Below are 59,716 nucleotides of genomic sequence, written 5' to 3'. Positions count from 1 at the left end.
TTTGATCCCTGTGTAAACAGCTGCCAAGTTCCACCCCAGAAACAGCTGCAGTTCAGTGCTGGGTGAAGGATCCCTGTATAAATAACTGCCACATCCAACTGCAGAGGTGACTGCACCTCAGTGCGGGGTGAGGGACCTTGTATAAATAGCTGTTGTACGACACTCCAAAATCAGCTGCATCTTAGCATCAGGTGACGTGATCTGGGTGTAAAATTTTGGGGCTGAAAAACAACTATGTATGTGTTATATGGATTATTTTAGGGACCAGAGTGCTGGAAAATCAGATGAGATGTTTCTCCTATAGCCTTTTACTGGGAAGTCTGACACAAAGCCTCTATTAGAAGGCAAAAACCCACCCCACCAATCTCCAATTAGCCCAGATTCTTCTGTTTTCATCAGGGTTACAAGCCCCCTTTCTTTCAACCCAGCATCCTTCATTCTTTGCTAATTCCATGTGACACCCGTGGCAAAAAAAACTGCCTTAAAAACAGATGATTTTTCCTGCTTTAATTGGGGACACTTCTTTCCTTAATTCTCTTTAATTAAACAAATTGGCTCCGGCCTCTAGCAATTGCCCAGCTAACCTAGAAATGGGAGGCGAAAGGTTAATAGCGGCTAAAAATAGCTTTCTAGAAAGAACTTCATGGGGAGGAGCAAAAATCTAATAAATTCTTTCTTAACTTGTAGCGGGAAGGAGCTGGGAGGTGAGCGCAAAGGGAAAATGCAAGTTTGGGAGCCCTCAGCGCCTCTGCTTCATCGCGTCTTTCCCCTGTCTCTCGGTAGAGTTCAATCCCATTTCAGAGTGAGCGGGGGAAGTTGGGAAATGTAAGGAGATGAGGTTTTTCAGATGCAGCGTCTTAGGCTTCGTGTTGGTGTAACGCTGGCAGGGGTGTGGTTACCTGACCAAGCACGTTCATCCCTGCACAGCCTCTTGTGTGATTTATTGAAGCAGAATCTCCTAGCGGGCAGAGCAGTAGGGCCTCAGGGGATCCCTTCCACATCTGTAAAAAGGGGGCCATGCTGGTGGGAAGTGCTCTCCAGGAACGAGGGGTGGGTGCAGTTATACGGGTAGAGATTATTTCTCTGCCCAGATAGGAAGAATTTTTCCTAGTTCAGACAAAACCATCGGTGTCTTTGTTTACCTAAACCATGAGCGTCTGTTCAGGGAGCCCCCTTATTTGGTTTAAGAGCAACGTACTTGGCGTTAGCAGGAAGCCGTTCCTACGATCAACATAAGCTAAACCAAAGCATTTAGTCACGTCCATGCGAGAGGCTCGGCCCATTGGCCCAGTGCCACCTGCAAAGTATTCTTGGCAGAGGGCCCCTCGCTTGGCACTTAGGTCTAGATCCTCAAAGGGATTTAGCCACCTAACTCCCAGAGGTTTCAGTTAACCACCTGTTAGGATCCAGGCCTTTGTGTCCACATGGCTTCAGGTTGCATTGGCAAAGGTGTGTTGCACAGGGGATTGGCATCTGCAGGGGAACAGGTGCAAGGGTGAAGGGGGAAATCAGTGCTGAGGACTGGGGAATGCCTGGCCCCCTCGCTTGGTTTAAACCCAAATCTTCCCTTCAGGGCTCCCAGCGCACCCCATTGGCCGAGCCAGGCCCGGCTCCACTCAGCTCAACGGCTCTTCTCTGCCCACGTCCAAGCACCTTGTCCAGGACCAAAAGCCATTTTCTGCCTGCGCCCCTGCATCCCTCGTCCTTGCCTGGATCTTTGGGGGGCAAAAGTAATGCTGATGTTGTCCCAGTAGAGGGCGGCACCAAACCACAGATAAGTACCATGCCCCTGTCCCTAGCTGTGACAGGGTTTGGGAACAGGAATCCCAGAGGAGGTGACCCCAGGAGAGAGCTGTGTGTCCTCAGTGCTCTTGTACCAGAGCCTGTGCAGCAGGGTGAGAGACGGGGATCCCTCCACCAAGCACCACCTGATGTCTTATCTATCCCGTGCCCGTACCATCGTTATGGGAAACCTTGACAAACAGCCAGGGCAAGCAGTCTGGTGCAGTGGGTAGATCACTGGCATGGGGCGGGTCAGGACACCTGGGTCCAGTTCCTGGATCTACTGGGTGATGTCGGGTAACTCATTTTCCCGCTCTGTGCCTCAGTTTCCCCTCCCACCCTTTTAGATTGTGAGCTCTTTGGGAAAGGGACTGTCTCTCCCTCTGTGCATGTGCAGCACCTGGCACAGTGGGAGGCCCCCATCTCAGTTGAGGTCTGGGCAGCCCTGATCTCAATTGCGGTCTGTGTGTCACGCACCACAATTGGGCTCCGATTCTGGCTGGTACCTGTATGTGCTCTCATGATGATGACAAATCTCAGCATCTTCCTGGTTCTGTGCGATGTCTGAAATGGTGAAGTTTTACATGGCCCAGTCAGAAGGTTGGGATATCGTGTGTGGATGTGGTAACCAGGTAGGTAGCAGAAAATCATCTTGACTTGACTGTTGCTATGGTGCATGTCATGGCAACCACAGGAGATAGAACCCAGATCATCCTGCTCCGGAAGTGCAGGCTTTGTGCGAACGGAGGATCCTACGAAGGTAGCGGTATAGGGCATATGACACGTGGCAGAGGACTTCTCATTCCAGCCAGCAGAGGGCAGTGAATCAGATTTCACTTGGACAGTGGCTACAGCTGGTTGAAACTTAAAAGAAAAAAGGGAAAATTTTCAGACATATTTGTGCAAAATTCCCCCCTTGTCCCCATTTCCCAACTGTTAGAACAGGTTGAAATCGGCTGAATTTTGAGAAACAGTCCCAATTTTGAATTTTTTTCTGAACTTTGGTGAAACTAAACAAAAATTGAAAAAACCCAAATTTGGACAGAGTTTAATTCTCCCTCCCCCTCCCAAATTTGGGAATTTAAAAAAAAAAATCCTGAATTTGACAACATTTCAATTCAAATTTTTGGGTTTTGGCAAAATTAAAAAAAAATCCAAATTTGGACAGAATTCCCAATGCTTTTTTGGGGGAAAACCAGAGATCAATTTTGTCAACACTCGCCTGCTGCTAATTTCCCTCTCTGCTGTGTCTTTTTGATGTGCCCTACTAACTGTACTTAACATCCATAGATCTCAAAGCATGTTAAAAAAGGCCTATCCCCATTTGACAGATGGGAAAACTCAAGCACAGAAAGGGGTTTGCCCAAGGGCACCCAAGCAGGCCAGAGAGAGGAATAGAACCCCAAATCTCCAGAGTCATAGACCAGTGCTGTATCCAGTAGGCAACGCTGCCTCTCTAATGAAAGCCTCATTTAGAGAGATTAGGTCAGATTAGAATTATCTTCTGTGGGTTGGGAGCAGCCTTTGTGGTTTATGCAGAAAGATCCCTGCATTGATTTGTTTGCCTCTTATTGGAATCCTTCGCCAGCCCCACCCTGCCAATCTGAGTCTGTAAAGTCTGTTGGAAATGATTGTACCAGAGCCGCTGATTAAAGTCTCATTAAGCAGATTACTCTGTAATGCTCCGAGCTGCAGGGGTGGGAAGGAATGCACGATGCTGCTTGGGGCACAGCGTCTCTGGGGACCAGATTAGAAAGCTGCTGCTAATGCTTTCAAACCTGGGTGCTTAAAGGGGGCTGGGCTGAGCCACAGGTAAGCGGGGTTCCATACGTGGGTGTTGGGGGCGATCCTAACCCCTGGAATGACCCCCTGAAAGCCTGAAATTGTGAGATGCCCAGGAAATCCCTTTGTAAACGCTGTCTGGCGAGGGCTGTCTCTCTGCGTCTGTGCCGCAGCGGGGCAAGGTGGGGCCCTAATCTCAGCTGGCACTTCTACTGCCCTACAAACACTCATAACAAAGCTGCGGCCCTAGGTGGCTGGTGATTTTTTGGGGAGCCCCATTTGAGTTGCTTTAAAGGGACCTGACTTTCCAAGGGTGGGTACTGGGCATTTTATGAACCTCAGGCCACTTTAAGGCATTTCAAGTTGGCCTTCCCCCCAAAAAAGCGGAGGCACTAAGAATTGCTTGTCACTCTTGAAATGGGAGCCACAGGAGGTAAATGTGAATCTCCAGAATCTGGGGAGCAGTAGAGGAGCTATGACACCCAGGCAGGAGAGGTTCTGGTTGCGTCTGGTAGAAGCACAATTCACGATGGTGTTCAGTGCAAACTGGAGGGATTGGAGGCAGAGAAATAAAAGCCAAGGAAACCACAGGTATAATTCTTCAAAGATCTTTCAGAGAGAAGAGGCGGAACATGGCCCGGTGTCTTCTAACCACAGTGTTACTCCGGACTCTGAAAGGAACTGCTGTGAGATAATTAACTCTGCCTTCCTCTCTTCCCTCCTCGCTTTAAGCTTAGGGCATGAGCACTCAGACTGCAGTACTTGATGCAGTTGGGGAACTAAGCTCTTAGAACTGTGCTGTGATTTTCAGCTCGTGGGAATAAGACGGTACCTTTTTAACAGGGAGGGTAACTAACCACTGGAGCAACGTACCACTGGCAATTTTCAGATCAAGATCTGCTGTCGCTGAAACAGGAATTCTGCACCTCCTTCTGGACTTAAAATCTAAGCATCTGTGACTTACATCACAGTTCAAAGCAAACTCCCCTGCTCCCTCCTCTACCCAGAGACTTGCATAACAAAAATGAGTGCGCAGCATGTCTCCCAGAAACTGAGCACTTGCTTGCACGTTGAGGGAATGCACCTGAGAAGGCTGTGTGGAACCGCACCCCCTGATGGTGCCTGTCATAAGAGCATAACCATTCCCCTTCCCAGGGCACCAAGCCTTGGGACTGTTCTCCCTAGGGAGCTTTGGCAGGAGATCCGACCTGTGTCCCAAAACGTGGAGGCTGCTCCGCGTTCAGCGCTTCCGTCAGGATCTGATCAGGGCAGAGCAGGCGCAGCTCCCCGCTGTCAGCTGGGATCCCCTCCCGGAGTAGGGAAGAGAACCCAGGAGTCCTGCCTGGGAATGAGGCTCCTAGTCTTTCATGCTGGGGATGTGGGAGAGAAAGGGCAAATGCTCCTCCATCTCTCAGGGGTGGTCAGCCCTGTGTAGCACAAATCTGTATTGTTGTGATTCGGCAGGATTGGCCCCTGGCAGGTGACTCCCTGGGCTGGCAAACCCCTCCTGCTATCTGATGATTTGAAGATCCTTATAGGGACCCTGAGGTGACACCGCCAGGTCCCACGCTTGGTTTATCTGCTCCATCTCCGCCAAGGCTCTTCAGGGTGACTGGCGATTTGGGGGGAGCCCAATGAAGACACTGCCCATCTCGACTGGTTCCTGTTAACTCACTCCCACCCCCCACTCCCGGGGAGCCATCGGCAGGCTGGCCGCAGACTGCAAGAAACTGCCTCACTGCGAGGTATAGGGCAAGCTGTGAGTTGCCCCATAGCTCTGGGAGAGAGCATTACCTAGCGGCTAAACCAAGGGCCTGGGAGTCAGGACTCCTGGGTTCTGTTCCCAGCACTGCCACTGGCCTATTGGGGGAACTTGGGCTGGGCACGTTTCTTCTCTGTGCCTCAGTTTCCCCTTCCACCTTTGTTTACATTGGAAGCTCTTTGGGGTAGGGGCTCTCTCTCTCTCTGTGTCTGTGCAGTGCCTGGTACAATGGGGGGGCCCTGATCTCAGTCTGGGTCTCTGCAGCACCTGGCACAATGGGGCCCTGATCTCGGTCGAGGTCTGGGCAGCGCCTGGTACAACGAGGCCCTGATCTCAGTCGGGGTCTGTGCATCGCCTGGCCTGACGGGGCCCTGATCTTGGTCAGGGTCCATGCAGCACCTGGCACAGTGGGGGGCCCTGATTTTGGTCCCTTGCCTTTTCCCTTCTCCCCCCAGCGTAGGGGCTCGGTGGGTTTCCTCATTGGGTTCTGGGGCTGAGAAATGCACTGGAAACAGCTCCGCTGTTCACTGTCACCCCCCCCCCCCGCGATCTCTCTGCCTGGATAGCGGCATGTAGACCTGGGGGGAGAACACTCCCGACCTTCCAGCAATATTGAGGATTGCAGCCCCTGAGTTTGTTTTAAAGCTGGTTTCCGCCCGCGACCCGTGAGCCATTCTGGGGTGAAATTCAACACTGTCAGGCTCCAAAATCGCACCAAGCACTGACTGTGGGCATCAGGACTCCTGGGTTCTATCCCCGGTTCTGGGAGGGGAGTGGGGTGTGGTGGTTAGTGCGGGGGCTGGGAGCCAGAACTCCTGGGTTTTCTGTACCCTTCTGCAGGATGGAAGTGAAGCTTAGTGGTTAGCACTCCTACCATGACCTCTGATCTCAGCCCTCGACCCTCATCCACCCGTTCCCAAAACAGCTGAGCTGACACGGGGGCAGCTGGGCCAGCACCTCCATGTTTAAAAGCCAGCCGTGGGGTGAGAGCTGCTTTATCCCACTTCCCTTCCTCCTCAGATTTCAGCCATCCCGTCCCCACACACAAACAACCCCTCACTCCCTTTCTCGGGGTCAGCTCTTTTGTGTCTGCCTTTGTGCCCCTCCGATTCGTTCTGCCCCCAGCTCTGTGGGCGCCGATGCCCCCTCCCCCATTCACGGCTTCCCCTGGCATTGTGTTGATGCTGACAGGTGTATAATCGGATGATTAATGTAGCTTCATTAGCCTCTGACTGAACCAGAGGCGCCGGCCCAGCCCCTCGGCCCTAGCTAAGCTGCGCCTCTCCCCAGGAAGAGCGGGGGTCTTGGAGACCAGGCCTGGCCCATCTGTTTCAGGCTTTTGTCCTCAGATGGGGGAGAGACAGGCCCGTCCCTCTAACTCCTGCCTTGCAGAACGCTAGCAGGGCTGGACAGGGACTACGTGAACCTCGCCCCAGTATTTCTAGGGGCTGCTGACTCTCGGGAGCAGAGCACGCCTCTTGTGGGGTTCGGGGCTCTTCTTAAAGCCTCAGCTCCCGGAGTCATGGGAATCTGTGAGAATCTCAGCTTTCCTTTTATTATTGTTTAATATTTTAAAAAAGTTTCTAGACCTCTGCACCCCTAGACCTCTGAGAATAGCCTGGAGGGCAGAGAATAGCCACAGATCAATGTGCTCCAGCCACGCCGCCGATCCACCCTCTATGGGCCCTGGGGAGGGGGGCAGAGAATAGCCACTGCACAGTGCTTTCTGCTTTCCTGCTCCGTCTGCCCCCTTTGCCAGGGCAGGACAGAGATCAGGTCCCTTTCCCAGCCCCATGCCATCCAGGGAGGCCCCTGCTTTGGGGCTGTTTGAGGAGCCGGAGCCCCGGAGAGGAGCCTGAGTGTGACGAAGGCCCCAGCCCGTGTGGCGAGAACGCTCCAGGGCTCAAGAGCAGTAAAAACAGGACAATGTCCCCAGCTGCTCTCGGAGAGGAGGGAGGCGTCTTCCAGGAAAACGCCGTGATGATCCTTTATTTATGGAGTGCGCCTCCCCAGGCACACGGCCCTTTGCGAGCCAGGACTCCTGGGTTCTCTCCCCAGCTCTGGGAGGGGAGTGGGGTCTAGTGGTTAGACTGGTAGCCAGGACGCCTGGGTTCTATCCATTGCTCTGGGAAGAGAGTGGGGTCTATCCCCTGCCTTCCTTTCATGGTCCCCCTGTTGCTGGGCTCAGACCTGGCTCCGAAGCAGGCCCACGCCTTCCCCTCCCTTCTCTCTGCCTTCATCCAACACAGCCACAACGTTGCTTAAAAACCAGCTGCTTGGAAAACACTTCCCCCCCCACCCCCAGGGCATCCCATCCCCCACCTCGACTACCTCTCCCCAGAGAACCCCCCCCCCGCTTGACTGGCAAGCGTCAGACGATGATAAATGGCTTTATTATTGTAGTTGTTTCTGCGGCGCTCTCTGCTCCTCCTTCCCTTCTGCATGGCCCGAGTCCCCCGACACCTCATTCCTCTGTTTGGGCAACGGGCATCCATCATCGGCCCCCCCTGCCCCCCGGCCTGATTGCCAAGCTGCCGGCCATGAATCACGGCCCCAGAATGGGACGCGTATGCCCGATAAATTAATCCAGCCGCCAGCCGCCTCCTCGCTTATTATAAATCTACCTAGGCAGCAAAAGAGGAAGCGCTTTGAGGGCTTTGGGCCTGTTAACTCAAAGGGTGTGTGTGTGTGTGTGGTGTGTGTGTGTGTGTGTGTGTGTGTGTGTGTGTGTGTGTGCCCTCTGTGTGTGTGTGTGTGTGTGTGTGTGTGTGTGTATGAGAGAGAGACGCTGCCCCCTGCTGGAGGGGCTGAGCCCTGCCCTCTGTGTGTTTGTGTGTGTGTGTGTGTGAGATGCTGCCCCCTGCTGGAGGGCTGAGCCCTGCCCTCTGTATGTGTGATAATGTGTTTGGTCAAGGTATGTGATTCATTGTGTTTGATTGACATATATGCGATTATGTGTGTGAAGGTTTGGCTGATGTGTGATTGTGAATGTTTCATTGAGGGGTGTGTGTGATTGTGTGTGTGTGTGTCTGTGCATGTCAAAGTGTGATGTGTATTTGGTTCAGCTGGGGGGCTGTGAGTGTGCTTAACTGGATGTGTGTTGGGACTGGGAGTGTTGTGTGTTTGTGCTCATGCCAGGGCGTGATGTGTATGTTAGTGTGTGATTGTTGATGGGGGTAGAGGGGGTGGTGTGGCTGGCTGTGATTCTGGGTCTGGGGGGCTGCAGATGTTGTTATAATTATTAATCATTAATAAACTATCAGTTGTTTTAATTTCTCTGATGGAGCCGCCGGGGGGCCCGAATGAGGATCCAGGCCCCGATGCTCCAGGCCCGGCCCAAACCCTGGGACAGCCCCTGCCCCATAACATGCGACAACACCAGGGCCAACAGGTGGATGGGACTGACAGACAGGGCTGGGAGACGGGCGGATGCTGCAGTGACCTGGGCGGAACTGAGCAAACATCGTTTGGGGGTCAGGTGTATTTGTGTGACTGTGTCTGTACGCGCACAGGTGGGTGCGGGGGTGTTTGTGGGAGTCGAGAAACCTGTTTCCATTCCTGGCAATAGGAGGGGGGTGGGGTCTAGTGGTTAGAGCAGGGGGCTGGGAGCCAGGACTCCTGGGTTCTATCCCCAGCTCTGGGAGGGGAGTGGGGTCTAGTGATTAGAGCAGGATTTTAGGAGTCGGTATCCGAACGCACTGGACCTGGAGCTGGTATTGGATCCCACCTGGTGCCCTCTGCAGCAACGGCAGGAGATGCAGAAGCCGGGCAGCGTTGGGCTGGTACCATCAGTGAATGAAATATCAGGAGGGGGAACATCATAGGAAAGCAGGAGGAAATTTATCTGTAGTGCTGGCAGGAGCCGATTCCTCATCCCATGTCAGCTGCTTGATTTGGGAGAGTGGGTAGCGGCTGGGGAGGGAAGGTGCCCAGCTGGCCTCCAGTGCTTGGTCCCAGCTCACTCCTCCTGAGGAGCCGGGGTTAGGGAAATTCCTGGAGGCAGGGGACTGTTTAATCTCAGGGGGGAGCGTGGCACTGCTCTGTGGCATTGGAAGGTGGCTGGAAGAAGAGGGACCATACGAACAGCCAGACTGAATCAGATCAATGGTCCATATAGCTCACTGTCCTATCTTGGGCCTTGGCTGGTGCCAGCAGCTTCAGAGGGAATGAACAGAACAGGGCAGTTGTCGAGTGATCCTTTCCCTGTCGTCCACTCCCAGTTTCTGGCATGTAGAGGTTTAAGGATGCCCAGAGTATGGGGCTGCGTCCCTCACCATCTTGGCTAATAGCCATTGATGGACCTGTCCTCCAGGAACATGTCTAATTCTTTCTGGAACCCAGTTAGACTCCACAACATCCCCTGGCAAGGAGTTCCACAGGCTGATTGTGCATTGGGGGAAGAAATACTTCCTCTTGTTTGTTATAAACCTGCTGCCTGTTCATTTCATCGGGTGACCCCTGGTCTGTGTGTGATGTGAAGGAGTAAATAACATTTCTCTAGTCACTTTCTTCACACCAGCCATGACTTTATAGACCTCTGTTGTATCCCTTCTTTTTCAATTTGAACAATCCCAGTCTTTATCATCTCTCCTCGTATAGAAACTGTTCCATTCCCCCTGATCACTGGTGTTGCCCTTTTCTGTACTTTTCCCAATTCTAATATATCCTTTTTGAGATGGGGTGACCAGAGCTGCATTCAGGTGTGGACGTACTTTGGCCTTTATATAGAGGCATTATGAGATTTACTGTTTTATTATCTACCCCTTTCCTAATGATTCCCAACATTGTGTTCGCGTTTTTGACTGCTGCTGTACATTTAATAGATGTTTTCCGAGAACTATCCACAGTGACCCCAAGATCTCTTTCTTGAGTGGTAACAGCTAATTCAGACCCCATCATTTTATACATAGAGCTGGGATTATGTTTCCCAATGTGCATTGCTTTGCCTTTATCAACACTGAATTTCATCTGCCATTTGTTGCCCAGTCACCAAGTTTTGCGCGGTCCCTTTGTAACTGCATTGGACGTAACTATCTTGAGTAGTTTTGTATCGTCTGCAGATTTCCCCCCCTCACTGGTCACCCCCTTGTCCAGATCATTTATAAATACGTCGATCAGCACTGGGCCCAGTACAAATCTTTGGGTCTCCTGCTATTTACCGGTCCTCATTGTGAAAACTGACCGTTTATTCCTACCCTTTGTTTCCTATCTTTTAACCAGTCCCTGATCCAGAAGCTTTTGGGTCGGTTAAGAGAAGTGAAGGGGTGAACAGAAATGTGATAACTGGGGGCTCTTCGATCTAGCAGAGAAAGGTCGAACACAATCCAATGGCTAGAAGTTGAAGCTAGACAGGGTCAGTGTAAAGTGCACGTTTTTACTAGGTAATCCAGATTGGCTGTTTCTCTAAAAGATCCATTCTAGTTCAAACAGGAATTAATGGAGGAAAGTCCCCACGGCTTAATCCACAGCCGGGGAGATTTAGGTGAGATATTAGTAAAACCTTTCTAACTCTCAGGGGAACAAAGCTCTGGGACAGGCTCCCAAGGGAGGTTGTGGGATCCCTGTCACTGGAGGTTTTTAAGAACAGATTGGGAAAACCCATGAAGGCTGGTCTAGGGTTAGTTGGTCCTGCCTCAGTGCAGGGCACTGGAGGTGTTGACCTCTCAAGATCCCTTCCAGCTGGACATTTCTGTGATCCTCTTGTGGTGTTACACAGGAGAGCAGACTAGGTGCTCATCAGGATCTCTTGGAATCTAGGTTTCTAGGGCTGGGATGGAAGCAGAGTTTTGAGTTTTGAAACTTGTTTCTGGAATGAGGACACAAAAATTCGGGATTTCCCATCAAATGAAATTCCAGGCTCCTGGGGGGAACCAAATGTTTCACTCCTGTGGGGATGTCTTTGAGTTGGCTGCAATAATATCAAAGAAGTGAAATCTCTTGGTGTAAAGTCAAAGGTTCTGTTCCAAAACGCCAAAGCAGAACTTCCCAAGCTGGGAATAGAACCCAGGAGTCCTGGTATCCAGCCCCTGCTCTATCTACTAGACCCCCACTCCCCTTCCAGAGTGAGGAATAGAACCCAGGAGTCCTGCCTGTGGAAGGAAATGGGGGTCTAGTGGTTGGAAGGAGCTGGGAGTCTGGACTCCTGGGTCCCATTCCCAGCTCAGGGACGGGCTGTAGCCATGGGGAAATGTCCTGCCACATCTGCTGAAGCAGACTTTGATCTGGAAGGTCCCTGCGGTGTCAGTTGCTGTCCTGTCAATGCCTGAAAAGCAATGCAAAGCGGGGGCTCCCCACACCCCCCATTGGCCTGCCTCTCCCCAGCCCCCTGCTCTGGTGCTTGGGGCCTGGACAATAGCCTAAAAGGCCAGCACCACTGGGCATATCCTTAATGAGGAACCCCCGGGCTTGACCCCTGTGCTGGGAAATTATCATGAAAGGAAGAGTCTGTCACTTCCCAGCTCAGCCCCCGGCCAGTGTCCCTTCCTGCAGCCTGTTTGGTTATTGCTCAGTTCCGCATCGCTTGACCCACAGGTCACCCTGTGGGCCAGGGACTGGACAGGACCCATCTACCGTGAAGCAGTCGATTGTGCCGAGTAGAACACGATCCAAAGGCTGGAAGTTGAAGCTAGCTAAATTCAGATTGGAAATAAGGTGTAATCACGAGCAGTGGTGAGCTGGAACCGGTTTGCTAGAACCGGTTTAAATTCAGAAGCCCTTTTAGAACCGGTTGTTCCGCGAGGGAGAACCGGTTCTAAAAGGGCTTCTAAATTGAACCGGCCCAAAGTGGCGCCTTAGGCACCGACTTCACAGGTGCTCCAGCCCTGGAGCACCCAAGGGGAAAATTTAGTGGGTGCAGAGCACCCACTGGCAGCTCCCCGCCCCACCCGCGGCCCCAGCTCACCTCTGCTCCACCTCCCCTGAACGCGCCGCCCCCCCCCTGCTTCTCCGCCCCCCCGGCTTCCCACGAATCAGCTTCACGCGGGAAACCAGGGTGGGCTGAGAAGCAAGCGGTGGCTTCCCGCTCAGACCCAGGGAGGCGGAGGTGAGCTGGGGGGGGGGGTGAGGAGGGCCTCCCACGTTGCAGCAGGTAACCGGGGGGGGGGTGCGCAGGGGAGCCGCTCCCCGCCCCAGCTCACCTCCGCCACCCTTGGCCTGAGCGGGAAGCTGCCGCCTGCTTCTCAGCCCCCACCCCCCAGGCTTCCCGCCGAACAGCTGATTCAAGGGGAGCGGCGGGGGGGCGGAGAAGCAGAGGGGGCAGTGGGTTCTGGGGAGGAGGCGGAGCGGAGGTGAGCTGGGGCCGGCGCGGGGTGGAGAGCTGCCGGTGGGGGCTCTGCACCCACCAAATTCTCCCTGCGGGTGCTCCAGCCCCGGAGCACCCAGGGAGTCGGCGCCTAAGACGCCACTTTTGATGTGATCAGTGGGGAGAGCGGCAGCTCCCCCTGCTTCCCCCCTAGCTATGCTCCCCCGCCCCTAGGAGCCAGAAGGACCTGCCGGATGCTTTCCAGGAGCTGCCCCAGGTAAGCACCGCCGGGACTCCCCACCTCACCCCCTGGCAGGTCCCTCTGGCTCTTAGGGGTGGGGTGGGCACCCCCTACGGTGGCCCACGAGACCCTCCTGCCCAGTTCTGGGGGCAGTCAGGGGACAGGGGAGGGGGGTGGATGGGGCAGGGGTCAGGGGGGTCAAGGAATGCAGGGGGGTTGAATGGGGCAGGAGTCCCCGGGGGCAGGAGACCCCAGGGGCGGGGATGTGCAACGACCACCTTGTGGGGTGAGGAAGGAACACATTGTTAAGATTTTGGCAGCTCATTACTGATTACGAGGGTCATTAACCATTGGAAGAATTTACCCAGGGGCATGGTGGATTCACCTTCACTGGTAATTTTGAAATCAAGATTGGGTAGGTATTATAGGAATCATTTGGGGGAAGTTCTCGGGCCCGTGTCATACGGGAGGCCAGACTCCATGGTCACAGCGGTGCCGTCTGGCCTTGGAATGGATCGCTGAGCTCGGAAGGATTGGATTTGTATCGGTCAATGTCAGTTACACATACAAACTGAGAGGGAAAAACATTTCCTCATAATAATTGAAATCAACAGCTAGGCAAGGGAAGAAAAAGGCTGCAATGTATTAGATTAAAATTCCAGTGATTTAGACCAGTGGTTCTCGACCAGGGGTACACAGAGATCTTCCACTGGTCTTCTATTTGCCTAGTTTACAACAGGCTACATAAAAAGCACTAGTGAAGTCAGTACAAACTAAAATTTCATACGGACAGTGACTTGTTTATATGGCTCTATATATGAGACACGGAAATGTCAGTGCAATATTTATATTCCAATTGATTTATTTTCTAATTGTATGGTAAAAATGAGAAAGTCAGCAATTTTCAGTAACAGTGCAGCGGTGACACTTTTGCATTATTAAGTCTGATTTTGTAAGCAAGTCGTTTTTAAGCGAGGTGAAACTTGGGGTAATGCAAGACAAATCAGCCTCATCCGATGAAGTGAGCTGTAGCTCACGAAAGCTTATGCTCTAATAAATTTGTTAGTCTCTAAGGTGCCACAAGTACTCCTTTTCTTTTTCCTCCTGGAAGGGGTTCTCTGGAAAGGTTGAGAGCTACTGATTTAGACTTTTGATTTAGGCTGGTTACAAACAGACTAGCAAATCAGTAGTAAAAACAGGTACGATTTGTTGATTTAAGGATATTTACTTGGTATATTGTGACATGGGACGCTGACCAATTGTGTTTTAATGATTTATAAAGCTTTAACTTTTTGAACCTCCACATCTACTGTTATTAAATCATTGTCTCCCTCACAATCATTTCCCACAACTGTGAATTTAAATCAATTTTTTAAAATGCTTAAACCCCATAATTTTACACAGGGGTCAGAATTTAAATTAAATAAAAAGCTTAAAAATAAATATTGGTATCTGTCCAAATGATAAAACAATAAAAATTGAATTCTGCCAAGCCTAGCTGTTGGGAGGGGGTTGTTGATTTCTGCTCTGGGGGGAGCTCAGACAGACAGGTATGCATAGGGAGGCAGAGTGGTTAGCAAAGTGGCCTAACCCACAGGAGTTTTGGGTTCTAGTTTTAGTTCTGCCTGCTGTGTGACCTCTGACAAGTTGTGGAGAACAAGACCAGTTTCCTGCACCAAGTGCTTTGAGATCCACGGAAATACTTAAGGAGATTTGGTTCTCGCTGCAGGGCATTGTTTTCCCAGCTCTGGGCTCATCCAGAGGAGAGGAACAAAAACAATAAAACGGTTTCGAAGACCTGACCTAGGAGGAAAGGTTTAAAAAAAGGGGGGGCCCATTTAGTCTGGAGAACAGACGGGTGAGGGGGAACCTGAGAATGGTCGTCAAATCTGTTCAGGGAGGGTATAGAGAAGACGGTGATCAACTGTTCTCCCTGTCCAGGACAAAAAGGGATGGGCTTAATCAGCAGCAAGGGAGATCTAGGCTGGATATTAGGACAAACTTTCTAACTCTAAGGATGGTTAAGCTCTGGGACAGGTGACCCAGGGAGGTTGTGGAGTCCCTGTCACTGGAGGATTTAAGAACAGGTTGGGCAAACTCCTGTCCGGGGCTGGTCTAGAGTTACTTGGTCCTGGACTCAGCGCAGGGGGCTGGATATGATGCCTCTTGAGGGCCCTTCCAGCTGGACATTTCTGAGGCTCTTCTTAAAATGCCAGCCCTGAATGCAGCATTGCAGCCTCGGTTAAACCCACGCACAAATCACGGCAGGACTGCGGTCCTAGACTGCATGGCGCAGCTTCTTTCCTGAGGCTCTGGGTCTAAGTTTGTTGCCAGGAGCCTTGCCTGGGTTCATGAATACACGTGCTAATTAATAATAATGATTTGGCCTAATGCATCTGAGATCCACCGAGGAAAAGTGCTCGACGTAGCCACACACACACATACACAAAACCGCTTTTTTGGGATTTGTTTTTTATATCATAAAAAACAGATCAAACAAAACCCTTCCCCCCCCCACCTCCAAAAAAAACCCCAAACCAGGAAAAAAAATGTACAAGTTAATTTACTTCCCCGTTCTGCACGTCAATAATAATTAATTCATTCATAATTAAAAAACCAACCAAACCAAAAAACCCGACGGATTCGGTTGCCCCGAAAGACTCCGGAGCTTAGTGACGGTAGTGGAGATGGGTGAAAATCTGAACAGAGAGGCTGTTGTTTCTTTCTGTTGGGAGAGTAGGGGGGGTGTGCGTGCGTGCGTGGAGGGAAATAAGAAACCAGCCCCAAAGTAACACAAAAGAGCCCCGAATCCTTCTCTGAAATGCAACCGAGCAGTTCCTTTGCAGACAGCCGGACGGGTCAGTTTCACGTTCTGTTAAGTGCCCGAGTCTGGCTTCTCCGTCGGCCACCTCTCGGAGCCTTGCGACGCTCGACGGCCCGGCTTCATGTCCTCCCGAGCGCGGCCCGGTCTGTCCGCTCGGACGAGTGGTTCCTGGGGTGATGGCGGGAGAGGGGGACGGATCCGTGGGGGACAGGGAGGGATGGGGACGGCAGCATGGGTCTCTGTGTCCATGGTCGCCCCGCTCTGGGGCGGTCTCCCCCAACTCTGGGGTATGGGGGCGGGCGTCGCGGGCTGCTGCCTGGGAGCATGAGGGGGCGGGGGGAGGAGGGGCCATGGCACGGGCTGGCGGGAAGAGGGGAGGGGGAGGGTATGGGGAGAGGGGGTGCCTGTACCCTGGCTGCTGCGTGAGTTCTGTGCCCGTGGGCCCGGTAGGATAATGGCCCGGCAGGGCCCAGCATATCCTGGAAACCTGGAAGAGACAAGGAAAGGGGGGGTGGGGCAGATTAGTGCTATACGGGGGGGGGCTGGAGAGGGGGAAAGGGGTGGGGAAGGCAGGTCGGGGGATGGGCAGGTCGGAACGGGATGCGGGAGGGGAGACGGTCAAAGGGGATGAAGGCAGGAGGTTGGTCGGGGGAGGGATGGGGCTAGCTCACAATTGCCCCCCCAGACCCAGCCTGGCTCATGCTCCCCCCCCCCATGACTGCTGGGCGATTCTACTTGGCCCACCCTCCTGCCCCCCAGTGCTGACCCCAGGTGGGATCAGTCCAGGACCCAGTAGATGCGAGGGGTGAAACAAGAAAAGCCAGGGGCAGACCCATCTCCTGCAGGGACCTACGTCACCTTCCCTCCGCCCCCCAGCCCCATACTCACATCCCCCATCATCGGCATCAGCAGGACAGCTCACATGTAGTGCCATTGGCCCTCCATTCCCATGGCGATGCCCATACTGCCCATCGGACCTGGCGGGGCAGGGGGGGAGGAGAGCTGAGACCCTACCTACAGCCCCAGAGCCCTAGATCCCGGAGTCGGACAGGACCCCCACGTCCGGCCGGCCTGGCTAACCCAAGCCGAACAGCCTCCCGCCCCCGTCACTCCCACCTCCAGCCCATATCTGATGGGGGAGCTAGAACAAACCTTTCCGCAGCTTGGTTTAAAGGCTTCCCCCTGGGTTTGATGCAGCATGGAAGGGGGGGCCATAAAACGGTGCGCACCATGCCAGCTCCCCCCCAGCCCTCCCCCATGACGCAGGTTCACCTGGCTGGGGACAGCAGCCAGGAGCATCAGCTGTTTAGTGGGGGTGGGCTCCTATCTGAGACTGGCCCACCTCATTCCACCTCTGGTGACTGTATCTCGAGGGACATCGAGTCATACTAGGGCCTGGCTGGACGACTTCCTCAGCGAAAAGGGGTCCCCCCCCACTTTCCACCCCAGTTGAAACATGGCTTTTTCCGACATACAAAACACACTCAGGGGGGTGGGGGTCGGGGGGGGGGAAATTGCTGGAATGGGGGAGATTTCCCCCCCCCCAGAGACAAACCAGCCGTTTGGGCTTCGATTCCAATCGAAACGGAAAAAAATTTGCAGGGGGAATTTAAAACCCTCCCCCCCCCCCCCAAAAAATTTTCAAACTGAATCGAAGAGGAATTCGTCCTTGCAATGAAGAATAGGAACCGGGGAAGGGGGGGCCCCAATATATATTTCTTATGGCTGTAGATGTTTCCAGAGGAAAGTATATGTCCCGTTTTTTCGGTCCCACCCCCTGGCATCCCCTGTGGCTGCAGGACTACGGTTCCCCCCACTGTCGCCAGGGGAGGGAGGAATGAAACTGGACTGGATGGAGGAGGCCGGTGAGTTGGGGGGCGTGCCCCGCAAGCTAGTCCAGCCCCACCCTGCTCCAGCCTTACCTGGGGGGCGGATGGCCATGTGCTGCTGCCCGTCCATGACGTACCCACCGATGGGCTGCGCGTCGGGGCTGTAGGGCGCCCCCTGACCTGCGCCCAAGAGAGGGACGAAAGGTCACGGTGGAGATCGGCCGCATGCGGGGGCACTTTCAAAGTGTGGGGGGGGCATTGTGGGCTCTGCAGAGTGGGGTGCACGAGTCCCGCTCCTCCGGGGGAAGGACACAAGCCTGGGGGGGGCATGCCACCCCCTCCTCTGTCGGGCAGCAGGGTGCTCGGTCCCCGTGACCCATTCAGCCCCCATCTCCCCTGCAGGGGGGGCTGGTTTGTGCCCCATTGTGCGAGCAACGCCCCAGCCCGGTGGGATACCGGCGGAGACCCAGCGAACTCGTCTCATGCTGCAGGGGAGGAGGACATCACAAGCGGGTGAGCTCTGCAGGCAGAGGGACCCAGGTTCCAGGTCTGGGAGGCAGAGGGTTTTGTGGGCTCCCTGCCTGCCGTGCCCCCGCTCTTCCCCCCCCCGAGCCCCGCCAGCTGGGCCTCACCTGTGCGGTTGGACTGGTCGATCATCGGCTGCACGATGCGCCTCCGGGCGTTAATAAACCTGCACCGGGCGGGACAGACAGACAGAGGGTGAGTCCCGGAGCGGCTGGGGCTGGGGGGAGAAGGACACAGCCCGGAGATCCAGGGACCTCAGGTGCAAGGGGAGGATGGAGGTCAAACACCCCCCCCCCGCACCGGAGGTTTTGTCTCCTGGGGTTGTTGCAGCGTGTCTATCTGGGGAAGGGACCACAACAACCTCCTCGGGGGCATGTGCCCCCCATTGAGTGCCAAATATGCCTGACAGGGGACCAGGCCCCCCCTGCCCACTCCATTGCCCCCCCTCCAACCACCACCCCACAGCCAGGGATCGAACCCAGGAGTCCTGGCTCCCAGCTCCCCTGCTCTAATCACTAGACCCCACTCCCCTCCCAGAGCTGGGGATAGAACCCAGGCGTCCTAGAGACACCCCCCCATTCTAACCCTGACTCCACCATGTTCCCCAGAACCCCCCGCCCCACAGTGTTCCTCACAGGGCCCGAGGTCTGCGCGAGGGGAAAGGGGCCCCCAACCCCTGCTTCTGGGGGGAGGTTTTACTCTGATCATGGGTGTGGGGAGGGTGCCAGGGTGTGGGGGAGGGGAAGGCAGGAGGCCCATGGGTGGGTAGGGGAGGCAAGGGGCATGGGGGGAAGAGATGAGAGGGGTGGGGAAGTGAAGGGCATGGGTGGGGGCTGCAAGGTGGGCGATTCCAAGGGCATGGTGGGTTGCAAGGAGGGTCAGTGGAATGGGCGTGCGAGGGGGGAGGGGGAGATGCCAGGGGTTGGGGAGTTGGGAGGGGGACGGGGAGATGCTGGGATGTGGGTTGGGTTGTGAGGGGGAGCAGGAGATGCTGGGATGGGGGGGTTCAAGGGGGGAGGGGGAGATGCCAGAGGCAGGGGGGGTTGCGAGGGGGAGATGCTGGGATGGGGGGGTTATCATGAGGGGTGCAAAGGGGGAGGGGATATGCAGGGGAGTGGGGTGGGGTCACGAGGAATGGTGGTGGGGGTGGGCTGAAGGGCATGGAGGGACAATGAGGGGGGGTGCGGGTGGGATCACCCCACCCCCCCAGGGCAGCTTCCAGGCCAACCTTACCAGTTATTGACCTGCAGGATGGTGAGCCCCGTGTCCTGTGCCAGCTGCTTCTTCTGCTCCTCCGAGGGGTATGGGTGCTGCAGGCCAGAGCAGAGAGCAGTGTGACCCCGGGGGCAGCCCTGGCCATGCGGCGCCCCCGGCCAGAGGAGGATCTCAAAGCCCTTGGCCGGGGGGCACCAGGCCCTGCGAGCCGCCTAGTGACAGGGACACTTTAATCCCATTATAAAGATGGGGAAACTGAGTCACAAAGCGGGTAAGTGGCTTGGGTGAAGCTAGTGCCAGTGACAAGGAGAGAACCCAAGAGTCCTGGCTCCCAGCCCACACTCCCCTCCCCTCCCCCAGCAGGAAATTGAACCCAGGAGTCCTGATTTCGAGCCTTCCTCCTACACCATCCCCTGAGCAGGGGATAGAACCCAGAGTCCTGGCTCCCACTCCCCAGTTCCAACCAGAAGACCCCACTTCCCAGAGTTGGAAATGGAACCCAGGAGTCCTGACTTCTCTGCCTAATAAGAAAAGATGGTCAATATTTGTCAAGTGTTTTGAGACCCTAGGATGAAGTAAAAACATAATTAACACTAATTATTATCATTTCCCTACACAAAATGCCCAATATTCCCTGCCACGGATGCTGCCAGTCCTGGGGCCTCGGATCTATAGTGAACGGGTTTAAAACTTCCCTCTAGTAGTTAGAGATGTGGGTTAGAGCAGGGGTCTGGGAGCCAGGACTCCTGGGTTCTCTCCCCAGCTCTGGGAGGGGAGTGGTTAGAGCAGGAGGGGGTTGGGAGCCAGGATTCCTGGGTTCTATTCCCAGCTCTGGGATCCTTCCCGCCCTTAGCCTCCCCCTTCCTCAGCTTCCAGCCAGATGGCCTGGTTCAGAAACCTCGTCCTCCCATCCCGCGGGGCAGCAAAGGTCCTGCCGATCAAAGGCCAGACAGCCTCGTGCTTTCCCTGCCAGGCCCCAATGATGGATGAGGCGGCACCGTTCTGTGGGTCACCCCGAGACCTCTGCTGAGCCCCCCTTCCCCCCCCGGCCCTGACAGCGCGGTGACAGATGATAGGCGGCCTTCCCTGGCTGCCCAGGTCACCGCAAGCTGGGCAGCTGCTAGGAGGCAAATTCAGAGCTCCCAGGGGAAATCTGATGCCTCCAAAAAATAGGTTAGAATCCCAGGCATGACAAACGAGGAGGGATCTGGGCCAGCTGAGGTTCGGTTTGGGCGAGGTAGGGTCCATTTGGGGCCGGGGACCATTGGGGGCCAGGCTCTGGCCAGGTTAATTTGGTATCAGGGTCTGGCCCAGGCAGGGATCATTCATTCAATGGTGACATTTACGACTCTGACATTTGCTCTTTGTGGTGGTTACGTGCATCATGTCCCCCCTTCAATGTCTGGTCCACAGAGGGTAAGAGCTTTCTACTGCTGTTGGCTGATGGTGTCGCCCCCTCAGCTCAAGGCCTGAGATTCTGGCACTTGGGGAGGAGGATCCAAGCCCAGCTATGACAGGCTGAATGGGCTAATTCTGTCGGCAGTGCGGGCTAGTGGACGGAGCAATGAACTGAGACTCGGGAGAGTAGGGTTCTAGGCCTGGCTATTTGCTATACTATAATAGCTGGCTATCAAATCCTAGAATAAACCCAGGGGTCCTGACCCCTGCTGCTCTAACCACTAGACCCACTCCCCTCCCAGAGCCAGGGAGAAAACCCAGGAGTCCTGGCTCCCAGCTTCCTTCCCTATTCTACACCCTTCCCAAAATTCAACTTTGACCAGCCCAGTTAGTGCAAGGCACAGTTTATGCCAACTTCCCGCTCCACCAAAAGGCTCCCCATGAAGAGTCTCCAGTTTCAGAAATGGTGGGCTGGGTGGGGGGACAAGCCCATGGGGAGGGGTCACCCCCTATCCCACCAGGCTGGGAAAAGCCTCTGCTAAGCAGAGCCCTCTGGGGTGGCAGCGCCAGCCAGTGTGTTCGGGGTAATTGATCAGAATTGATTACCCTTTCCCAGTCCCTAATAGGTTTATGGTGCCTTCAATTAGTGACTAATTGGTTAGCGCTCATTAACTCGGCTTTGTTTAACTAACCAGGGAGAGACGGGTGCCGCAGCTCCCCTAATTGCTCGGTGGCACAGCAGCGAAATGGTGACGCAGCAGCCTGCCCGCTCGGGGGCCGGGCTGTTCACCAGCTCTCTGAGCTGTAACCGGCACTGGGGGCCGGGACTGGCCTGGGGTCCCACAGCTCCAGTGAGTGTAGGTGGGACCTTTCCCCGTGCTGGGGGGCACTTTGCACGCTCACTGCAAGCCTAAAGAAAAGGAGTACTTGTGGCACCTTAGAGACTAACAAATTTATTAGAGCGTAAGCTTTCGTGAGCTACAGCTCACTTCATTGGATGAAGTGAGCTGTAGCTCACGAAAGCTTACGCTCTAATAAATTTGTTAGTCTCTAAGGTGCCACAAGTACTCCTTTTCTTTTTGCGAATACAGACTAACTCGGCTGCTACTCTGAAACCTGTCACTGCAAGCCTGGTTCTCTTATGCCAGTGCCCCTCTGGGCTCCCCATCCAGAGCTGGGAATAGAACCAAGGAGTCCTGGCTCCCAGGCCCTGCCTGCTCTAACCACTAGACCCCACTCCCCTCCCAGAGCTGGGGATAGAACCCAGGAGTCCTAGCTCCCAGCCGTCCCCTGCTCTAACCACTAGATCCCACTCCCCTCCCAGAGCCGGGGATAGAACCCAGGAGTCCTGGCTCCCAGGCTCTAACCATTACACTCCAGTCCAATCCCATGGCTTCTCTCACTCACTTTCCCTCCTTACGTCTCTGGCACCTGGCCTTGCCCGGCCCCCTTCTCGTCACTCACCGACAGGTGCTGGAACAGCCAGGCCCGCATGATGTTGGTGGCTACTTTGGGGAAGATCCCCCGCTTCTTGTTGCGTTTTTTGTCTCGGTCCAGGTCGTCGTCATCCCCAGTGCTGGGGGAGGCAACGCTGTTATCCAGGCAGTCCCCTGGAAGGAAGGCACCCTGAGTGTCCAGGAGCAGGACTTGAACCAGGGACCGGTTCTACCGAGGCACCTGCCGCTTGCTGCTTGAGCTAAAGAAGAGCTCTCGGCCCCTTCCCCGGCGTTGACTCATAAATGTGGTTGAGCCACTAGGGGGTGACAAAGAGCCACAGCAGGGGGCACATGGCCCCCTAGGGGAGAGAATGAGAAGTGCAGACTCTTGGCTGTTCTCCACCCTTGCTTCATGTCTCCTTCTCCTGCACCTCGGGCAAGCGTCTTCACCAGTGCGCAAAATCCTCGTGCCCGTCCCCTCTTGCACCAGGCCCTGCTTTCCTCCCAGAGCTGGGGACAGAACCCAGGGGTCCTGGCTCACAGTTGTCCTCCCCCTTTGCTTTAACCACTAGACCCCACGCCCCTCCCAGAGCCAGAACCCAGGAATCCTGGCTCCCAGACTCCCCTACTCCAACCCGCTGCCCCCCACTTCCCCACCAGTGGCTGATGCTGGATCCCTGCCCCACTGCAGCATGGGCTGAGCCTCACCAGCCTTGGGAATTTGGGACTTTTCCTTGGTTCCTTGCAGTGCTGGGCCCTGAATGAGGCAATTTTGCATCAGATGGACTCTGGTTTCCTCTCAGCCCAGCCTCGGGATGGGGACTTGAGTGACTCCAGAGTGGTGGTTGGGGAGAGCTTAGGAGTGTTTTGCACCTGGGCCCAGACCCTCAGAGGTGTAGGGCAGCTAAGCACCAGCACACCATGAGGCTGGAGCCTTAGAAGCTACGGGGGTGGAGTGGGGTGGGGTGAGGCTGGGTAACGGATGGACAGACAGAAGGGTATGATGGGCGGACGACTGCACCCCTCCCCGTAGGTCTCCTAGGCCCCCTGCCCTGTGAGCATCTTTCAGTGAACTCCTGCCTGGGGCAGGATTTGAACCCGCAACATTAAGGGCTGACAGTGGTTCCCTTTGAGAAACAAACCTTCCCCGTGGCAGAGGTGAAATGAAACGGAACCCGGGTCTGCTCGCTGGCCAGGTCTGGGTTACTGTTAATAGCACAAGGGGCCGGCGTGGGTGGGTGGGTGTTTTACCTGGGTGGCTCTGTGTGTGTGTGTGTATATATGTGTGTGTGCGCCACTGCCACCTCCTGGATGGAACAGGAATTGAATTCCTGTGTGTCCTAGACCCCCTACCCTGCTCTCAACTGCTGGGGGTTCTCCTTTGGCTCAGGGTGTGAGACACAGCAGATTGTGGGTTCAAGCCCCCCCCCCGCCCTCGCAAGGTTCTGAGGGCTGCTTTCGTTCCCCGCTCTCTTCTCCCCCCAGCCCTGACATGCTGCTCTCCCCCTGCAGTGCCACAGCCTCCTCCAGGCCTCGGCCCTGATCCTATGTCCTCTATCAGCACCTGTTAGCACCGTTTGCAACCCGCTTCCCCACCCCCCCGCCCCGGAGAAACATAAATCCCCCCCCAGCAGCTGATCTTTCATATCCTCCGGCTAAAAGGCAGCTTAAAAGTCTTGCCTGAAGCGCCGGTAAATTATGCATCAGAGAAGGTGCTGTGGGGGCTGGGTTCTCCCTCGCCCCCCCCCCCCGGCAGCCGATGGATTTTCAGAGCTGGGAAGCCCCAGAGAACAAAGGGAACAGCAGGAACGAAAGAGCTGGAGTGGGGTGTGGGGGAGTTCTGGGAGGTGGGAGGGGGGTTAAGTGGGTCGTAAGTGGTTTTGGGGGGGAAGGAACAATGTGGGGGGAAGGGGAGTGGGGTGCAGGGATGAGCCGGGTTGGGGCAGGGGCGTTAGGAGCAGGGAAGTGGGTGGGGGAGGGGAGTGGGGTGCAGGGAAGTGCTGGGGTGGGGGAGGGGAGTTGGAGAAGAGGGGGAGAGGCCTTGGGAGCAGGGCAGGCTCTGGGATGCACCAGCTCTGAACCCCAGTTTGGGACAGGAAGTGATGGTGACCCCCTTGGAGCTGCCAGGTCAATTCAGGGCCTGGCACCATCCATCACAGGACAAGCAGAGTCAGCACCTCCCTGCGGCGCAGCGCCCCCTAGCGCCGCACTGGGGCAATGGGGCCAGCCCTGTTGTCCCCCGCCCCACTCCCTGCCCCACAGCGCTCCCTAGTGCCGCCCTGGGGCCAGCCCTGACTGACTGGGGAGAGCGCCCCCTGCTGAGCCCCGCCATCCCGCTCCCTGCAGTGTAGCATAGTCGTCCCCCCCCCACCCTCGTGCGCATTGTGTGGCTCTATAAATGATTCACAGCCCACTTGTACGTGTTGTATGGATGCACAGAGTGTGCGTATGGTATGGACAGCACACACACCCACATGTTGTGTGGATGCACAAGGCCCGTTTAGTGCTGCATGGTGCGTGTGCGTGCATTATGTAGATGCACAGCGGACGTCTGTGTGTGTGTTGTGTGGCTGCACGGGGCATACGTGGCTGTGCGGTGCATGCGTGTGTATGTTGTGAGGTTGCACGGAGTGTGTGTGGGTGCACAGTGTACACGTGTGTATGTTGTGAGGTTGCACGGGGTGCGTGTGGGTGCCCCGTGCAAGCGTGTGTGTGTTGTGAGGTTGCACAGGGGGGTCCACAGTGCACTTGTGTGTATGTTGTGAGGTTGCACGGTGTGCGTGTGGGTGCACCGTGCACTCATGTATATGTTGTGAGGTTGCACGGTGTAGTTGGGAGGCGGGAGCGGGGTGTTGTGGGGGGGGGAAGGTTGGCCATGTGGCCACACTGTGATTAATTCAGGCTCTTGTTGCGTTAGGGGCCCCCCCCAGAGACAGGCAACAAGGCAGGGTCACGCATCCCCCCACTGCCTTTCCATCCCCCCGGCACTGTTCCTCCAGTCCCTCCAACTGCCCCCCCCCCACTTTCCTTCCATCCCTCCACTGCCTGTCTATCCCCCTCCCACTGCCCTCCGTCTCTGAGTTCGGCTCTCTGCCACCCCACAGTCTCCCCATGGGGCTGCGCTGAGCAGGGAGGAAGGCGACCTCGGTGACCCCAGAGCCGAAGGCAGCCGTGGTCCCTTCCTCCACCCTCTCTGCTCCAATCCCCGGGTTCGTTCGTGGGGTAATCACCGAGCCGAGGGCAGCACCGTGAGCACCCACAGCCGGTGCATTGCCTGGCCTGGCGACTGGGCTCTTGGAAACACTGTACTGGAGGTTCCTACTCGCGGGTATGAGGGCGCCCGGAGTAATCAGCCGCCCTGCTCCACCCCAGAGGCAGCTGCATTGCAGGGTTGAACGGGCCACGTGAGCCACCACGCAAGGCAGGAAGGGGTTAACGGGCTTCCAAAGGGCCAATCAGCCCAAACAGCGACACCTGTCAGTGAAGGTTTCAAAGGAAAAGCCCTTAGCAGGGAGGGAGGTAGCTCTAGCTGAGTGGATCTCCTGGAAGACTAGGAAGCTCCCTGACTTGATTTGGATTTGGACTTGGGGTGTCCCGGAACGGGGCGAGACCTCATTGCAGGGCTAGTCAGCGTCAGAGGCTGGCTGGAGCTGGGGAAGAGCAGCTGGGAAACTGAGGCTCCTCTGCAAGGGGGCACCCAGGTGAGGCTGTTTCCTGATGGGCAGGCCCTTGTGCAGCACGCATGTGTCTAGATGGTTGCACCAGCACAGGACTGTGACTTGCTGCTGGGGAGATGCCCTCCTGGGGCTTGGGCTCGGCCCGACTCTGCTGGGACTGTGTGGGACCGGGGGGCTGCTGATCAGTGACACTTGCTAGGGTCAAATTTCTCCCCCAAATCAAACTCCAGCTACAGGGATTCTGTTCTACCACTTCCCACCCCTGTTGTTTCATTGGGAGTTGGGATCCTTCTTTGCTTGCTGTCCCAAACTATTCTGCACCACTGTGGCTGTTAATCATCTGGCCTGCTGCACCCCAGAGGTGGATGCATCGCAGGGCTGGGAGAGGGATCGCTGAAAAAACAGCAGCCCTGCTCCACCCCAGAGGCGGTTGCATCACAGGGCTGGATGGCACCTGTCAAGTACTTCTCAGGATGTAAAGAGGCTTTTTCTCCCGTCCCCAGTCCGGGCTTTGCCCCATAGGCTGGGCTGGGGCAGGCAAGGGAGCCGGCGGGAGGGTGTCTCACCTTACCTGGCTCGCTGGAGTTGTCCCCGCTCTGCGAGGCAATGCCCCCGCTGGAGGGCCCCGGTGTGCCCGAGTGCGTGGACCCCGTCTCGTCATGGTCTCGGATCCAGGAGTTATTCTAAACACAGAGAGGGCAGCGCTGGGAGGGTGAGCGCTGGGTAGTGGAGCCGGAGCCAGCGCCAGTGCGATCCCACTGGTCCCTCTGTAATGCCGGGGCTAATCCACGGTTACTCCAGCTATGCCCCATCTCAGCCCAGGGCCTTGCGTGCACTGCCTGGGGCATGACTGGCATGGCAGGAATCCCTGAGCCGGGGTGGAGGGGCCGTGGACCTTGGCTGAAGGAGTCTGGGCCCCCCCAGCACAATGAGGGGCCCCAATCTGGGTTGTGAGGTCTGTGCAGCGCCTGGCACGGTGGGGGCCCTGGATCTGGGTCGGGGGGGAGAGTCTGTGCAGCACCCAGTGTGATGGGGACCCTGAATGTCGGTGAGGGAGGGTCTGTGCAGTGACAGAAACCCCAGATCTCAGTCGGGGTGGGGCCCAATCTGAGTTGGTGTCTCGAGTTGCTCCCATGTTATCAACACTAAAAGACTCTCTAACAAGACCAGACCCACAACAACGGGGCTGGGGGGAGAGTGGGATTTGCACACCAAGGATCGCTGTGAACCCCCAGGCCCCGAGCCGCAGGGTGGAGTTTAAGGGGCAGCGGCTTTGCCCCCAGGAGGAATGACACAGCTCAGGTTGCACCCCCCACCCCCGCCATCCCTTTTGCCCTCGGCCCATCAAACCCCCTCCCCGTATGTGCCCCACCTCGTTAACCCCGGCTAGCTGATCCCAGGCCCCTCGGCGGGAGCCCGGCGGTTAGAAGGGTTAAGGAGGGACGGGCTGCAGGGAGGAACCCGACACGTGCCCCCCCCCCGCGCCCCCCGTGGGAGCAGGGGAGGGAAGTGGATCAAAGGTCCCTGGTTAAAGGCCCAGGAGGCTGAGACGGCAGCACTGACTGTAACCCAACCACCGGGGTCACGCGGAGTGAAATGCCTGCTGCTCCTACCAGCGCTGGCCTCCTTTAAATTGGTGTCACTTCAGAGTGACTCCACACTCCCCCTAACAGAGCTGGGGATAGAACCCAGGAGACCTGTCTCCTCCTCTACCCACTATACCCTGCTCTCCTCCCCAAGACAAAGAGAGAACCCAGGAGTCCTGGCTCACAGCCCCCCCTGCTCTAACCACTAGACCCCACTCCCCTCCCAGACCTGGGGATCGAACCCAGCTGGGGATCGAACCCTGGCTCCCAGCCTCCTGCTCTAACCACTAGCCCTCACTCTTTCCCCGCTCTGCTGCTCAGAATCGTTGGGGAGTTGGGGTCTCGCTTCACCACAAACACCGACAACTTGGTTCATTGCTCTGGGGGGTCTTGCGGCCCGGCCTGTGCATTAAACGGCCGCTTTGCAAGCCAAAGAATAGGGCTGGGTATTCTCCCGTCTCCAGCCTGAGACCTTCCTCTGCCATCCACAAGGCTGCAAATATTTCCCCGAGGAAGAGAGGAGTTTTGCAATGTGTGTGCATTTGCAGGGTGGGTGTGTGTTGTCTCTACCAGCAGCGATTCTGTTTGCAGCGTGTGTGTATGTGCAAAGATCAGGGTGCACCCACTGCCAAATCACACGTGTTTGCAGCATGCCTCTGCATGTACAAAGCTTATGCCTGTGTTTGCAGCATGTACCTATGTACGTGCGAAGAAAACATGTTGGCAGCGTGTACCCATGATCTTTGCACGGCGCACACGGAGACACAAAGATCATGGGTGTGTTTGCAGCGTCTGTGTCCCTGTGTGTGCACAGATTGTTGGGTGTGTCTGTCTCTGAAGGCATGGGGGGGGTATATTATGAGGGGTTTCCCCTGCCCTAGGTGGGGTCCTGCTAATGGGCTGGACCCGCCGGTGTCTGTCATTATCCGAACCCCAAGGACAGATTGGTCAATGCTGGGGGGAGGGGGGGGCGCGGCTGCTTCCCCTCCGGCTGCTCCCAAGTCCTGGTCTGAAATCAGGGATGGACTGTGTGTGGGGGGGGGGAGGGGGGCATCTATGCAGGGCCTTGATGCTGACACTGAAACTGACCCCAAATCCACCCCCCATGAGGGTGGGGGGGCTCCATCTAATTATAGCAACAAAGTCCCGGCTGAGGATTAGCTCCCTCCACCCACAGCGAGTAGCCTGCGGCCATATTAAAAATGCAGCAGAGTTGCTACAGGGAAATAAGTGCACCGGCTGCATTAGCGGGTGGGGAGCAGACGAGCAGGGGGCAGCGGGCGGGGGGCAGCAGGCGGTTTCGAACGCCAGCCCGTTTCCAAAGCGTGGCTCAGTCATGAATGTTTCCAAAGCAGGAGAGATGCAGGGGAGTCTGGCGTCCTTTGGATGTGGGACCCCACCAGCCCTGATCCAGCCTGTGCACCCTTCCCTGCTCTGAGCTGCAGCTTCTGCCCGTGGCCCCTGTCACATCAAGTCCCCGGGGGAGCAAGGCGGCAGGAAGCTGCGTGAGAGTGGGAGGAGATTTTGAGCGGGTGGTTGCTTTGGGGGTGAGCCGGGCCCCGGGAACGCAAAGGGGCTGGTCAGGACCAGGTTGGTGATAACAGATGCTGGTCTAGATTCTCACACGCAAGCCTGCTGCTGCTCAATCCCAACCTGCAGCCCCCCAGCCCTGGGCTCCCCCCACCCGCTCTACCACTGCCCCTCAATCCTGACCCCGAGCGCTGCTGCTGCCCCTCACCCCCTGCTGTTCCAGTCTGAGCAGATGGCATCAGCTGAATGCCCAACGAATACCCGTTAGCTCCTGTGGTGTGCTTTTTATCCCTAGATCTCAAAGATGGGGGTAAACTGAGGCACGAGGCTGCGAAGAAACTTGCCACGGGTCACCCAGCAGGCCAGAGCGAGGAATCAAACCCAGGTCTCTTGAGCACTAGCTCAGTGTTCCGTCCACTGGGCTGCACTGCCTCGGGGCTGCCCCAACGTCCGCTCTGCCCCCCTGGGTCCCAGGGAGCAGAAAACAGCCACAGCGCAGTGCGCTCTGCCCCCTGCACTGGAGGCTGCCCCCACCCCCTCCCAGGCCCCTTCATGCTGCCAAAGGGGGTGCTGAGAGGGTCTGGCACAGCAGGGGACCTGCCCCCTTCTTTGCCCATGCATGGTCCCTTTCTTTGCCAATGGACGGGTTTCTTACCGGGAAGGACCAAGGGGTCTCTTGTTCCCAGCTGATCTTTCCCAGTTCTCACACCAGCCTCGGGATTTTTGCAAACGGCGAGAGCTGGAGATGGAGCCCCCCTGCCCTCCCCCTGCTAAAACAGGTGCTGAATGCATCCAGATCCTGGGGACTTTCTGCACCTTGGGGTCCCATGGAGTAGGAAAACAGGGCTGGGGAAACGGGTGGCTAGTCTGCTCCTCGGCACAAGGGAAAAGTCCGCCTGTGGGAGCACAAGGGTCCCACCGTGTCTCGGCACAGGGAGCAGCCCACATGTGCATCCAGCGCTCTGAATCCCAGAGGGTGTGTCACATACATGCAGGGAGGGGCAGCTCTGTGGGGCTGAGTGGTGTGCATTTGTGTGTGTGTGTGTGTGTGTGTGTGTGTGTGAGGGAGTGGGGGGGGAGGCCCTAGCTGTCTGCAATCCTCCATGTGCGTTGTATGCATGTGGAGGGGCGAGGGTACATAGGCCCTGGCTGTTAACACACATGCTGACATGTAAAGTGTTCGCCTGGAGAGGTCCCTGTGTCTGTCTGGGGGTACACAGTGGACGACTGCACATTCGTAGCTGAGGGGCGTGTGTCGGTCCGGGTCTATAACTGCTGCATACATCTGTGGGTGCATGAGTGGCATGGCATGTCCGTTATTGTGTGTCTGTGCACAGGCCTGCGTTAGCGCCGGAGAGGAAAGACCCTGTTTCCTTTCCATTTGAGCCAGCCAGTCCCCTCCTAACCTGGATCAGAGCCTCCTAGAGGGGGGAAAAGGCCCTGTATCCCACTGGATGGCTGGACGCACCTCCAGAGTGCCGGGAGATACAATCGCATCCTCTGTTTTGGGATGCACATGCACCAGGACGCAGCTGCATCTCCAAGTGCTTGGCCGGGGCGTGGATAGGCCAGAGCCATGCTGAGCATCTGCAGTCCCCATCCAGTGCTCGCAGAGCCCCGAGAGGCCAGCTGGGCCCGCTGCCGCCCGCCAGAGAAACATCCCCACCGCTTGGGGTGGGCCGGGGAGCCGCTTGCAAAACCTCGGAGCCAGGTTCTGGGGTCGCATGTCTCGTGTTAGCAGCATGGCCTAGAGCATACAGGGCTGGTCTGGGAAGCAGGACACCAGGGTTATGTTCCCAGCTCTGTGGTGACACTGTGGGCAACTTCCCTGCTCTGTGCCTCGGTTTCTCCTCCCACCCCTTGTTTCTGGAGCCTGGGAGCTCTTTGGAGCAAGGCCCGTCTTTCACAGTGTATCCGCACAGCACAACGAAGGACCCCCCCCCCCCACATCTCGTGTCTAAAGCAGGCGTCCGGACTCCCACCTGGTCAGAGAGGCTGGCGCAGGACCCCGTGAAGTCCTCCAGGTCGGATTTGGAGCCCCCGTCCCGGTCGTCGATCACCAGGTCGATGGGCATCTTCCCCTTCAGGCAGGTGATGTAGCGGTGGCAGAAATTGTCACACAGGTCGTGTACCTGCTCCCCAGAAAGGAGAAACGTTAGGAGGCATGAGCCCAGGCAGCTGGGCCACAACCCAGTTGGGCTGGGAGCTGCTGGAAAGCACCGAGTCAGGCCTGCCCATCTGGCCCGGCGTCCCGTCTCCCCAGCCCTGAGCTGAGAGGAACCACCCAGGAGCCTGACTCTTTGATGCTTTAGCCCAGTTGGCCCTGGCAGAGAAGATCCTGACAAGTCCTGTAGGGACAGAGGGCCGGCCAGCCGGGATCAGAACTCAGGGGCCATCTCCGGCGCCTGACAGCAACAGGTGCCACCAGATCCTTCAGAGGAAGGGGGAGAAGCCCACCACAGCAAACGGGGGGAGGGTGGTAAGATCCCCCCCGCCTTGTGTTTGCTCTGCTCCTGGGCCCTCCTCCTCCGAGATCAGCTAGAATCCTGATGGAGGAGAGGGTTTTTTTTGTTTATTAGGTGTATTACGGTAGCCCCAGGACCTTGTGGTGCTCGGCCCTGTCCGGTATAGCCCAGCGTGCTAGGGGCTGCACAAACACTGAGCTGAAAAGACCATCCCCACCTTGGAGAGCCTCCGGTCGAAGAGACAGGAAGTGGAGACGGACAGACGTTGGGCAGGGCCGGGCAGGTGTGATGGGGGACGGGGCGTCTCGATCGGGGTGCGGGGGTCTGTCTCTGCAGAGCTGGGCACAATGGGAACCCCACCTCGGTTGCGGGGGGGGGGGGGGTATCTAGGTGTTACCATAATGCACCTCCTAGTGAGAAGACCGGAGCCCCGTCTGCCCTAGTCCAGGACCTCTCCTGGTATATTTGTGGCGGGTGCTGTGGGTCCCTCCTGCCCTTCCTCTCTCCCAGACTTTGGCTCTGAAAAGCCCCAGCTCCCGGCTTCCCCTTTCTTCCCTGCCCTTGGCCGAAGCACTTCGCCCCCCTCCCTGCCCACAACCCCCTTTTATCAGCTGCCAGCAGGCACCTGCAGTGGGGCTCAAAGGGTTAATTACCCCATTAACAAGGGGATTATCGAGTTAAAAATCATGAGGGCAATTGTGGCTCTAATGAGCTCATTAACCTGGCAAGCCGCTTGGCCGGGGCTCTGGGACCCCCCTCCGTCTCTCCCCCTTCGCGATTGCATCATGCCTGGAATTTACCAGACCTGCTGCCTGGGGAGGGGAACGGGCCAGATCCGCGTCTCCGTGCCAGCCGGGGATCTGGCCCACGGACCCCCATGGAGCTACGGCTGGTCGCCACGTGCTGGAGATCTTTTGCCAGCCACGTTTTCTTTTCAACCCGCACAAATGCTGGACTGACAAGTCAGCGGGTCCTGACTCTGATCTTGCTCATTCCTCCTTCAGTGGCGTTACTCCCCATTTACACCAGGGTATGACTGGGGAGAATCTGGCTTACCGATTTAAACCACAGCTCCCGCAACACGGTTAACGGATCTCTCTACAGCCGGCTGGGCTAAGCTAGCCCAGCTGACTCCTGCTTTACACCAGGGAAAGGGGTGGAGGGTCTGGCTCACTAACATCTCAATGTGTGAAGTCCATAGGGCCCGATTCTGATCTCACTCCCTGTGTCAATTCCACTAGAGCCTTGCGCCGATTCGGAATTCGGCCCTTGGAATAACTTCACTGACTTGCAGGACTCCGAGTCCCGATTGACTCCAGTTTAACTAAAATCAGAATCTGACCCTCTAGCCCTGCGGTGGCAGATTATTACCACAGTATGTTAAATTGAGTTCAAACCGTTTCAAGGGCGTGCGTGTTAGTGATTGGAACTGGTGCAATTAGATGTTGACGGGGCAAGATTTCTAATTCAGACTGGTCCTTAAACTGCTGGAGAAGAGAACAGGCAAATTCTGACGTGATGCCAGCAGAATTCAGTTGTCGTCCACCCACCTGGGAAGGTCTCCTCCCACAACACCACTCCTCTCTGAAGCATAATTTATATCGGGGCAAAATCTGAGCACAGACTAGGCCTTAGGCATCCTAGTCTTTCACTTGCAAGAGACGTGCCGCCCAAATGCAAAGTTTATCCCGATCTCTGCGTGTGAGAGGGTCAAGAAATTTCCCCCCAGCTTCTCCGTAAATCAAAAGCAGCCGCTATATGGGCCCGTTCATAGGGGCATCATTTGCTTATCCCCTGGATGGTCACTTGGAAAGCGTTTGGTCTAACTCCAAGCATTGTCTGTATTTTGTTCAGACTCCAGCCCCATGTGGTTGGATCCACTGTCCTTGATTTTAAAGCAGCTACGTTGATTTACACTAGTGGAAGGTCTGCCCCTGGTTGTTTTTGTTTGTTTTGTTTTTTAATAAGATAAACCTCCACGTGTTTCTTTAACAGCACGGAGCTGCGGTAGAGGCCTGTAATACCCTGGTTTCATTACTTTAACAATGGCACATGCTACACAGGGCTTTGGCTACTGGAGACTGAAGTATTGTCAGAACTAGCTGCAGCTACCGTGAATCAGCGGTTAGGGCCCTCATCTGGGTCTCGGGTGACCTGGGTTTAGTTCCCATCTCTCCTACAGATTCCTTGTGTGATCTTGTGGAAAATCACTTCCAAGGTATTTAGGTGCCTAATTCCCATTAACATCTAGGTGCCTAAACACCTTGAAGGATCTAACCTGTCAGTTTCTCTGTGCCTCATTTCCACCTCTGTGATAACAGCACCACTTTGTTCCTAGGGAGGGTAAATGCCCAGAGGCTATGGTGATGGGCACCAGTGACAGATTGATTGCTTTAAAAAAAAAAAATGGAGAGATTCCATGTGGCTTTATCAACATTTCTATTAGAACTCTGCCACTGACTGTACTGATTAGCACCCACTAAGGATCCAGTCCACTGAGGGATATTGAAGTCAAAGTCTACCTAGGCGCTTAAAGATAAGCGAGGCCCTTAAGCCCATGCTTACTGCCAAGCGGGTGTTTAATTCTATCCTTATTCTGCAAAGCATAAATCCGAGTTCAAGGGGATCTGGATTGGGTCTGTCCTGTTTAAATCCCCAGTCCTACAAACACACATGCGTGGGATTCACTTTATTCACTAGAGCAGCATGTCTACTGTAAACCAGTAATTATTATTTGTAGTACCAGAGCGCCTAGCAGCTACAGCTCTCCCAGTAACCAATTTGGGAGCGGGGGGGCCTTGCTGGCAGTTCAAAAAACAATGTTTTTTAATAGTTTTGTGTTGGTCTGAAAACAAAATTTCTTGGAACTTTTAGCGAATCTAAAAGCTTAAAAAACCCAACCCAAAACAATTTGTTTTGATTTTAGACATTTTAAAACTAAAAATAAATCAAAGGAAAGGAAAATTCCCACAGAAATGTTGTTCCAACCCAAACACTCAAAACTCGCATCTGAAAATGTCAAATCGAAACATGGATTTTCTTTTTCCCAACCTAAACAACTCTCGGAAATCGCCCTGCCTTCATGAAATGTTCTAAGTCTGCTTCTTTTGGAGAACAAACTTTCAGCTGCAAAATTTTGCTCAGTTCTAGCTAGGGTCCCCAGTCGGGGATCAGGGCCCCATTGGGCCGGGCTGTGGGTGCTGTACATTTTTATGACTATTAGGCGTGTTACCGGAGCCTGAGGGAGCACCGCTGCCCCGCCTCCACCATGCATCAGAACCCCATTGCACCAAGAGCTGTACAAATGCAGAACAAAACAGTCCCTGCTTAGAGCTGGGCAAAAAAAAGATGGCAAATTTGGGTCAAATTCGGGGAATAGTTTTATCAGGGGGAAAAATAAAATTTGAAAAAAGTCAAAATGGTTTGTTTAAGATTTGGCCAAAACATTTTATTTATTTTTTTATATATATATATATATATATATATATATATATATATATATATATATATAATATAATTTTAAACATGTTCATTTATTTTCTCCTCTCTCTCATGCCTTGCCTCTACTCTGAACCTGCCCCCCTCTCCCTGCCTCGCCGTATGAAAAATTAAACCTTCGAGGGCCATTGCATCAGTGAAACAGGATAATAATCCCAAAGCCAAAATTCATCCCCACGGGGCTTTAAAACCGTTTTATTTGGCCACTTAGCTGCACGTGGGGCTTAGTGACGGGCCATCCAGCTTTCACCACGTCAAGCGGCCCGGCTTCGTTTGAAAACATAAATTAGACGGGTTTTAGCATTCATAGGACTTTCTCCTTGCTCAGATTATTTGGTTGGAGGTTCATTTCTGCTGTCGTCACATGAAACCTCAGATCCATCATCAAAGCAGCTGCGAATGGGCAAAAATAAGTTGCACCGTATTTAACTAAATGTTACTTGTGATGTTTGCAATGGCTTCAATTGGGAAAAAAAAAATACAGCCCGAGTGTAGATTGGGGCCAGTCCTCCCTCCCCCCCACTGATGTAAAACAGTGTGGCTCTATTGAGGTCAATGGGCTCAATTCCCCACTGGTGTAAACTGGCAGAACTCCCTTAAAATCAAGGGGACCGATCTCTAGCTGGTGCAAATCAGCATTGCTCTATTTGAAACCAATGGAGCTGGGCCTATTTGGATCAGCTGAGGATGTGGCCTACGAGGGTTCCTTTTAGAGGATTTCTTTTTGCTTTGTAATAAAACCGTTTTAACAATAACTGATGCTCCAAACCCTGCGCTTATGAGGGGAGGGATAGGGCGTGTCGATTTATCCTTTTCTAATTCCAAAAGATGGAATCGCAGCACCCATGGATTGACCGAATCATCTGTAACCCAAGACACACAAAGGGAAATCCGTTTGAGGGCGGCCATATCTGCACTCTCCGTAAAGGGCCGGAGCGGCGTCAAGGGGCCGAAGCAAAACCAAACTCATGGTTTATTTCATTGCTGGCCGGATTATACCCAAATATTCACTTGGATGGAGTCTTTAACTTTCCACGTCTCCCTTCATGTGAAACTTAACGAGTCTGATTCTCCACAGCTCGGGGCACAGGCATTTAGACCAGCACATGCCCGTGTGATGCGAGTGAGACTCATTGGGCTCCAGTGTAAACGTCCAAAATGACAGAGAACAAGGCCTAATAAATCAGTTACTCGTGAGGCTCTTAAAAGCCTTTCTAAGGGCCAATTCCATTGGTGTGACTCCAGTGGGCCAGATACTGAGCCGCTGTTACTCAGCATCGCTTCAAATAGCTGAGGTGGTGAATAAGGCCTGGCTTTTGAAAGGCTGCAGCACCTCGGTTGCATTTCCAAGATGGATTTAGCAGCCTATGTCCCATTTGAAAATGACCTGGCTGTTGCAACGCGGAGCATGGCAACACCAATGCCCCTTTAAAAAATCTGGGCCTGTATTCTTAGATAAGGGAAACTGATGAATTCCCCCTGTGTAACATCGTGAGCCTCTGATCCTGCTAAGACGTCACACGTGCTTAACTTTGGGTGCACTGGCTAAGTTCTGGTACAAGTCCTTATTGAGGAAAGCACTTAAACTCAGCTTTGAGTACATGCTTCCATTTCTCAGGTACACGCTCTGGCTGAGTAGGAATGCAAGCTTGAATAGAGGCTGAGTGGAATCGGATCATTCACAGGACATAGTTTTGCAGAACTGGAGCCACATTTAAATGAAGATGAGTAGCCGCCAAGGGGAAAACGAAAGAAAAACAACCCAAAGCCAACCAGATCAGCAGAAACGCCATTTAAAAAACAAAAAGGAATGATTATTTGCATTGTACACGGAATTATAGATTTTTTTTTTTTATGTTTCTTACCAAATTATCCAGCTCAGGATTGGAAGAAAATAAAGGTTTTTCTGTCCTAATCTAGAAAGAGAAAGACATGGGCAATCCAGCACAAATAAAACACAGAGAGGCAAAAGGTTAGCACGATTAAAAAAAAATCTGTTTTTCTCATTTCCCCAGAACCATAAAAGAGAGAGAGTGAAAGAAATCTCTCTTTCCCCAGAGCTTCCATGACATACCCACATGCGTATATTTCACTCTAGGCTCTGCCCTGTCGATGTATTTTAAAATATTCCCACCCCTGCTGCGGCCCAGCCCCTCCTATGCACGATCAGATTTCACCCCCGTCTCCTTTTAAAAAGTCCTTCCAAGCAAGCGTTGCTCTCTCTCGCTCACGCTCTCTCTCTCTCTCTCTCTCTCTCTCTAATTTTTAAGCACGATGCAGCCTCGTGTACACTCTCGGCCTGTCCAGGACATGTCTATAAACGTAGGATCAACACAAGGGGTTTTGTTTTGTTTTGTTTTTTTGGCAATGATTAAGATAGCAGCTGGGCCTGATTTGCAGAGTCTGATTCAGCGCTGGGTCTTCCAAGTAGTTCCCCGAATTGAGCCACTGATCAGTCGATTTTACCCAGGGGGTAACGCTAGAGCAAGTCGGGCCCCAGCGTTGGCACGGCTTCCCCTGCGTTCCTCTGGCCTTAGGTTTCTCCTGCTTTACTCCCCGCAGACTTGCCCCCCGCTGGCTCCAGACACTGACCTGCTTGGCGAAGACAGCTATGTCCTCGTTGAAGGAATCGGAGGAGCAGACGTCCCCACCGGGGTAAGAGCCCGAGGTATCCCTGGGGGAGCAGGTCGCCAGCTCACACTTCTCAAAGACCAGGGCCAGCAAGGGGAACAAGGGGTGCCTGCGAGACAGAGGTGAGGTTAGAGGGGGACACGGGGGGGGGTGCAAGGCACACGCATTATGCAATCCAGACACCTCGCTGATCAGTGCCGGAACAAGGTTAGAGAAGGCCCTGGGGCAAGGATGCGTTAGCCCGGGTAGCCCCGCCAGCTTCAGCCGCCCCGCTCATGGAGGGAGGCAGAAGAGGTCCCAAAATCTGCCTCTTCCCCTGAAATCTGCTGCCCTATAGATAGAGTGGCCTCTGCTGGCTGGGGCCCCATAACCTCACGGGTCCTGGTGCGACTGCCTCGCTTGCACCATTGCAGCTAGGCCACTGCAACAGATTGCACGCACATGCACAAACGCCATGTGATCCGTGCAGACGCATGCACAACGTGGTGCACGCACCGCATCTATGCCATGCAAATGTGTACCCAGCCCATGTGTAACGCACACACACACACACACATTGTGCAATACACATACACCACCTGTACCCCTCTGTTCAAATATAAACACACACACATGCAAATCAGACGTCAAGAATTATAATATTCAAAAACCAGTCGGAGAACACTTCAATCTCTCCAGTCACTCGATTATAGACCTAAAAGTCGCAATATTACAACAACAAAACTTCAAAAACAGACACCAACGAGAGACTGCTGAATTGGAATTAATTTGCAAACTGGATACAATTAACTTCGGCTTGAATAGAGACTGGGAGTGGATGGGTCATTACACAAAGTAAAACTATTTCCCCATGTTATTCCCCCCCCCCCCCCCCCGTTCCTCAGACGTTCTTGTCAACTGCTGGAAATGGCCCCACCTTGATTATCACCACAAAAGGTTTTCTTCCTCCCCGCCCCCTTCCTGCTGGTAATAGCTCATCTTAAGTGATCTCTCTCCTTACAGTGTGTATGATAAAACCCATTGTTTCATGTTCTCTCTCTGTGTGTATATAAATCTCCCCACTGTATTTTCCACTGAATGCATCCAATGAAGTGAGCTTTAGGTCATGAAAGCTTATGCTCAAATAAATTTGTTAGTCTCTAAGGTGCCACAAGTCCTCCTTTTCTTTTTGTGAATACAGACTAACACGGCTGCTACTCTGACACATGCAATAGTCATTCATGCTCATGGATCCATTCAGTGTGGTACATAAACAAAAATATACACAAGCCTATGTTATATAACGCATACGCACGATTGTATGCAGTGTAATTTGTAACCATGTCAGTCTCAGGATATTAGAGAGACAAGTGGGGGAGGTAATACCTTTTTTTGAAACAACTTCAGTTGGAGAGAGTGACAAGCTTTCCAGCTTACACAGAAATCTTCCTCGGGTCTGGGGAAGGTATTCAGAGCTACCCTCCCCTTGTTGTCCTAGGACTGCAGAGGTGTTAAAGGGCCACGCTCTACCTTGAGCGCTAACTACTTCCACTAACCAACCTGTTCCAGCTTGCTGTGATGCTCAGAGGACCTTTCCCAGACCCGAAGAGAGCTTGTGTTTCTCATCCACATAAGTTGGTCCAATAAAAGCTATTCACTCACCAGCCTTGTCTCTCGAACCCACCCAGTGTGTAATATCCGCAGTGGCCATTGGTGAGCATCCCCGCGCACACAACGTAGGACACATGCTGGGGAATAAAAGACGCTGTCACATAGAAGCATGCACAATGTGCAACACACGTGCTATAAACCATCTACACACAAGCATAGACACACCCACAATGTATTACACAGATGGAGTAGAATCTAGACAAGCCAACTGCTGTTCACATACCCATGGGGTGCAATAGATTATCTCTGCACCATATTGTGCAGAAGTGAGCAAACAAAGGCTATAAATACTAACGCTGTATGTAACTGTTACATAAGTGCACACGCTCCAAGGATAGTTATATACAGACTGGAACGGCATTAGTGTATATACACACACAGAGCAAATATTCAAACAGAGGGCCACAATCCACGTGTGGAGACAGATATAGACAGACACAGGGCATATAATTAGGCTGGGCAAAATTAGATTTGTATTTTTTAATAATTTCAAGGTTTATTTTTAAGCATTTTCCCCCGTTTTTGTTTATTTTAAATTGTCACAGTTGTGGGAATTGCAGGGGGCATCCAGCAATCACTCTTTTATGACAGTTGACACTGAGATTCAAAAAGCTTTATAATCATGAAAATGCAAACCGTCCATCCCATGTCAAAATAGCCAGGGTAAAGAAACTCTAAGCAGTTTGCAAGCTGCATTTTCACTTTGCTAAGCTGTAAATTTCAGTTTTTATTGATGGAAATATTTTGTTGGTGCATGCAGTGCGATCAACATTTTCTGATTAAATATTGAATCCTTCCAAGCCTGAATATAATACACATAGTGAATATATAGTACATGATTACTGTATATAGTATATGTAGCCCTGGTGTAGGAATTGTATGTACCGGTACATAATACACAGAGTGACGTTACTGGTGGGTACAGACGCAGTGCGCATAATACACAAGACAGCATTATTATGGACACAAATCAGACGTCAAGAATTATGACATTCAAAAAACAGTTGGAGAACACTTCAATCTCTTTGGTCACTCGATTACAGACCTAAAAGTGGTAAATCTTCAACAAAAAAACTTCAAAAACAGACTCCCACAAGAGACTGCTGAATTGGAATTAATTTGCAAACTGGATACAATTAACTTCGACTTGAATAAAGACTGGAAGTGGATGGGCCATTACACAAAGTAAAACTATTTCCCCATGTTTATTTCACACACCCCCCACGCACCCCAACTGTTCCTCAGACATTCTTGTCAACTGCTGGAAATGGCCCACCTTGATTATCACTACAAAATGCCCCCACCCCGCTCTTCTGCTGGTAAAAGCTCACCTTACCTGATCACTCTCCTTACAGTGTGTATGGTAACACCCATTGTTTCATGCTCTCTGTGTATATAAATCTCCCCACTGTATTTTCCACTGAATGCATCCGATGAAGTGAGCTGTAGCTCACGAAAGCTTATGATCAAATAAATTTGTTAGTCTCTAAGGTGCCACAAGTCCTCCTTTTCTTTTTGCGGATACAGACTAACACGGCTGCAACTCTGAAACCTGTCATTATTACTGTGTGTGTATATACACATATATTACACACAGACACAAGGGAGAGCATTATTAGTGTGTATACACACAGCGTATATAATATACATACACATTAGCAGAGCTGGGGGAAGAACAAATTTGTCTCAGTCCCTGGGCAGCTTTTAAAAGTGTGTTTGGGAGGGAATCATTTAGAGCCAAAGGTTTTGTTGAAATAAAATTGAAAAGTTGTTCTGACTGTTTTAAAACAGTGTTTGGAATTTAAAAAGAGAATCAAAGGAAATTTTGAAACAAAAAGTCATTGGAAACCACAGAATACAAAATGTTTTGGTCTGGAAAATGTCACACGCACAAGGGGGAACGTTATGAGGGCATATACACACGGCTAGGGGATGACCTAGTGCATGTGCACACACATGGAGTGTGAATAATACATACGGGATGACATTTAAAGTATGTACATACACACACACTCTTTACACACTACACATGCATAGACAGAATTTTAACCTGCATGCATCATACGGACACGCACACCCCTTAGCTGTGTGATATGCCTGGTGCTACCAGGCAAAGGCACCCTGATTTCCTTCCTTGATGTGCCATCGCCCATTAGTGTAGCTGGACTGTGGTGCCTTTCTGGATCACAACTGGCACCACTTCAGATAGAGGGGAGAGAGCTGCTACAGAGAAGACACTGGATTGAGCTGGCAACATTCACTGCTGGATGGCCTTGCTTGGGCCCATTCTCTTAAGGGAGCAAGGTCCAGCCCTAGGGGAGAGGGGGGCTCAGGGGAGGCGGAGGGAAGGGGTGGTTTGTGAATGGGAGAGGCGAGCTCTCTCCATTACTCTGTGTTCATACAGCACCAGGCGCAAAGGGGACCCAGTTTCTCTTGGTCCCTGGGCACCCACCATAATACACCCAATACATTAATAATCAAAATGTATGTAAGAAGCAGAGAGCAGGAGACTGGGAGTAGGAACCAGAGGGTCAGGGGAAGGGGGAAAGCACGGAAAGAAGGAAAGAAAATTAGAGGAGAAGGGGAAGGAGAAAAAGAGAAAGCAGAAAAATGAAGGAGGGGGAGGAAATACACAAAGCACATAAAACGTACATATTCTACACACACTCCCTCTCTATACTATGAATGCACTTTGCATAGTACAGGAAGGTTCGTAATTCATAGGTATGCATATAAACATACATATTATATATATATGTACACACCCTGATACAGATGCATATAGAGTGCATCCGCATTGTACAGTATCGAAAGACTGAGAAGGTGCACATGATGTATATTTCTACCTAGACAATACTGTATATTGCGTGTGCAAATATCATATGTAAATACCTTATGTGCCTGGAAATATTTGTGTGGTGTGTTTGCACTGTGCGGCAGTATCAGGTGTATAGCAAGATTACATACAGCTGTATGGACAGGGGTTTGTGCGTATAGATGCACTGCAGTCTATAAAACTGATGCACAAGCGTGACATCAGATACATCAAAACATTGGGTGTGAGGATATCAGCATTGTACACCACGGGGGGGTTAAACCCACAAACACATATATTGACGTGCCATGACATATGCTCACAAAACTGACATGCAAACAGATTTTGATGGTGAGTATATCTTTTATAACATGTTTGTGTGTGTTGGCATTATACCCCGCTGTGTGTTTCTACACACACACACACCCGCCCAGCAGCACATAACACTGCCCCACAAAACACATGCTAAAAGTTCTGTTCACACTCAGCCAATGCAATGCAGGCAAGGTGTATAACACCTACTCCCACACTGGGTAGTGTTTACATGCATGGAAGATACCAATCCAGATTTCACTTTACCGCTCCTCTGTTGAATATGGTTCCAGACACACTATACAAACTGCAACCCTATGGCACGCTCTGCGTGTATGCGGACATGTACGCTCACTGATAGCGTCCCAGATTTATGCAGCCACAGCCAGATCCTCAGGTGGTGTAAACTGACCAGCCGTTAACTTCCCTGCAGCGACCCCCATCTGAGGATCGGGCCCATGCTATGAAATTTTGTTTATTTTCAGATTTAAAACTACCACACAACACATCCACCACCCATACGTTGAAATGTGCAGTAAAGACATGAATACAAAGGCAGTGTCCTGTACACTGTGTGTACACACGCACACAAGTCTGTATATACCGACTCAGTGTACTACCGATGTGCAAACACACACACAGAGTGCATAGATCATTTACACACTAGAGACAATGGCTACTTATGCAGGCATTTACACAAGTGCAGCGGGCATGTAAAGAGGGCGTACAACGCTACCATTGGGCAATACTTTGCTCTCACTTTACACTCATATAAACAAACACACAAGCCAGCGTGAAACAGGGATTTGGGCCTAGAGAATTGCTGCCTGTCCAAAACAGTCTATACATACAGATACAGTGTGCAACATTAATATACTTTGTGTGTGTGTGTGTATGAGATGTGAATGATTAGTATACTTTGATATGTGTAAGTTTAGTATACTTTGTGTGTATGATGTGTGAGAGAGACATCTTGCTCACTGTGTGTATAAATATATATACACACAGAGCATGCCATACATACACCCAATGTGTAAATATATATATAGATAGATAGATATAGATATAGACACAAAACTATTCTATACGTACATATACACAGTGCACCACATTGTTACACACGTCACAATGTTACTGCACATACACACACACAGAATGACCGACAAATGAACAGCTATCCATGTATGCACATACACACATCCTATACCCAGTGTGTAGCTAAAGATCCATATGGGCACTATGTATACCACAGCATATTAAGGACAGATTTTTAAAGGTATTTAGGTGCCTAAATACCTTTAAAACCACATATTTACACTGCATGTATAGCTAGAGATACACGTACACTCTGTGTGTGTATATGTCAGCTTTACACACTTTGTAGCTGTGTATATAGAATATACCCAAAATGTTGTCTACCCAGACATGCCGTGTTGGCAGTTTAATACTTTCCACTCGTGTAGCCCTGTTGGGCCCAGGACAGTAGCAAGACAAGGGCGGGGCAGGAATAGCTTTTGTTGGACCAACTTCTGCTGCAAGCTTTCCAGCTTACCCAGCGCTCATGCAATATAACAACTAAGGCAGCGAGTGTGTAATATATCGATTATATCGCACTGTGGATACAAAATGTTCCATAGACGCACAGGGTGCAACCCTGACCACACTTCGGGGACACATGCATATGCCATATACCACACACTGATCAGGGACGGTCTAGGGCCATGGCTCTCAATCTTTCCAAACAACTGTAACCCGCTCAAGAGTCCAATTTGTCTTGCATCCCCCCAAGTTTCACCTCACTTAAAAACGACTTGCTTACGAAATCAGACAGAAGAATACAAAAGTGTCACCGCCGCACTGTTACTGACGAATGGCCGACTCTCTCTTTTTTACGATATACTTGTAAAACACATCAATTGGAATATCAATATTGTACTGACATTTCAGCGTCTAGTACATAGAGCTGTATAGGCAAGTCACTGTCTGTATGAAATTTGAGTGTGTACTGACTTGACTAGTGCTTTTTATGTAGCCTGCTGTAAAACCAGGCAAATCTCTAGATGAGCTGATGTACCCCCTGGAAGAGCTCTGCACACCCCCAGAGGTACGCATACCCCTGCTTGAGAACCACTGGGATAGGGTTACTTGGTCCTGTCTCAGCGCGGGGCCCTACATTCCTGTGATCGTTTATATATCCCCACTCGCACACATATATATTATACACACCCACACATATCCACATAGGCCAGAGCAGCCTCTCTCTCTCTCTCCCGCTCCATCTAGACACACACTGTGCATTTCCAGCTCGCTGCACAAGTTCACACAGCATATGCTATGTAAATATTGGCAGCCAAAGTAAGCCATGTTATCTCCTAAGTGTGTCTCTCCCTCCTGGAACTTGAGAGCTGGCGTGTCCACCCAGCAGCCGAGCCGAGAGTCTCCACAGAGCCCACGAGTAAAAACAACAAATAGTTGCAAATTAAAAGCAGCCTCCACTTTGGCAAAGGGGGCGCACACGTGGGGGGGGAGGGAGGAGAGGGGGAATAGGGGCATTTTATGCCCCTTGGGGCAGGAAAATAATTTTGCTTCCCTGCTCCTAGAAATGTTCACATGGAGCCAGAAAAGCCAGGATTTGAAGAAAGAGGCTGGCAAACTTTGATGCCCCTTGTAGAACCCGGTCCCTATTCCTCCAATGGTGACTATGAAATCTTTGGGGGTGCGGGGAGAAGGGGTCCCGGATGGGTTCTGTTCTTTGCAATTTCTGCTCTTTCTGTCCTCCACATTGGCTGCTGACCTTCTCCAGAAGGGAGCTATTTCTCTCTCTTTCCCTCCTGGGCTGCTGCCTTCTATTTCTCCGTTTGTTTTCTATTTTTCCCTCTTTCTCTCCTTTCTCTTTCCAGTCTCTCTTCTCCCTTTCCCCTTCTGTTTCCCTCTTTCTATGTCCTCTCTCTTTCCCTCCCTCTCCCTTCCTTTCTGTCCCCTTTCTCCTCTGTGTTTTCTCTCTTTCTTTCCCTCTTTCTCTCCACCTTTCCCTTGTCTCCCTATAAATGCAGTGGGTCCATGTCTGACACCTCGGCATTTTTCACTTATTTACGCCTTCCCAAGGGACTGGGCGGGTTTAGGTTTCAGGAGGAGGCTGTGTTAAATAAAGGTGTATTTCATGTCCCCTCCTTCCCTTCCCTGGGTCTTTCCCTGTCTTGCATTTCTGGCCTCACCTGTAGAAAACCTCTGGACTTTCTGATGCAGCCTTTTCTCCTGCCTGGAAAGGCATCCCCCTTCTCCAGCAATGACCCCCCACTTCTGGTCCTGAGCGCAAAATGCGACGGGGCCGGGACCTGACCTAAGGTCCATAATTTTGATGGCCCCACAGTGCAGAGCAATGAGAGGCCAGGAATCCAAAGTGCTCACACCAAGCCGAGAAAAACTTCCTCTCCCCGGGCCTTCAAAATCACCCCCCACTCCAGGGTCCCCCGAGCCACTTCTCTCTTCTCCCCTTGGAGCCAAACTTTGCGTCGTTTTTTACTGAATTCATCCACAAGCCCCGCTCCCTCACTGGGAGCCTGATTTTAAAAGGACAACCCGGCCTTTTCCTCTCAAAGTGCCCTTTGTTTTGTCCGGGGTGGGTAAATCTCTCTCTCTCTGTCTCTCTCTCCTGGAAACTACCAGGATGACAGGAGGAGAGAGATTCCCCCTTGAAATACATGGTTAGAAACAAACAAATACCAAAGAAACAGGATGGGGAGAAAACAGACAGAAAACGGCTAGACAGATAGACAGCCCCGGTCCTGCTAGAAATTAGACTGATCCACGTTCAGAAATCTCGACTGCAAATGACCTACACCCCCCCCCTTCAAATAAAAGGGAGAGATGCAGATGGTCCCACCAGCGGCGAAACTGACCAGAGCCTACTCGAAATCAAATGGATCCAGGGGTCCCCCGGTAATTAGATGGATAGCGCCCTAATGAAGAGACAGAGCCTCCGAAACATTAGCGGGCTAGCCAAGCAGACAACGCCTAGGTCCAAATAAAACAACTCCGAGGCTTTACACTCACACAACACCCACAGACACCTGGGCCAATCCTAGGGAGAACCCCCCCCCGTCCCCGCTAGTCTCTGGGAGTCGCCCCCCCCCTTCCAGAGCACAGCCCCGGCTCCTTACCCGTAGATCTCATCCTTCTCCCTCTTCAAGGCGTCGGTATTCCCCAGCCCCGGGGGCATGCCCGCCCGGTGGGCTATCCCGGCCGATCCATACGGCGAGCTCTGGCTCAGCGAGTGGTGCTGCAAACTCCGACCCGAGTGAGGGTCCCCGAAGCCTGGCAAAGCGACTCCATCCATGGCAGGGTAATGCACCAGGTCATCGTACTGCAAGGCAGGTGGAGAAGAAGGGGAAGGTGGGTGAGCCAGGGGGGCCGCCCGCCGGCCTAGTCCCCCCGCTCCCAAACTCAGCCGCCGCCCCCGGGCCGTGGAGGCAGAGAGGAAGTGGGGGAGGAATTTTTGCACCCAAAACATCCCTATGCAAGCTCAGATCCGGGGAGCTGGAGAAGTCATTTTTGTCCAGACTGTCTCTGAGGCGTAATCAGAGCCGGAGGAGTTATTTTGCAACGGCCCTCCCCATGACAAGCGTCCCCTAAAGAAAACCGAGGCATGTTTGTTAGTTTTGTAAAGAAGCTATTGACAAAAGGGGTTGATCTGACCTATATTGGGAGGGCGAGAAGTGGAGAAATATAAGCCCTTAATCACAACATTGTGAATTGCATTGATTTGATTTCCAGCTTAAAAAAAAAATCAATACCACTCTTTGCCGACCCCTTTTGTCATTTAAACCTTCTTTTTGGGTAATTAGTTCCTGCCCGACAACATTGTTAATTTAACTCCAGCAACACTGCGGCTTTCATGATCAGCCGCTGCAAGATGTGTCACTTTCACGCCATCAAACGAGGTGGTCACTTTCACCCCAGCCCAGCTGCGGGTTGGAATATTGTTCCTCTCACCCTAGCTGGGAAGTTTCCCCCTCCAATCTCCCACCTTCTCGCCTTTAAAAAAAGTTTCTAACGTTGAGGCGATAAATCTTCTTATTTTCGTGCAAACTTCGCCTTTGCAACATTGTTTGGCCCGTTTTGGAACTGGAGTTATTTTAAAACGCAGACATTTTCAACCTATTGTCGAGGAGGAAATTTGAGGTTTAAAACATGAACTTGGTCCTGAGTTCTGAGAGTCTTGCTTGAAAATCTTCCCTCCTTGGTTCCTTGTAAATAAACTTTTAAATCCTCAATTTGCCCGTCCTTAGATGTCGGTCTCTAACTAGCAATAGAAAGAAACTCTCAATCTCTCTTTTTTAAAACACTGAACTCTGTGAACTGAGGTATAATTTATTAAACACGCTTTTCACTTTTTACCTTAACGGACCTTTTAAAGGGGGGGGAGGAAGGGAGGACTGTGAAATTATTCCAACATGACAGCTATTCTTATTTAAATATTGCCAACTTTAGTCCTCAAGCCTTTTCAGCCAATTCAAGCAAGCCATTTTAATTCTCCATTAGCTGTTTGGAGGTTGGTTGACGTTGGAATGAGTTGAGGGGAAAATATTTATACAATCAAAGCCTTCGATTTTTATGAGCAGGAGGGAAATCCGGTTGAAACACGGATTAACTTTCTTTTTAAAATCTAAATAGACTTGCTGCGCACCCGGAAAAGCCGATCTGAGTTTTATTTGCCCTTTTTAAAAAGTTGTTTACCTCTGTTTTCGCTCCCAGAGCACACACGAGCTCTCACACAATAATGCTGCTCGTGCATCGTTTTACTCTAATTTGTCTCCCCAGACTTCAGGGCATTTTCAAAGCGCACCGACCTTTCCCAGCCCTATTTCCCCCTCTTCTTTTGAACGACAAACTTTTCTCTTACGCATGGAAACTTAACTTGTGCAGGGTGTAGAAAATACGGCTGGGTGATGACTTGCCTTTTCTCCCAAGTTTTTAGGAAGTTACTCGTTTTTTTTTAACGTTGGCATTAACTCACCCCCCCCCCCGCTTTTAGCCGGTTAGGGTTAGTTTATATTTTAACAGCTGTGCGGATATTTTAGGGTTGCTAATAAGATAGAGAGGCTGGGCTGTTTGTGTCTAAAAGTATGTATGCGTCAGATCCTGAGAGAGCTCACAGCAAAATCGAAATGTGATTTCAAAATAGGAGGAAAATCTTTCAGGAACCGTTTGCTCCATTTCTAACAACTGGGCGGATTAGAGCCCCATTAACTGCTGGCTCTGACCGCCACAGCTCCTTCCACTGAGATTAGAGTCGAAAATAAGTTGTAAAAACGTAAGAAACGAAGCACAAAGGACCCCCAATTAAATGTAAACCTATTAAAGCGCCTAAATGAGCAACCGAGTCTTTCCCAACCACGCCGAGAGTGGAGAAAGTCAAGACGTGCCGGGGGAGAGAATACAGCCAAGGCAGCAGCGCTGTGCACAATCACAACCCATCTATCGATTGTATCGACACACACACTTTCATCGCCCGGCTCCCCCCGGCCAGGACAGAGAAGGCAGCGAAGCGAACAGTTGGGAGAGGAAACGGAGCAACGCCGGGAGACAACACAAAGCGCCTTCCGAGATCCCCCCCCCCGTTTTTTTTAAAGAAAAAGTTAAGTGTAAACATCTCCCCCCCGCCCCCGGAAAAAACACCCCCCTCCCCCCCATCTGGCCCTTGCAGAGCAAGCCCGGCAACGGGGAAGAGAGGGATGTCTGTGCCGAGCGAAGAAGTGCGGAGGAAGGCGAGAGGCTGGGGAGAGAAATGATCACACACGGACACACACGGCTGCCTCCATCAGCCCCGCTCATCAACAAGAGCAACCCCCCCCCACCCCCTTTTCAAATCCCAGATCCACTTCCGAAAGCCCCTCGCCAAACACACCCGTCGGGAAGACTCAGACCTACCCTTTGTGCCATTGGATGCCCGGCGGTTCCGTCCAAGTCAGGGTCTTGCTTCCTCGCTCTCTCGCCCGCTCTCCTTAGCAAGTGGGCTGCGTGTGGGGGGCGAGGATCCGAGATCTCCCCCACCCCCCCACCCCCAGCTCTGGGTCCAAACTGCTGCAAACAATTCAGTGCTCCGGGTGGGGGGGGGGTCTCCTCCTCCCTGGCTTGGTTAACCCTGATTCAGTGCTGGCCAAAGAGCTAATGCAAAGAGGGAACGCATTGGTGGATGGGGGGGGGGTAGCGGGGGGGAGTAATGGAGAAAGCTGGGGGGCGGCGGGGGGGGGGGTTGCAGTCGATTTCTCTCTCTCTTTCTCCCCAGCAGTCCTTTTGGCTGTCTCAGCTGTCCGTCAAGTATTCAGAGCTGTCAAAGGCAGAATGACTGATGATCCTTTAAAAAAAAAAACCAAAACAACCCACCCTGGTGCTGGGCTGAGGAAGGGGGGGAATGGGGGGGTGATGGAGCAAACACCCCCTCCCAAAGCACTCCGCTGCTTTCCTTCCCCTTCCCAAAGCAGGGGGAGACCCCCCTTCTTCCCACCCCTCCCTCCCCAGTCCTCTGCCCAGAAAGATTTCTTGCCTTCCAATTTCGGGGGGGGGGGCTCCTGGGGGGAAAGCTGGAAGAGGGGTGGGGTGGGGGGGACAGATCTCTACAGCCCCCACCCCCTTCAAGAGATCAGGGCCCCCCCACCCCAAAAAGCTCCAGCGCACAGGAGAGGGGGGGCCGGGCTGGGCTCGGTGGCAGGTTCCCGTCTCCCCGCTTGCTCGGCTTCCTCCCCGGGCGGCGGCAGCGGGGGACGGTCCCGGGGCCGGGGGGCGAGCTCGGGGCCGGGGCTCGCCGAGGAGGAGGGAGGAAGATGCTCTGTCTGCCCAGCCCCGGGAGCTGTGAGCACATCCGGAAGTGGAAGGGGCTTTTTCTTTAACCCCTGCCTGGCTCGCCGGCTCGGAGGCGGATCCCCCCCCCCCCGGCTCCTCTTCCTCCTCCTCCCCCCCTCCTCTTCTTCCTCCCCCCCCCCACATGCCGATCTCTCGCTCCCCGCCTGCTGCTGCACCGGCCGGGCCCCGATCCAGCCCCATCCCCGGCTCCCACGGGTGTCTGTCTGGCCCCATATCTCCCCCCATCTCCTGCTCCCTCGGGTGTCTGTCTAGCCCCACATACCCCCCATCTCCGGGGCCCACTGGTGTCTGTCTGTCTGGCCCCATATCTTCCCCCCCATCTCTGGCTCCCATGGGTGTCTGTCTGTCTGGCTCCATATCTTCCCCCCTATCTCCTGCTCCCTCGAGTGTCTGTCTGGCTCCACATCCCCCCCATCTCCGGCTCCCACGGGTGTCTGTCTGGCCCCATATCTCCCCCCATCTCCTGCTCCCTCGGGTGTCTGTCTAGCCCCACATACCCCCCATCTCCGGGGCCCACTGGTGTCTGTCTGTCTGGCCCCATATCTTCCCCCCCATCTCCGGCTCCCACGGGTGTCTGTCTGTCTGGCCCCATATCCTCAGCTCCCATGGGTGTCTGTCTGGCCCCACATCCCCCCCAGCTCCCACGGGTGTCTGTCTGGCCCCATATCTCCCCCCATCTCCTGCTCACTCGGGTGTCTGTCTGGCCCCACATCCCCCCCCATCTCCAGTTCCCATGGATGTCTGTCTGTCTGGCCCCACATCCCCCCGATCTCTGGCTCCCACGGGTGTCTGTCTGTCTGTCCCCTCCTTCCCCATATACCCCCCACCGCCAGCTCCCACGGGTGGGTATCTGTCACCTCTCTCCCCATAACCCCCCCCACCCACAGGTATCTGTCTGTCTGTCCCCTCCCTCCCCGTATCCCTCCATTCCCCCCCACAGATCTCACAGGTGTCTGTTGGTCTGTCTGTCCCCATATCCCCCCACCCCCGGTTCCCACGGGTGTCTGTCTGTCCCCTCCCTCCCTATTCCTCTCAACTCAGGCTCCCACTGGTGTCTGTTTCTCTGTCCCCTCCCCATACCTCCCACACCCCGGCTCTGGCTCCCACTGGTGTCTCTGTCCCTTTCTTCCCTATATCCCCTCCCATCTCCAGCTCCCACAGGTGTCTGTCTGTCTGTCCCATCACTATATTCCCTCCCCCCCCCAGCTCTGACTCCCACTGGTGTCTGTCTGTCCCCCCATTCTAGCTCCAACTGCTGTCTGTTTCCCTGTCCCGCAGTCCACCTGATCTGCTGTCACCCCCCGCCCACATTTCAATCCATCTCACCCCCACTTTATATGGGCCTCTTCCCCCTCCCCCCAGTCTGTGTGTCTGACACATTGTACTGACCCCTAGCTCAAGGGCTGTCCTAGGCCAACAGGCCCCACGCTGCCAGCATCCGGGGGGGAGGGAGGGAAGAGTTTACAGACGGTTTAAACACTTCACTCTTCTGATTATTCTGTATGTATTATTTAGAGAGACACCCACTTTTCCTTCCCCAACTGGAGATTGCCCAGAGCAGAACGGTTTGCAGTTACCACCAGAAACTGGGGAAAGTGGCCCAGATGTTGCTGTATTTTTATTATTATTAATAATTCCATTAAGTTCATTAACGTCTGTGTCCTACTGTCTTCTCAGGGGCTGGGCCACTGTTTTCCCTCCGCTGTCTCCAAAACTTTGGGGGCAGTGTGAACACAGTTATTTCCAGCTGCCTTACAGCAAATTTCAGGCCTTGCTCAAGTCGTGAAGGGGCAAATTCCCCTCATGTGAGTACAGTCCCACCGGGATACATGTGTGGTGGAGCGGGGGAAGGGGACTATGCTGTACTGCTCTGCCAGGACCTCACTGCTTTCATCTGTAGATCTCAAAGCGCTTTACCAACGAGCCTTATTCCCAGGTTACAGATGGGGAAACCGAGGCCCAGAGTAGGGGAGACGACTGGCTCCAGGGCATCAATCAGGCCCAGAGTAGAGTTGGGTATAGAATACAGCTCTGGGGTCCCCTCCCCTCTGTGATATAGTCACTAGGAGAAACAACCTCAGCACCTTTGGCCTAATCTGCGTCTACATTAGGGAGTGTCACGATGGTGGTGAGAAAGGACAGCCTTCACTGCCATAGTTACACCAATGCGGGTCGACTAAGCTTAAGCCAAACTGATTCCTAACTCAGGGCTTGTCTCCATGGAGAAACTGACCAGGGCTAGCTCCTCGGAAATCACAGCTGTGCTATGGCCGTTCCAGGGCCACGTGGGGAGGTTATTGTCAACCAGCGCGAGCACTTTACATTCACACCCGACTGTCCCCGGCAATAACTTCCCCCGGAAGGCAAGCTCTCGGAATCCACTCCCATGTGCACTGAAATGGGCTTGGGGGGTCCCAGTGGAGAATTAGCTGAATGTGAGCTCCCGGTGCCCACTGGCAAACACCATCCCAGGATGTGTAGATGGGGGGCTCTTGAGAGGTTATTTTCTCTCTGCATTCGGCCTGGCTGCAACCGCTGTGGGATCCTGCGTCTGGTTCTGGTGCCCACAACTTGGGAAGGAGATTGATCAATGGGAGGGGGTCAGAGAAGACCCAAGGACATGATTACAGCATTGGGAAGCCTACCTTACCCAGAGACACTCCAGGAGCTCGGTATGTTTAGTTTATCAAAGAGACGGTAAGGGGTGACTTGGACATTAGCCTCAGGCAGGGGGCTGGTAACCAGAGCCGTGGGGGCTTCAGCCCCGGGCCCCAGAAAATCTAAGCCAGCCCTGGCGACCCCTATTAAAATGGGGTCACGACCCACAGTTTGAGAACTGCTGCACTAATACAATCCAATGGCTGGAAGTTGAAGCCGGACCAATTCAGACCGGCAACCAGGGGCAGATTTTTAACAGTGAGTGTAATTAACCATTGCAACAATCCACCAATGCGTGCAGCAGATGCTCCCGCCGTGTCGGTGTTTAAATCAAGATGGGCTGGTTTTCTGAAAGAGCTGCTCTACTGTGAACAGGAATTTATTCAGGGAAGTCCCCAGCTGGCCTTATACAGGAGGTCAGACCGGATAACCGCCCAAAGGTCCCCTCTCTGGCCTTGGAATCTCTGCATCTATGAAGACTGATGAAACAGTGCAGATGTCGCCACCCTGTGTGATGCTACAGCACAGCTCACCATATTGCTGAAAGCCCCAGCTCCTGGAGTCCAGTGAGTCCACGAGAATCTCAGCTTGCATTTTTTTGGCGGAGGGAATTAATTTCTAGCCCCCAAGGTTGTGGACAAAAGTTTGACCACCCCCAGACACATGCTAAAAACCTAGAAAGTGAATAAAAAGAACACCACATCTATCATTTTTTAAATTGCATGGATTTTTAAGCCAATCTTGTGGTTTGGAAGGGGTGGGCTGTCACAGGGTGATTGGCCCCTTTAAGAGGGAGCGGGGCCCATGTACCTTGCTGGTCAGCTGCCTCCCCATTGGGCTTAAGAGGAGGCAGCTGGGCCATATAAAGCAAGGGAGGGCTAGCTAATGAAGAAGTGTTCCAGACTGGAGGAGAACTGTGAGAAGAAAGTGGCTAGAGGACAAAAGCTACAGGAGAGCAGTAAATGTGAGTTGTTGGTGTTGAGGAGAACTGGCTGGAGCTGGGGATCTCCAGCGAATTGCAGGAAGGTTTTTGCAGAGGCCCCTAGGAAAGAGGGGAAGAAGCTGGCTCAGTGCATGCTGGGACTGGACCTGGAGAGAGGAGCAGGGGGGCTGGGAGATGGGAACCCCAGAAGCTGGGAGGGGAAGACAGGAATGGATTGCTCCCCTTGAAGCTCTGATGCTGGTTGCTGTTGGAGCCAGGCTATTGGGCTTGCTGGACCATTGGGCTGACCCTCACTTGCAGGAGACCTGCTGCAGGGCTATGGGAGAAGACTTGTGGGTCACGGGGTTGTCTGGAGAGATGGGGAGTAATGGAACTGGGGCAGAGTGGTGGATGATTCTCAGGCAGGATTCCCCAATTCATGTACTGGGTTGGCATCTCCACTAGCAAGGCTGAAGGACATTGCTTTCCAAACTCCCCCTGCTCAATGAGTGCAGCTGGGGTGCATAGACCCGGCCTGTGGGTGCTGGTGGAACCAAGTGTCATGTGGTTTGGTTTGTACTTGGGGCAGCTCCTACTGATTTTCACCACGTCAGGTGATTTCTCCTGTCTTTGCATGTGCAAACCTGGGTGTCTGTGCATGTGTGAACCCACACATGATTAAATGGCCAAAAAAAAAAAACCTTTGCTAATGCAGAATTTAAGGTGCCCTGAAGCAATCTGGTGCACTTCCAGAAGGTCACATTCAGCAAAAAATCACACTTGTGAAATCCAGTGTTGAAGTATGCACCCACACAGCATTTACTTGGCCCCCCTGGAGCTGGCAGCAGCCCCTGGGAATTATCCGCAGCTGCCGTGTTAGGTGTAGCTGTACTGAGCGGTGGAGGAATTAATTGGGGCAGTTTGGAAGAGTTGTGATGGTGACAGAATCCCTGGTTTCTATCTCATGATTTCCATCCCTAAATCTCTGCTTGTGTCATTACCTTTAATGCTGTTAACATCACAACCCCTCCATGAGGTGGCTGTGCAGAAGGAGAAACTGAGGCAGGCAGCAGCTAAATGATTTTAGTACATCTAGGGCAGGGAATTGAACCCAGGTCTCTAGCTAGAGCCTAAACCCCTGGACCATCACTCCTGTGCCCATGCCCCTTGGGACTCGGGAGAGCTGTGTTGCATTGGGGTTTTGGTTTCTAGAGGCCCAACGGTAATTCCAGACCCACTGTGTCAGGCACGGCACAGATGCAGAATGAGAGGCCAGCCCCGTCCCAAAAAGCTCACAACAGAAACACACTAACAGGCTGCAGACTGGGTTGCTCTCCTAGGCCAAGTTTGCAGCCACTGTTAGAAAGAAGCTGCTGCCTGTGATATGTGCAGCTGGCAACAGGGGGCGCCAGAGAGAATCCTCTGTCTTGTCTAGCTAAAGAGCGGGAGAGGAAACTGAGGCATAGAGCAGGGGCGTGAGTTGCCAAAGGTCAAACAGTGGTCCCCTGACATCCCTAGCCACTGCATCATGCTGCCTGTCTGTAAAAGGGACATAAAAAAAATCTCCTTGGTCCGTTTGGCCTCTAAATTGTCCACATCTTCAGGGCTGCCACTTACTGTGGTATGTACAGCGCCTGGCACGGTACCAGTTATAACTATTTCATTGGCATTGCAGTAGCCCATAGAGCTCCCTGGTGGGGATTGGAACCCCCCCCGACACACACATATGCACACTGTGCCAGGTGCTGCATGAACACAACAGAAAGATGGCCCTTGCCCTGAAAAGCTTGCAATCTAAGACTAGAGGCAAGAAAGGAGGCTCAGAGGAGAGGGGGTAAAATTGGCCCCTTCTCAGGGGCGCTGGGAGCCTGGGCTTCCAGCTGAAGTCACATGTGGGGTCTATGGAAGCATCAGGCCTCTGAGCAGTTGGCCTGGGGGAGCAAGATTCCAGACACTTCGAGTGAAGTTGCCAAGCCCTGCCTAACTGGGAAACCCCTCTCTGGTGCTGACAAGCCGCCATCCCGTTCCATGGGGAGCACCGAGTCTGGGCCAGATCCTCCACTGGGGTTGAGCAGCATCACTCCGGGGGGCTTTACCCCAAGCCCAGCCAGCATTTGATGCGACAGCATCTGGCTGGACTGTACGCTGCTGTCGGTCTCTTTTCTGACCCCGAGTTGGTGTAAACTGGTGCAGCACCATCTGTCAATGTGTTACACTGATTCACACCGGTTGGACCATATGTGTCTTTCCCCAGTGTCATCCCCTCCCCGATAATGCTCACTCGGTTGCCCCCTGACTATTTACATAGGCAACCTCTGGGATCTAGAGCAAATGAAACCTGTTTCCAATGGGCTCGCCAGTCAGCCACCTGCACAGAGCTCCGAAGTGTGGGGGGAGCAGGTTTGGTTTTATTTTCTGCCAGATTGAGGCTGGATTTGACTGAGGAGTTTTAGAGGCTTTTTTTAAAAGAAGCTTAAGGCCAGTAGCAGAATTCACAAGGCAGCCAGCATTACCAGCCCTGCAGTGGCTGCTGACTTTGTTGATGTCATGGCCTAGTGGTTAGAGCAGGAGGGAATGGGAGTCAAGACTCTTGAGTTCTATTCCCAGTTCTGGGAGGGGAATGGGGTGTAGTGGTTGGAACCGGGTGGGGGCTGGGAGTCAGGACTCCTGGGTTCTCTCCTCAGCAGTAGGAGGGGAAGTGATTTTAGTAACAGAGGCACTCCACTGAAACTGAGGCCAATTCTGCCGTGTGACCTCGGGGAGATACCATCCCATGGGGTAAGGGGGCTGTTTTGTCTGTCTGGACGGTGAGATCTTTGGGGCTCATCCTGCCTCTTGCTGTGGGAACATACCAGGCCCCTAGCTCAAAGGAACCATGCTCCCAGCTGCAGCAGCCAGTGCTGAGATCTGGGCCTGTGAGGAGAAGACCTTGATGCTACAAGTCGGTGCAAATCTTGTTTCCTTACCAAGAACGCACCCCAAGTCCCGTTTCCCTGAGTACCATCGGGACAGAGCAGCAGGTGGGTTTCTTGCTCCAGAATCCCCGCACCTGCCCCTTTTATCCTGTTCTGTGCCCAACAAGCCCTGCCTCTGTGGGTGTGTGAATAAGTGACTGCTTCTCGAGGCTTTCTCCCCCTCCAGGCTGCAAACCACCCTCCTAGTCCCTGCGTCGCCACCTGGCAACCCCCTCAGCCCACACAGCTGAGCTCTGCCCCGCTCTGTGCCCTTGGGCACCCCCTCCTGTGCCTGCATGACATAAAGGGGCTCCTTTTTCCCCATCCCATGACAACTTTGCACATTTTAAAAAAAAAAGTTCCTGTGCCGAATCGGGACAAAACATTTGCAGTGTCAAACGACATGAACAGAATATTCCAAAACCACCCATCAACAGAAACGTTTCACTTCAACAACTTCAAAGCATCTTGTTCTGATTTTGATTTTTATTTTTTTACTTTTGACTTTTTTTTTTAGTGTCATTGAGTTAAATTTTCAACATGACGAGTCATTTCAAAGAGCAAAAACCCAAACTTGTCATTCTGAAAATCTCCAGACATCCCCTTCGGACAATTTTGAAAGGTTTCTTCTCAATGGCTTTTTGTTTTGTTTTTGGAGTTGGGAAACTTGTGGAAACCAACCTTGTTCCCCAAACAGTTGTGTTTCTGCCAAATTGGCACTCTTCAGTGCATGTGTTTAATAGAAAAACTTCTGACGGGTTGTACGTAGCTCCCACGTTGGCTTTGGCGAGATCAGGCATCGTTGTGAAACTACCATCGTTTAGGGTTAGAGCTGACTTCTCTTTAATGCTTGGCTCTTCTAAATGCTCTAAAATCGTCAAGGCAATCCAAGTCACCATGAGATTTGGTGCACCACATGAGAGCACAGAGCAAGGTGAATGGTCCAAATTTGGGGTTATTTCACTAAGGGGTTCCTGAGATACAGCCTCTTAAGTATAAAAGAACAGATGTAGTGGGTCAGACCAATAGGGTCTGTCTAGCCCAGTATCCTGTCTTCAGACAGGTGGCTGGTGCCACAGCTCCAGAGGGAATGAACAGAACAGGGCAATTATCGAGTGATCATTCCCTGTCTTCCAGTCCCAGCTTCTGGCAGTCAGAGGTTTAGGGACACCCAGAGTATGGGGCTGCATCCCTCACCATCTTGATTAATAGCCATTGATGGATCTATCCTTCATGAACGTGTCTAATTCTTTTTGGAACCCAGTTCTACTATTGACCTTCACAACATCCCCAGCAAGGAGTTCCACAGGTTGACTGTGTGTTGGGTGAAGAAATACTTCCTTCTGTTTGTTTTAAACCTGCTGCCTAGTCATTTCATTGGGCGAGCACCTGGTTCTTGTGTTCTGTGAAAGGGTAAATGACACTTTCTCTAGTCACTGTCTCCGCACCAGTCATTATTTTATAGACCTCTATCAAATTCCCCCTCAGTTGTCTCTTTTCTAATCTGAACAGCCTCAATCTCTCCTCATATGGAACCTGTTCCTTTCTCTGCACCTCTTCCAATTCTGATGCACCCTTTTCGAGCTGAGGTAACCAGAACTACAGGTGGTATTCAACGTGTTTGCATAGGGAGTGTCCTGGAAAAACACAGCTTTCCTGAATGTAGCCTACCAAGGCTTTGCCCAGACTTGGGGATCAAATCCATGGCTGCGATCCTGGCCAAAATGGTCTCCTTGAGCCCTGCCTTTACAGGCCCCCAAAATGGGTCACTTCCCACTTTCTCTAGGATGACAAGATAGCAAGTGTAGAAGAAAAAAAAATTGGGGACCCTTTTGTGGGGAGGCAGGGGGAATAGTTTCATGTATAAGACAAAGCCCCTAATATCAGGGTGGTCCCTATAATATCGGAACATCTGGTCCGCCTGTCTAGGGCAAAGCTGGCCCCGTGCTCTGGTCCCTGACTTTTGAAGCTGAGCAGGGGATTTAGGCACCCAGCCTCACAACAATGGTGGGGGCAAATCCCTGGGTGTGTGTGGAAACCTCAGCCATGCTGCACCCAGGACAGGGACTGCCTGGTGAGCGGGGGATGTTCCTTTAAGCCCAGGATTCTTGCCCACAGCAGGCAAGATGAGGAGGGATGTTTCAGTGATAATGGTGACGGCTGACAGGATGATTAGCGCTGATTGTAAGTTAGGGTTCAGAGGGGCTTGGGCAGATAACAGTAATTTGTGCCTGGAGCCTTCCATCACAGCCGCTGTAGGGCTTGGCAGCCTCCTCCAGATGGCAGCTAAATATTCTTGTCTTCCTAGTACAGCTGAGGGGAAGGAGAGACAAGGAACTCACTGGAGTGGAACCCAGGAGTCCTGGCTCCCAGCATTCCCCTGCTCTAACCACTAGACCCCACACTCGCCTCCAAGAGCTGGGGAGAGAACCCAGGAGTCCTGAAGGAGAGAGGAAATATCTTTATAGCTGCTTTCCTGCAAGGCGATATGGTCCAGTGGCTACAGCATTGAGACTCAGGACTCCTGGGTTCTCTTCCCATCTCTGCTACCAACCTGCTGGGTGATCTTTGGGCAAGTCCCCTCTTTGGACTGGGTTGGCCCAGCCCGTGCTGGGAAGGGGATAACTCCTAGGCAGGGTCGGTGTGGGGCTGGCTTGCGTTGGTTGGCATTGGGTGCATCCCATCAGAATGGAAGAGGCAGCTGGTTTCCCGAGCCACTGGGTTACATCTTTGACAGCCCCAGGTGCCAGCAGCGCCTTTCAGAGCCGCCCAGGAAATCAGCGCTGATCTGTAGCACTCCAGACTGAAGAGAGGGTGGCTTCATCAATTCCAAGGCTAGACAGGCCCATTGTGATATAGCCTGACCTCCTGGACAGCCCAGGCTGGAGAACCACCCCGAAATAATTCCCAGAGCAGGTCTCTTAGATTTAAAAACAGTCAGTGATGGAGAATCCACCATGCCCCCAGGGAAATTGTTAATTATGCTCACCATTAAAACAGTGGCCGCCTTTCCAGTCGGAGTCTGTCTAGTGTCCACTCCCAGCCACTGGATTGTGTTCGACCTTCGTCTGCTAGACTGACGAGCTCGTTATTAAATATTTGTTCCATAGGCAGCTACTTA

General features: G+C 53.0%; 1 protein-coding gene across 1 annotated transcript; it reads right to left on the bottom strand.

The window, feature by feature from the left end:
• Window positions 1–15,354: 15,354 nt before the first annotated feature.
• MEIS3 (Meis homeobox 3) lies at window positions 15,355–50,249 on the bottom strand. The gene is given in 14 exon segments (XM_038381592.2): window positions 15,355–16,118; window positions 16,520–16,608; window positions 17,554–17,640; window positions 18,093–18,151; window positions 19,219–19,295; window positions 22,063–22,208; window positions 26,283–26,394; window positions 30,810–30,961; window positions 35,603–35,633; window positions 35,636–35,653; window positions 36,656–36,706; window positions 37,383–37,530; window positions 46,359–46,561; window positions 49,129–50,249. Coding segments are annotated over 13 exon segments (1,155 nt in total). The 5' UTR covers window positions 49,141–50,249; the 3' UTR covers window positions 15,355–16,118; window positions 16,520–16,549.
• Window positions 50,250–59,716: the final 9,467 nt, after the last annotated feature.

This window comes from Dermochelys coriacea, chromosome 23 (genome assembly GCF_009764565.3).
Source record: "Dermochelys coriacea isolate rDerCor1 chromosome 23, rDerCor1.pri.v4, whole genome shotgun sequence".
Lineage (NCBI taxonomy): Eukaryota > Metazoa > Chordata > Testudines > Dermochelyidae > Dermochelys > Dermochelys coriacea.
The sequence above is the reverse complement of the archived record's forward strand: the minus strand, read 5'-3'. Positions and strand labels throughout refer to the sequence as shown.